Raw genomic sequence first — 72,089 nt, 5'->3', positions numbered from 1 at the left:
GATGGCAATATGCTCGAATGCCTTAATCATGTTTCTTTGTCATCTGTTCCTGGTATATGTTAATAAGGAATGTTATTTCAAAAGTCTGGTCCTATTGCTGGCTGGAGCTAGACCCTATTATATGGAAATTGCAATTATATGATGGTAATAGGCACATACTTGGCCTGTAGTTATCTATTTCTGGTGTTTGATTTGATGACCTGTAGAAGAATACTGTTTCAAAACCTTCATGTGGTTATTATTTATATATCTATTTGTTTGATAGCTCTTTTGAAGAATATATGCTATAATGTTTTGTGTTATGGCAGGTTTTAGATAGTACTCCCTCTGTCCTGAAATGTAAGTCATTCTGGCATTTTACCAGATTCATTGAACATTCTCTGAATCTAGACAAACTATATGTCCAGATTCATTGAACATTCTATGAATCTGGACACAGTAAAACACTCCCAGGATGACTTACATTTCAGGATGGAGGGAGTAGTACATATCTTGTCGGGCATGAATTCTTGATGCTTAAATGTCAAAAATCCATATGGTATTCAATTATTATTCAACCATGTGAAGATAGTAGCTTCATTTTACCCTTTTTTCTGCGATTTAACCTATCATATTCTGCTGCAGATTTTATTTCGCTTGTGGGCAAGTGGTGATCAGAGCTTGTCTCTGTCTGCATTTCTTATGATCCGAGAAGTAGCTGCACTGTTACCTGACTGTTTGGATCTCTGCTTAACTAAAGCCTACAATACATACCTTGCCAGCACCAAGCTTGTGAATGACAGGAATACAAAGCATATTGATTTTCTGATGAACTGTTTGGTAGAGCTATATTCTCTGGATGTTCAGAAGTCATGTGAGATGGCAGTAACCTCTATGGGGCAACTGAATGCTATTATGAGACAGGCTTCTAAGACAAAGGAAAAGGTATGCAATAGTGCTTATATCTGGACATGCATGTGCACTTTTTTTAACTCTAGACCAGGGGTATGAAGTTCTTACTGTATCCTTTCCATGCTGAGTCTTGGGGCCTTATTAAGTACAGTATGTTCTTCCAGGCAGACTCTTAGTGCCTTCTTGAGTATTCTTGGGTCCTAAGTATTGTGGGTTGGGGTAGGTCTCTTGCATTCAAACTGGGCCCAAAAATGTGTCTGGATGCCAGCTTTAATAGTACAGCCAGCCTGAAGTCTGTCTAATTCCAGTTAGACTGTTAGTTTTTATTCTTTCATGTCTGGAGAGTTTAAATAATATTTTTAAAATTGCTACATGCACAAAATGATAGGGTGAGTTCCCAAGCTACAACACATTCATTATGTTATAATCAGCACAACTTCTTGGCTGTTGAGAGAATTTTAATAGTATTGTCTCCGTAAGACTATCCAAAGATCAGTTATGATAGTAAAATAAATATACTTATTGGTACACATGCCCTTTTTGCATTGGAATAAGGAAGTTCTGCTTGTGCGTGTGGAGGTTTAGCCTCATGATGTTGTCTTTTATATGTTCTTTTGGTATTTTAGATGAACAATTGTTTCCTTGCTTGTGTCTGCAGGAAGACCTCAGGAAGATTGATAACTGGCAATATATTAATTGTGTGAACCTATGGGTCAGGTTCCTGTGTTGTAACTACAAGGATTACAATCTCAATCCATTATTTTCTCAAGTTCTTCAAGTAATAAGAGGAGTGGCTCACTTATTTCCAGGCACACGGTACTTACCGTTAAGATTGAAGCTTGTGCAGATGCTGAACGAGCTTTCCACTTGCACTCAGATGTTCTTTCCAATTCCATCATTGCTATTTGACTGCCTAGAATTTAGAGAGGTCTCTCAGAAAGAACAAACTCAAAAAACAAAGGTCAACTTCTCATCGCTGTTGAAGGTATGCCACCTGTACTGAAAACAATCCGGATGATGATAACATTTAGGATTTCTTATATTCTTTTGTGTTTGTTCTGAAGTCGCAAATATCTCAGATTAAGCTATGTAATATTTTCTGTGTGTTACGACTTACAATACAACTGCACGGATACGATAAAGTTTGTTTATCTTGAGAATTGTTTAGGTTAACTACTGTTTCTTTGCAATAGGTGCCAAAGAACCTTCTGAAATCTAGAGATTTCCAAGAGGAGTGTGTTCTTTCAGCAATTCAGGTTCTAGCAGCACATTTTGCCCAATGGAGTTACGATGTATCTTTCCCAGAAGTAGCCACCATACCTCTTATCCTCTTGAAAAGACTACATGAGCAGACAACAATTGAATCGCTTCACCGTCCTGTTAAACGATTGATAGATCAGGTGAGTGCATTATAAATTTCCTTGCTAGATCTGTTGTACTTCACGTTGTTACTCAGTAATGACCACCACACCTTTCATATGACTGTCAAAATTTGCATTGAGACTTGGATGCGAATATGTGTGACATAACCCTATAAATTGCACACAAATTCTTCTTCAGTTGTTCCATTTGATGTAAATCTGATGGCTGCTTTAATCTTGAAATTGCAGGTAAATGAGAACAAGGAGTTTATCGAAAGGAAAAGAGAGGTGGTATCCTTTTCACCCAATGATAAGGCATCAGTTGATAGCTTCCTTCAGGTAGGATTTGCGTAGTTGGCACAATGTTCCTCCTATGTAGTCAATTGCTTCGCATGGACCATTTGTCCTGCTGAGCGAGGTTGCTAACTTTTCCTTGAATGCAGGAGGAGAAGAGCAGTGGAAATGCTCCATTCACACGATTCTATGCATCCATAGCGGAAAACCATCAACCAAGAGGTAATAATATCGTAAAACCAATGCCTAAGAAACTACCGGCGATTTCTAATTTCCAAACCACTTACACTTTTGCATGGTCACAGGGAGAAAAACTCTTTAAGTGAGGACTGAGAAGAATCGCTTTAATGTGTAGCATTTTGGTCGCAGATAGATGCTGAGGTGCCCAATATGTAACATGCACTGATGCTGCTACTCAGTTATTCAGATTGGGCATGAGCTAGCATTGTGCGCCCAGCAATTTTGTGTTATTGTAGTTTTGCCATGCATTTGTACACTAGAGTTGGTTTGAAGGGACACGGGAGCAATGGAAATGTTTGCAGCTGCTGGTAATCTTTGAGATGAGATGGGGACATGATTAGTTATATTATTATTATTTTGCCGTGGCCGTGTCTTCTGATGTTACTAACGGTCATGCAAGCGATGCCCGGGGTATCCGGCTTCTTTTATGGTCCGTGCTTTGGGGCTATCGTAGCTCAACGAAAAAAAAAACGGGTGGCCCAAGTCTTGATGTCACGGTAGTTTCAAGCTGCTGAAAGCTTGAATCGTATATGGTTGCTCTTCCCGCCATCTTTTTATGGACGAAGTGTACAAACCTCCTCTTCTCCAGTGTTCTAAAACCAACAAGACTGGGTGGGTGGAGATCACATAGATTTTCATATGTAACTTTCTATTTACTGTTTCTTGCCAAAATCTTTTAGAACTGGTGGTGAGTTCCTTGATTTCGCTCATGATGGGTTTATAAACATGATATTCTTTAGTTGAAAAAAAATATAGTATACATCTTGAACCAATCAAATTCTCTTGTATTTCTAGCTCGGATGATACATATCTATACAATGAATAGTCAAAAAGTAGAATACCCCAAAAGAACAAGAGAAATCCAGAAGAATCACATAGAATCACCAACCTATCTAGTACATCAACCCGTTGATTATATGCTCAAAATGGATCAAGGAGCACGGGATCCTCAACACGCCACGTTGTCCATGCCCGTATTGCTGCTCTGCTAAGTCCAGCAGTGCCTCCATGCACGGCTCTCTTAGCATCTTTAGTGGCATCAAGATCCTTTGGCCTTGTTCATCATCGTCCCCATCGACGAGAATCATAGGGATGTACCCTTTTGGGACCTTCCCAGTTTCACCACCGGTGGCACAAGCATACCATGGTGTGGCAACAGCCTTGGCACATTTCGTCTTTGATCCCAATATGTCCATCTAGTCACTCTGTTCGGCTGGCTGTGGCTAGTAGCTGATGCTGATTTGTTGTCAGATAAAAGTACTGCTGGCTGATACTGATTTGGTGTGAGAGAAAAATACTGTTGGCTGACAAAACAGCTGAATAGAGCGATGTATTGGTGTCAAAGATTGACTAATATGATGGATAATGATGATACAAACTGAATGTTATGCAATATATGCGTGAGGTGTGTATAAGCTCGGTATATGTGGAATGAGATGGTATTGATGGATGGTAGATAACAATCAATGCAAGGGAGCTTATATAGCCATGCAATCAGGGGAGATTTGTGAAGAAAGGACTCATGAACTAGTACCTAAGTAATTAAGACAGTACGTGCACCGGCTGAGAAGTTGATTATATTATAGCAAAGCTAGACTTGCAGGTGTGGTGATATGTGCTTAGCACCTGTGACCGCGGACCCGGACCCCCGCAGGTGGGTCCGGGACCTCCACGTGCCATCCGGACTCCCCGCAGGTGGGTCCGGGACCTCCACGTGCCATCCGGACTCCCGCAGATGGGTCCCGGACCGAGGTGGCTCGTCAGTTACCAAGACAAGCATTAAATACTCAGCACCGTGTGCATGGGCGACGAGTCATGATGACCAGCTACTGACTGGAGCAACATTGCACGCTGCTACAGTGGACTGAGTCAGTAGTTCGGCGCTTCATCATGACCTCGACGCGCGGCTGCAGAGGCTAGACTCTACTCTGACAGGACAGCTCAAGACCATCCCTGGTCAGAAGCTACGCACGGAAGCCGACGACAAGATCTCCGGATCTGAGGCATTGAAGGCCAAAGTGTAGTTTATAATACATCGCCGGGTCCACATGTCGGGGCCCCGCTCAGTGTACGTGCTCCCCTTGGACATATAAAAGGGAGAGCACACCCGCTAGAACATATACACACAGATCCTCAGACTCTCTCGAGACTCAGCTGGAGAGTGCAAGCAATACAACACACAGGGGACGTAGGGTATTACGCTCCGGCGGCCCGAACCACTCTAAACTGGCTGTGTTCATTGTGTTCTTCCTCTGAAATTGGGCTAATCCTAGCTAACCCCCGAGTACTCACTCTCTGGGTTTAGGCGGGTGCACTACGCCACCAGGCTGTGGGTTTGCACACCACGACATTTGGCGCGCCAGGTAGGGGCGCTTTAGCTAGTTTTAGCTCATCTCTTGCCCATCTCCATGGCTCGGGTGGTTGAGCACTCCCACCACGACGATATTCTTCATCACAGTAATGGTTGTTTTGAAGATGGCTTTACTTTATTCTTCATCACAGTAATGAATTGTAAGAAGAAAAGAAAACAAAATAATCAAATCTAGAACATGCACTGTATGCCCTCTTTTCATGTGTCAAACTACCGTGCTAAGAAAAAAGGGTTCTACTTAGCACAATCCCGCTCATTGATGGGGATCATCATTGAATGCCTACTTCTTGCTAATGTGATCACCAGCAATCATGATATTTCATAAAATCTCAAAGGATATCTTTGTGTAAGAACATAAATAATCTCAGCCTGTTGTGGTAGAATTATGAAGTTGTGTTCTGACCCATGAAAGCTTGCAATATAATTACTAAGAAGCGGACGATACTTCTTTGCTTAGTTAAGTAATATGCAAAGCTACATTGGTTTATGACGTTGATATGTATTATATTGGCGCTCGGACCAGAAAGGAAAGAGATGAAATGATCTAACTAGTTTTTGTCTCACTTCAATTAGCATAGAATGTTCATATGACCACCTAGTATAGAACAGATAGAACATATATATGATTGAATTGACCTATCTTTATGGAATAAATAAATAAAAGAATAATAATATACATGTCAAAATTGACAGATAAAATTGAGTTGACCTTTCTCCCTACGTAGGATGTTACATGTCTACGTCAAAACTGAAAAAAAGTAATATTCCCAATAATGAAATAAAAACAAAAAAGAGGAAGAAAAACCCATGATGAAACATATAGAAACACATAATTCTAAACCTTTCTAGCTGCTTTCAACTTTAATCAGTTGATTATATTCTCGAAATGGATCACAGTGCACGGGATCCTCAATATGCATGCCACGTTGGCCATGCCCAAACTGTCGTTGCTCTGCTAGCTCCAACTATGCCACTATGCACGGCTCTCTTAGCAACTTTAGTGGCACCCAGATCCTCTGTCCATGTTCATCATCGTGCCCCATCAACGAGCATCATAGGAACATACCCTTTCAGGACCTTCCTAGTGTCACCACCAGTGGCACAGGCGTACCATGGTGTGGCAATAGCCTTGGATTGTTTCCTTGATCCCAAGATGGCCATCTACCTGACTACCTCTATGTATATATGTTTTGGCGTCCTAGACTAAATGTGATAGATGATGATACCCTTTACGTACTGTTATGAAATATATATGTGCCTGAGATGTGTATAAGCTTGGTCAATGTAGAATGAAATGGTATCGATAGATGCATGGTTAGATGTTGGGCAATGCAATGGAGCTTATATAGCATTGCAATCAAGGTAGGTTTGTGAAGCAAGGACTCATGAACTGGTATAGTCCGGACCTAAATAAGACGGTACGTGCATTGCGTGAAAAGTTATTTAGATTGTTAGCAAATTAAAGCTAGACTTGCAGTTGTGATAATGTTGACATGCATTACAAAGATAGATGAGAAGAGGGGGAAGAGGAAGACGTAGTCTAATTAGCTTGGTCTTACTGTGTTTGCTGGTCAAGTGGCACATATATATAAGATTCTTCATTGGTAAAAGGTTATTATCTAATCAAACATTTCTATCAAGAACAAAGACTACTCTCAAGGGAGGTGTGTGAACTCAACTGACAGCTCAAGCAAGCTGCATAACTTCAGTACTGACTGTAAGCCTCCCTTTTTATCTCTAAAATTTTGGTCAAGCGAACTAGAATGATTAAGCAGGCCATATTCTTATCAGTCAAAATATCACCACAACCTAACGCACAGACACCCAATTTTCTCAAATTTGATTAATCCTTTTGACACATATTTTTATCTACACTAGGAGTTCAAGATATACAAAGACTTTTGTTGTGCCATATTTCATATAATTTTGTACCTATAAAAAAAGACAATCAAGAAGCTATTAGATGATCTCCGAGGATTATGTAACTAAGGTGCTTGTCAGCGAGTTGTGGAAAGTTAATTGAGGAGAGGATACTGAGGCAAAGACTTGTGTTGGTCTGTATGCCGATCCAATTTCTCTTCGGGATCGAGGCGTGTACATGTAATCCGCAGCTAGACAGCACCTGCATTTAGCTAGCACATCTGATGCTTTACCTTTTTTTTTCGAAAGGGGAGATTTTATCTATGCTTTAATTTACCTGCTACACCGTCAATTGTTCAATAATGCTTGTTATGTGGATTTTTTTAATTGGATGCGTTTTCACTGTTGTAAACTACAAGAAGGATAAGGGAGAGACCCAAATTTAAAGCTATTTTATGCTACCAGTTGATACAAGACATCCGCAACCATGAGTCCATGACAGCATTCTCATAAAATCTAGATTAACTCTCTTGCTTGCTATATCTATATGCTAAGCACGGAAATCAACTCATATAATCTAATTTATTTAGCTCCGATCCCCTATAGTTTAAGCTTGCAAAATCATGTACTTTGTTCTCAGCTAATATTATATATATAATACAAGTCACAGACCGCATGCATAATTCTCCCTACCTCACATTCCATGCATGAGCACCTCATACCACTTCAAGACAATCAGATAAACAGACAAACCAACATTGTGCAGTTAAAAGATCAGTACGTACACGCACAGTGATGTGGTATTACTGGCACATTCAATCAACATGAAAACAACCACAAAGTAGCAAAACCAATAGGAAGTATGAAGGGTTTGAAGCATCGATAGATCCTCACTCCACGGCACACATGCCACCGCTTACTCGCATGTGGATAAAACTAAAGCCTGCTGAACTGAGTACGAAACGCAGGGTAGATTACTGTTCATGACCGCATGACTTAAGCGCGGTGTTCTCATACGGATAAAAGGAACATAATAATTAAGAGTATTATTGGTAATATTCATCTCAAAGCAGCTGCATGCATAGCAGTAGCAGAAGCATCAGGAGCAGTGGATCTCAGTTTGGCTCCATCATCAGTTGCGCCACGCAGCCATTAGGCCGGACACTCATTTCTCGGGCAAGTTGGAGCCGGATCATCATTATTACCTACACACAATGCAATCAGGCCACACAAGCAGGGGGTATGTATCTTCTTTAGAGTTCCAAGATTATTGTACTGGAAGAAGAGAAAGTAGTCAGATATTACCGTGACCGTCGAGATGAACAGTGTCATTGCTCCAACCGAAACAGGTCTTGGCAGCGTCGCGTACAAGACCATAGAAGCACTCCGTGGCGGCCTTGTCATCGTTACCGCTCCAGTCGCTATCTCCAGAACCGCTGCCTGGCGACATGGCTGGTCTCTCCCATCCTGTTAATTATTTTGTGTGCAGAACATGTAGCTTAGTCAGTGCATGTACAAATCGGATCAAAGATGAACAGAAAACAATTTTATTTCTTTTGAACAAAAACAATGTCAGCCCAAAACCTGAAGAGTTGGCCCAACCAGGCGCACACCCGGAGGAAGTCGTGCTACACCCCAAAAGATAGCCCAAGAGGTGAGAGACTCCCCCACCTTTAAGTTGGTTAAACTCTCCCCCCACAACCAATGTGGGACTAATCCTAACAAACGAAATGTTCACATCATGCAAACATCATGAGATGGACAATAAGTGATCGCACTGATGACATAATTGCAAAATCCATGAGTTTGAGCTGAACACACACGGATTGGCAAAATTGGAGCAATGAACTGAAGAAATACAAAAAAAAACTAGATAGGCAAGGGATTCACATGGCATCATGCTCAAGTAGGCCTTCTTGCACCTGCCTAGAACTAGAAGCATGCCGTTCCAACCCTGTGACGATCGAGCAGCAGGAAAAAATTTCTAGGCAAAAAGATCGAGAAACCGATAATCGCATTTATCGGTGGTGAGCGGTTGATAAAAATTCTTAGTAATTTTGAATCCGAACCCACCCTTTTTTCCTTGTCCATGTCTTCTCATTTCTATGCACTGTGATATCTTATCTTTCATATTTGATTGTTTGGAGATAATCTAAATTATTTTGTGTGCAATTTGAGGAATTTTTTCCGAGAAATCCCATAAACACATTTCTCAGCAATCTCCTTTTTTCCCTCACTGGTAAAGTTAACCCTGTCGAGCAGCAAAATAATACACAAGAGATAGATGCTACTGCATGCCAGATCATATCCATCTTCCATTCATCAAACAACATTCTTGTAGCTGAAACAACGGCTGGTGGCCGTATGGCGAAAACACAAAAACTGATGGAGCAAGATCATATCTAGATCAGAGGGCACGCACACATACCATAGCAGCTATTGGTGGCGTCACGTACAAGACCACAAAAGCACTCCATGGAGACCTTTTCAGCGTCTTTGTCGCTCCAGTCGCTGTCTGCAGAGGCACTGCCCGGAGGCGGCGGCGGCGCCATGGCTGGCCTCTCCCATTATGGTATTTTGTGAGGAACAAGCAGCTTGGTCGATCAGTGTCATGTATATATAAACAAGATCTTTGAACATTTATGCAAACATCAACAGATGGACAGTATGCGCTTAGGTTGAGCACATGCACAACGCATACATGGATTGAAGGCAAATCGGGACAAAGAACTGAAGAAACGAACTATCAAACTTAAGGCAAGGAAGTCGCAGCCTCGCGCAGGTCATCATGCTCAAGAAACCATGCGCCAAATCAACTTGCTCTATGTGGAGCATGGGAGAAGAGAGACAGCAGGAGCAGGCCATGGGTCATGGGAATTGGGAATCGGATCTATCAAAGATCGAACAAACAACATCTCCATAGCTATCTGAGACGACGACTGTCCGCATGGGGGAAGAAGACACACGGATCGGATGAACTGAGGGAGACGACGACGACAGAGCGAAGTGGAGAGCAGCAGTACCGTAGCACATCGGCGGGCCATGGGCGATTGGCAGGCAGGTCGGAAGCAGCGCGACGGCGGTGCTGCCGGTGGTGATGGGCTGGGTCACGGCGGCGAAGTAGTAGGGCGGCATGGTGCCGATGAAGTAGGTGCCGAGCCCGCACAGGATGACGACGAGCTCGGCCAACACGCCTGGGCCGGCTCGGTCCTCCTCCGGCCTCCGCCCCCGTCCCTACGCGGCGGCTTCATCGCCGGGTGGGACTAGGCCGTAGAACAAGTAGGTGGCCGCGTACGCGGCTTCCTCGGTGATCCGCCACTCGGCCTCCTCATCGTCCATCCTCACGGCCAGGGGCGGCGGCGGCAGTGGAGGGGAACGCGAGCCCAGGGTTGGGTTGGAAGGCGAGGCGAGGGGATGGAGAGAATGGTCTGTCGGCTTGCAGATGCGCGTGAACAGAGAGAGGAAGGCAGGAGATGTGATGAGCTGGGTGTGAAACTAGTAACTGAGATGTCAGTTTCGGTCACTTCCGGAAGGAAGGAAATGCTCGACGGCCGGCCGGGCAGCCGCCGGTGGTCGTGGTCCCCGTCCAGTCAAGAAGCTAGTACGTGGCCGGATTTGTCTTGATGTAGCTAGGGTAGGCAGGCGCGCGCGCGGGGCCTAACAAACATGCGAACCGCGTGCTCCCGGCCGGAGGGCTTAACTGGCACACTAGCATTCAGATCGTCGTTGTGATGACTGATGAGCTAAGCGATGGTAGCAGCGTGAGCCAGCACAGCAAAGCACGCGGGGTAAAATCTTGTAAACATGGCAGAGAGAGAGAGAGAGAGAGAGAGAGAGAGAGAGAGAGAGAGAGAGAGAGAGAGAGAGATATGATGATAGTGTTTGGATGGATGGAAACAACAATATTTTGATAGGCTCAATTTTGAATTATGCGTATTGGGAGTAGATACACACATATAGCAAAAAAAAATTTAAAGATGGATCCATACGACACGCGCGGGGTTGGATCTCACTGAGTCATGGCAGCAAGTGATGATGACATCTCCATTTTGACCACGCTCAAGCCGGTCTCATCAGTCATCACCAATCTACCAGTTGTCTCCAACTTGAACTGTTGTTCGATTTGGATTCAGCCGACAGCCCTGCACTCAAACGGCAATATCTCGCTCATACGGCATCCAAATAAGGTTTCCTCAGATGCGTTGGAAACCTGACGACGAGACGATTCTTTTGGTTCTAGTCCCAGCTCCAGAAGATTCGTGGATCATTCCGTGTGTCCATGACAAGGTGCTGCGTCACCTGTTTTGGGCCGATCAGGCATTTGTATCGTATCGGGCCTTAAGCCCAAGTTGTGGTCGCCCCCAACCATAGGACATTCCTCTTCTAGTATAAACTTAGTATAGCTGTCGCCACTTAGGGTTTAGGGTTAGGGTTTTGTTTAGTGCGTGTTCTCCATTGAGAAACAGTCATCTTCATTGTAACTGTGACGTCGAGTCCTTTTGCTGTGAATCAGGGCCCCGTTCTTGTTCTTCACCATTGTGGCGATTAGTCCTTTTGTGATCAGAGCTTGAACCCCATCTTGATTTTTGCTTCATACACATCTGCAATTTCAGATTGCGTGTTTACCCATTCTTGCTTGTATTCTTCGATTCGCTTGCAGGAAAAGACTTCTCGGCGAGATCAATCAAGTTGTGCTTGGTTGATAACCAACGGAGCAGCGGTGCAACGGTTGCAGGACTTCGAATCATGTCTGATTAGAAGCCGGATCGGCAATGTCGAGTCTCTACCAATCAAATTTACCATTAACTCTCGGAAGATCGGGCCAGTCCTATATCAGCAAGGTATTACAAGATACTACGAGGAGAAAAGTCCGAATTACACTTTTAAACTGTCATAGAAGTCCGAATGCACTCTTAAACTATCGCATAAACCCGATTTTCAACTTTCAAAGGCTTCAATTACAAAACTGGATAAAATAGGCCACCCAACTTACAAAACCAGACAAATTTGACCCTTGTGTTGGTTTCCAAGGTGGTTTTATATTTTTTTTAAAAATAAAAAATTCTAATTAGATCTAAAAATCAACACTAATTTATTTCAAATCATAAAAATATGAACTAGTATCAATTTTTTATAAAGATGTAACATATCTATTATTGTTCTGTTTGAATCTTAGTTATTAAAAAATAATAGACATAACTAAAAACAACCAAATATTATGAAAATAAAAAAATTGGATCTGAATAACTGAAAAGTATCATGCCAATGATAGGTTACTTTTTTAGAACATGTTTGACACCAATTTCATATTTTTTTAATTTAAAATGAGTTATTTATAATTTTTTGTTTCAATTTGAATATTTTTAATTCTCACACAATGGAAAACCACCTTCGAAACCAGCTATTGGGCCAAATTTGCCCGGTTTCAACAGTTGGATGGTCTTTGTTATCCGGTTTTGTAGTTGAAGGGTTAAACTCGAACTTTTGTGATAGTTTAAAAGTGTAAACCGGACTTTCCCTATTACAAGATGGTCATCCAAGATCCCAGGAGCAGGTGCAGTCAAGTTTGCTGGCGCCAGCACGGGGCATTGTTTTAAATGGCGGGCTATGTAGCGGTGCTATAGCGACGCTATAGCGGTTTCGTGGAGCAGCCTCTATGGCCACTGTAGTAGAAAATAGCGCGCTATAGTGGGAAATAGTGAACTATAGCAGCACTAATAGCATTTTGAGAACCCTGCCGCTAAATCCTATAGCCTGTTATTTAAAACATTGGCTTGGGGGATTTCAGCGCTACCAACATGGAGGCGACCTTTGAGGCACTGCTAGAAAACCTAGCATTAGTACCAGTCAGCAGCACCCTTTTTGTACCGGGCGGCTGACGGTACCGTGGTCATTTAGTATCGGTTAAAATGCCCGATACTAAAGACTAAAGGTGTTATATAGTACCGGTCCATAACACCAACCGGTATTAAATGATTTTAAATCCAAAAAATAAAGAAAAAAATTGGGGAAACAACCGGGAGGCCCCCGCACACGCGCATTGTCACAAGTCACAAGTCACGCAAATTTCACATGTAATATGCTCGTGCGCAGTTCCTGGATTCGAACTTGTAAGGATCGTGGCCCAAGAAGGGGAGTTGAATTGGGACTTTTTCAAATATAAACCGGTCCTTAACCTACGTCTAGTGTTGTCCAACCCTAGAGTTCAAGACCTATCATCTAGAGCACACTAACAAGAGGATTCTAGGTGGAAAAACACACTAGCATGTCTATCATCCTAGTTGAGATCACACTATCAAGAAGAGACTAGGCAAAAGAAACACACTAGCAAGATCAAGCTCTAGTCATCAAACAAGCAAGAGAGGAGTAACACGAGAACAAAATAAGTAAATGCTTGAATGAAATGAGAGAGAGCACAAGACAACCGGATTTTTTCCCGTGGTGTCGAGGAGTTGACGCTCCCCCCTAATCCACGTTGGAGCACCCACAAAGGGTTGAGCTCCCTTGCATCACGAAGAGCAAGTGATCACTAAGAATGCTCCTACTCCATCTTCGGAACGGCGAGCTTCACACCGTGTACAAGTCTCCTTCTTGGTGCTCACACAAACTCCAAGAGCTCACCAAGAGCCTCCGATCACCAAGACCATCTAGGTGCCGTCAAACACCAAGAGTAACAAGTCCTAAGTCTTCACTTGACCATCACTAAGTCGGCCCTAAGCTCAAGCACACTTGCAACTCTTCAAATGCTCTCTGGACAATGATCCGACGATTAGTCCGACTCTACTTAAAAAAAACGTGTCGGATCATCCGGTCCTAAAGAGGTTTTCAACTGAATTTTGAATCCTGTCAGAATTAGTCTGGTCCTATTGGGTCAGATAGTCCGACAGCCGGGGGGGGGGGGGGGGGGGGTCGTCGGTTGATCCGACGGGCCGTCGGATAATCCAGTCCTTCTGTGTTTTTCTGATTTCTTCTTTTCTGACTTGGATTTGATTGGTTCTTCGATTCTTTCTTCTTCCAAGTGTTTTTCTGAGTTCCATAGCCTGTCTTGAGCTGAACTTGAGCAAGTGTGCATGAATTTTAAGGCCAACTCAACTATGGTCAAGCTACTAACTCAAGAACCCCTCTTATAGTACGGTCACGAACTAAAAACTATAAAACCTGAACTAAATCAAGTGTCCTTCATCTCCTTTTGACACTTGAGTCTAGAAAGGTCCTTAATCTTAAAGATTTGAGTCCGTGGCTTGTTGATCATGAATTTTGAGGGGTCTCCTTTCATATTGCATTCGCGACTTGATGTTTAAAAGATAATTCCTTCAAAACACCCGTTAGTCACATATGGTTGTCACTAATCACCGAAACTTACCATTTAGCATCCATCGGCCTAGATGCTTTCAGAACTCACGACCTCAAGTCTCGCGTGACTCTTTCTTACCATCTTACCTACACAACACATGTGATGGAGGTAGATATGCTTTCCTTTTGTAGCAACCCGTGGGGAACCATTTAATACCAGAGCAAAACACCGACCGATACTAAATGTCACCATTTACTACCGGATGATGTCATTGACGGTACTAAATGGCCGCGCTATTTTAGTACTGGGCTAAAACACCAACCGGTACTAAAATATGATATTTAGTACCGGTTGGAGCTTTTACCCGGTACTAAAGTGGTTCCGTAGGCTTTCAAAATTGGACCCGAAACTAAAATGGCTCCATGCCAACTTTATTACTGAACTAAAGTTGACCGATACTAAAGTGCAGAGACGAATTGTCGTTTTTCTTGTAGTGAGAGCTCGGCTCCTACCTTACTTGATGAACCTGGCCTTTAGCTCTATTATGTTAGCAGGCACGTTTAGAATACACTGAACGTGAACTTGATGTATAAACCAAAATACTATTCTTTGTTTCTTTGAAATAAAGCGGGAACCATGTTTCTAAACAAAATATGCACATATAGATATATTATGTAGCGTTAGAAAGAAGAACAATGTTAAACAAAAGTACACATTGCTGATAAAATAGACTTCTTCAATTTCATGATAAAGTTAGGATGATACAAGTATAAAACGGTATGATGGTGTTCGGCGTGTAGACAAAATTACATCAATGGATATGTTGTACTGAAAGTGGATTTAAGATGTTTGTTGGTTTTGTATATATTTTATGAGAAATTAATGATTGAGTCTACATAGAACACTTTTCTCGTACAAAAATATACCTCAAGTATTATTATAGAACACTAGAATAGGTTTATAAATTCAATATGTTCATTAAATGCATACAAACAATCTTGCAAGTTAAATAATAGACACGTATTATCTTCATACTCCCTCCCTCCTATCAAATAATGTAATGCGACTCTGGCTTTGTATCTAGACAATGAAGTCTAGGTCCATGCCCATAATTGCATGCATTCTCTGTCTGGATGGAGGAAATATTATATTTTCAAACTAACTTGTTCAAATTTATTGATAGCCAACCTTTTAGATGTTTGACCTGAGGGAGTCTAAAACTTCCACAAGTGTATAATCTTATCTTAGAACGACATTTAGGTGAACAATTCATCATTCTGTTAAGGCTTCTACTTTGGAAATACAACTTCAATTTATAATATTGTGTGGAAATTTAAACCACTTCCTTATATTAAAACATGTCTTTTGGTGTCAATGCAAATCTCTAGAGATGATCCACTTTGGTGCCGTGACCCGTTCTTGATCCGCCAACGGACGGCGGTAGAGGGCATCTCTGAGGGCGGAGGTAGAGAGAGGGACACTCAGGCTACCGTGATGAACTGACGATGACGAGCAGCATGAGCGGTGCCACATACACTGGCGGCTAGTACGGCAAGAGAGTCATGGGGGACCTTGTCAAGCTGGTGGAAGCTAGGTTTGCCAACAGGCCCGGGCGGGAGGGCGTGCCACAGGTGCGGTGGCACAGGGCCCCCATTTGTTTGGGGCCTCTAAATTGATTTACGTAACCTATCATAATCAATTTATTAGTCCAATAATTATTAACTAGCTCCTTTGTTCCGGTCGGTCCAAATGTAACTAGAGTGGTAAAGGATCATGACTCTGTAGTCTCTTCACAATTCAATTTAATACTTATAGATTTTAAGTTGAACATTAGAGCCCAGTCCTTTTAGAGCCAAAACCCAGTCCTTTTAGAGCCAAAGCCAGACTTTTTTAGTGCCCTGCCCTTAGATTATCTAGACTTAATTTTAAGGCCCTTCACCCCTAAATATAACTCCCAGATGGACGTTCGGCCTTAACCAAAAAGGCCTGCTAGCTTGCCCGGTTGCCGTCAAGTCTTGGCAGCTGCCGATTCATCTTCACGCAATCACGCCGTCACGACTTGCGCTCACGCATTCATCTTTTCTAATATAAAGATCTCTTGAAGTCATATCTTTTGCAAATCGATCTAGAAAATATGATTCTGGCAAATCGCAGTTAATGATTTGGTCATTATAGCACTTGAGAGATGGAGTAGATTGCTTATGTATCATTTTCAAAGAATAAGACAAGAATAAAATTGTTAAGATTAAATAGGTACAATTCTTGACATGTTTCGCTCCTATATGATTTATTATATTATATTTAATATTTGATTGTTCTATTTCGCTAGTTTAGTATATTTCACTTTATAATTTTGCACAGGGCCCCGCTTTATGCTGGCACGGCCCTGGTTGCCAATGACGACCTGGAGTCCTCTTTGTCTCGGGCATGGGAGACAGAGTTGGTGCCATGTGGTGACGCTCATGAGAGGCTCCACAAACTGAGGATGAAGAAATAGTGGCATACAAGAGTGCATTCTTCTAGCGCAGCTGAATGGGTCAAGCAACCAACCGTCACAAAGTGATAGCCATAGAGGAGAAATCCGTCCGCAATTACAAGTAGTGATAGCCAAATGCTGTACTACCGACATAAGTTCCACAAAAACACTTGGCGGTAGACATTGACCCTGAATGTTCAAGGTCGGAACTTTTTCTTATCCAAAAAAGGTCTACAGAACAAAATTCCAACTCAATGACTAACTCGATCTAAACGGATATTCATAAGAGACAAAGAAACAAAGTGCACTAGTCCTGTGCAATACGCTTGAATCATCAATTCCTAGGGTTCATTTTGCTGCAACTAAGCCAAAACTAGAGCCAGTATGTTTCTCCTAATTAGGATTTGTAAAGAAGTTTTTTTTATCGTAAATATCATTTCTTGTGATCCATGCATATAATCCGGCAAAAAGCCGCCACCCCTGTCAACAAGCTAGTGTTTGGACGATCCGAAGTCTAACTTTGCAAATGTGGTGGAGTCCCTGATCATACAGGGAAGAGAGATATCGATGGATCAACATCATCAAAGAAACAAAGGCCATAATGGTCCTTATCCCTGAGGTTAAAATTATAAAGCTTATATTAGGAGAGACAGTGTAATAATATACTTATAGAGTAATAACTCATGATGAACTTCCTCGTTTTATTTGAACTTGCTTTCTAAAAAAAAAAAGTGTCCACCCGGGGGAGGAGTAGCTCCCTTTTTCTTATCGCAGGTGGAGTGGCGATCAAGAGCATTGTTTTGGAGGGCAGACAAGTGGGAGCTGGGCCGGGGTGGGCCAAGCATCAGTATGGGCCTATATATTTTGGGTAGATCAAGATGGCTGGCTTGGTCGCGGCCCAGGCAGCACTTGCCCCAGCAGCAGCAAGTTGCCGCTCAGCCATTCCCTAGAACCTCTAAAAAACCCAAACATATGTGTGCAAATGAATATACAAATTAATTAAGGGACATACACATATACGCATTCCTCCTTGACTGCTCACAGTCACATGCAGCCACAGGCACTTTTTTTATTTGAAAATACAGTCACAGGCACTGAGAATACAAACACAGTGTTCGGCTGCTGGGGAGTGTGCTGCTCTTAGCTGCAGCAGCAGCCAGCAGCAGCGAGCAGCAGCCTAGCAGCCACACCTCCCCCTCCCCCATATCAGCCTAGCAGCCGAACGGCGGCAGCAGCCGGAAGCAGCCCGGTAGCCAGCAGCCGAACACGGTGAAAATATGCGGCCGAGACAACAAGAGCCATTAATTCCATGGTGGAGTCCAGTTGGATCCTTGATTACTCCATGAACCATGCATGCATGCATGATAGTTTTTCTTGCATTGTCTACCAGCATCTAGTCATCCTCCATCACATATGAACATATGCAAATCATCTTTGGTAATCCAAAGTGCCGTACACATGGTACACCACCACAAAAGACCAACAAAAGGAAAAGTGCAAGTTCAACTGTACCATAAGGTACAACTAGTAGCACGGTCCATGCACTATCCTCCAGCCTCTCCAGGGAAAGCGCATATATATATATATATATATATATATATATATATATATATATATATATATATATATATATATATATATATATATACATATATATATATATATACATATATATATATATACATATATATATATACATATATATATATACATATATAGATATATATACATATATAGACATATATACATATATATATATATACATATATATATACATATATATATATACATATATATACATATATATATACATATATATATATATACATATATATATGTATATATATATATATACACACACATGGAAGCAAGATATTGCATGTTGTTGCACATACATACATGTTATATAAGATGGATCGTTATTAGTGGAGCTTGCATCACAGTCCACGTACGGACACATATGCGGTTGCATGCCTTTATTATCTTTCTGCCTGTACGGCTTCTTCTAGTCCTGCATGCTAATTATATTTGTTATTACCTTTTGTTTCCACCTACTCTCTTGCAGTCATGCGTACATCCACTGCACTCACGTATACGTCATCTTTCAAAGAAAACCATTAGCATACATATATACATACACCCTTGGGTTATTTTATTAATTTGTAGGATTTGACTTCCACATGCAATTAGTACAGAAAGTTGGTACTGGATATCCCCGGCCGGTCTTGCAAGCTATATATATATATATATATATATATATATATATATATATATATATATATATATATATATATATATATATAGGCGGCAAAGGTCAAATTAATTTAGTAGTTGGAGGCCGGTGACACATCACCATTCCTCAGATTAAGCAGAATTATTATACAATTAGACTCCAGCCGGCACATGAACCAAGGGGATATTCAAGCAAGAGCTTGGAAATTGGAGCATGCAAGCAACACAAGAGACAAAAGGCAATCCAACAATGTCGATAGCAAGATCTCGCGCACCTAATTCTAGACAACATATATATAAAAACATACCATGGATTTTTAGGTGTATATATATAGCTATTATTATTTTTCATTATTATTATTGCAACCATTTTTAAAACAAAAAACACAAAAGGTTCTCCGGTGTTGTTTGCGTTTTGTCCATGCATGCACACACATCATGTCGTTGTTGTTTGTTGCCTCGTCATCAGGAAAATGTTTTCATGTCCCCGCGGCACCAGTGCAGTCGTGTCGCAACGTTTGCATTGATCGAGACCACTCATCGACCTGTACCGCAAGGCCTGGATAATCACGGGTCATTAACCTAGGTAGTTAGTCATGCATGTCATTTGAAGATGTGCATATATACGATGGAGCCATCCATTCAGGGATACAGTGTTATCGCTGATGATCGAGCGCTGTCAGGTCAGGTTACCTTCGGTTAAAAGTTGAGCATCAACATACAGTATGTAGCTTGTCACATGCCTTTCGCGAAAGCATCAAAAGTTAAAGTCGTCCAAGTTGAAGAATGATTGTATTCTGAGCATATATATATTTGGTTGAGTGGGACCCAAATTATTTCTGCAAGATTATATTGTCCCACAACCCGTACATTGCTAGTAGTTATATATAAAATGATCGTTAAGCAGATCAGGAGCGAAGCTAGGATTGAAATAATCCTGGTGCACTCTCTGTTGCTTAGAACAAAACTGATATAATTTATATGGTAAAAATTGAATCAACTACTAAGAATTTACTTTTCACCATGGTGCATGTGCACCAGGGTAAATGAACCTGGCTTCACCCTTGGAGCAGATAGATATTGACTTCCTTGAATACAAAAATGCTTTTTTTCCTCAAGCACCTAGGAGACTTCTGCATCTTTATATTCGGGCGCAAAATTAGTACTAGTTATTATGCTCTTTTCTTCGCGCGAGTACAATACATATCGCACTCACACATCGGTGATGAGTGCGCACCTAACTTAACCATACCGAACAAATACATGGTAAATCGATGTCCTTCCAAAAAAGAAAGAAAGAGGAGAATGGAAATACATGCATGCACTCCTTCCATCCCATGAAAAATATAATTCTTTGTTTGAAAGAAATCCCACAAAGAGTGCAACTATATGCCCATCTTAACTACCTTCCTAATTAAATGGTCAAATTTAATTTGCATGCAAAAACTAGCCATATGTGGCAAACAAATGAAGATATAAGGGTTTTTTCACGCTATCAGCGATTGTAAGCATCTAGGCCCTCAAGGTATGTTTCGGTGATTAATGACAACCATTATTGTGACTAATGAGTTTGTGCAGCTTAATAGATCATTATCGCTCATTTGGTCATATGTCAAAAGAGGCCCCTCAATTTCGGTTATCCTAAAAGGCGATCTCGGTTTTCAACTTATATATGTCAAGGCTAAGGATCTTTCTAGTCCTAAGTGTCACAAGGTTGAGAAGGACACTTAGGTTAGTATAGGTTTTATAGTTTTGTAGTGATCGCACTATTAAGAGGGGTTAAGGCTTAGTAACTTGAGCATGGACATGGTCATTTGAAAATGGATGCACACTATGGTCACTCAGGTTTCTAGAAGTTCAAATAAGTGGTTCTCAAACTATATCTCAAGAATATTTGGATTTCATTCAAGACTCAAATCAGAAAAGACAAAATCAGAAAAAGTCTATACACCGGTTTAACCGACGCTCTCAATTTTCTATACGTCGGTTAAACGAAGTCAGCAGAGTCTGGACAAATTCAATACACCGGTTAAACCGACGTGTTTGAATTTAACGTCGGTGCATTGGTCCAGAGTTGGTTTTTCCAGGGAAATTCAAGTTCTATTCACCGGATTAACCGACGCTGTTTGAATCAAGACGTCGGTGCAATTGACCAGTGAGATGGTTTTTCAGAGGAATTTAAAAGTTGTACTCACCGGTTAAACCGACGATAGGTTTGAGTTAACGTCGGTGCAGTTGTCCAGAGACTTGGTTTTTCAGTGGTTCAGTGGACAACTACACTCACCGGTTAAACCGATGCTACGTCGGTTAATCTGCCCCAGTTGTAACGGCTAGTTTTCAGAAGAGGCAGTTTACATTCACCGGTTAAACCGACGATGACAATGGGGGGTACGTCGGATTAACCGGCGCTACGCAGTTTTCTGGCAGCTTTTCTCCAACGGCTCTATTTGTGTGAGCTGCCTATATATACCCCTCCAATGGGTCATTTCGCCCACTCTTGACACCAGGCAACATCCAAACACTCATACCATAGTCAAGAGCCACCTTGAGCTTCATCATTCACATACTTGTGCATTCAATCAATCAAGAAGCAAGATTAAGGACTTGAGTAGAGAGAAGCTAGTGTGCATCCGTTCTTGGTGATCGGTTCTTGCTCAAGTGAAGGCCTTAGCTTGTTACTCTTGGTGATTGGCATCACCTAGGCGATCTTGGTGATCGAGGTGTTTCTCGCGGAGCTTGCCAAGGATTGTGGGAGCCCGGAGAAGAAGATTGTACGTGGCTTGATCTCCACCACGCCGGGATGGTGAACGGAGACTCTTAGTGAGCGCCCTCGTCTCGGTGACTTGGGAGGTGACAAGACTCTTTGAGAGTGTCACAACGTGGATTAGGGGTGTGTGCCAACACATCGATACCACGGGAAAAAATCCGGTTGTCTCTTGTCCATTCCTTTTATTCAAGCATTTTCCTTCATGCAATTTACTCATGTGCTTGACTTAGAGATCATAACTTAGCTCTACCTTGCTAGGCTTTACTTTGTTTTTATCTCTCTTAGCTTGTGTAGGTAGCTTAGTTATCCGGTTGGTGAATTGGTGCCCTACTAGCTTTGCATAGGTTAAGGTTGCCTTACTTTGCTTTAGAAATTGAAAAAGGCCCAATTCACCCCCCTCTTGGTCCATCGATCCTTACAATTGGTATCAGAGCCTCGTTGCTCATTTGGATCATTAGGCTTCACCGCCTAGAGCCATGGCCAAGATGGGTGGTTCGCCGCCTCACTTCGAGGGCAAGAACTTTGCCTATTGGAAAGTTCGCATGGCCGCATACCTTGATGCGATTGCCCCCGAAGTATGGTTGGCGACTAAGACCGGGTTCACCGGAACTCCCACCACCGAACAATTAAAATGGAATGCTAAGGCTAGAAATGCAATTTTCGAAGCCATTAGTGAGGAAGTCTTTGCTAGAGTTAATGGCATGGACTTAGCAAGTGATATATGGAAAGAACTAATTGAAATTCATGAAGGCTCCACAAAAGTCCGTGAACAAAAATATCACTTGTTTAGAGCTAAGTATGATTCTTTTAAAATGCTAGCTCATGAAAATTGCAATGATATGTACTCTCGCTTGAATGTCATTGTCAAGGACATTAATGCACTTGAAATATCCAAAATTGACAGTGCCTCCATCAATCGCAAGATTCTCATGCTCCTCCCGAAGCCCAAGTATAACATCATCAATGCTATGCTTCAAAAGGAGAATCTTGACACAATGGAAGTAGGAGAACTTGTGGGCGAAATTCGCGCTCATGAGATGAGTATCCTTGGTATGTCCGAAGAGCCAACTTCAAGCAAATCAATTGCTCTAAAGACCAAGGCAAACAAAGCCCGCAAGCTCAAGATGATCAAGCAAGATTCTAGCTCAAGCAATGAAGAAGATGATCATCATGAAAGCTCATCCGATGTTGAAGATGATGGAGAGCTTGCTCTTATGATGAGAAAGTTCACCCGCTTGAATGACAAGATCAACAAGAAGGGGTTCAACTTTGACTCTAAGAAGGGAATGTTCCGGCCAATGGATGTCAAGAACAAAATTTGCTACAATTGTGGAGAAAAAGGTCACATCCGTCCAAATTGCCCCAAGCCGGACAAAAGAAACAAGGATCACAAGAGCAAGCATCGCCATGATTCAAGCGATGATGATGAAGAAGAAAGGAAGAACAAAAACAAGAGACTTGGGAAGAAAAAGAGCCATGACAAGAAGACCAAGCTCTTCCCAAAGAAGAAAGGGCACACCAAGAGAAGCTTCTTGGTGGAAAAACAAGAGTGGGTGACCGATGTCTCATCAAGCGAAGATTCAAGTGATGAAGAAGACATAGTCACCATCGCCCTCACAAATGAAGAACCATCACTACCTCCACCTCCAATGTGCCTCATGGCCAAAGGTAACTCTAAGGTATGTGAGAGTGAAGATGATAGTGATGATGAGCTTGACCCTAATGAGTTTGCTAACCTCATTAATGAGTATACATCCGTCATCAAGAGGGAAAAGGGCAAAGTCAAGATTCTTGAGAGCACTCGTGCAAAGTTAGAGCTTGCCCACTCCGATTTGCTTGGCAAGTACAATGACTTGCTCAAAAAGCACAATGAGTCACTTGTACTTGCTAAGCAAGTTGAAGAGAGCCACAAAAAGCTTAAACAAGAGCATAGGGAGTTGGCTCACAAGTATCAAGAACTTGAATTTGCCTATGAAGCAATTGACCCAAGTCTTGAGAACTTTGCTCATGAAACTATTGAGAAGGTCAATGCTTCTACTTCATGTGATGACCTACTCATTAATGCAAATGCTACTAATGCTTTGCCCGAGCTTGCACCTTCTAGGGAAAAGGAATTGATGGATCAAGTTGCAAGCCTCAAGAGTAGTGTGGAGAAGCTCTCAAGAGGAGAATACATCCACAAAGAGATTCTCTTCAACAATGCCCGTGACTATGGCAAGAGAGGTCTTGGTTCATTTCCGGAGCCAAACATAGCTACTACTCCTTCTCCGGAGATCAAGATTAGCTTCATCAAGGAAGTTGGATCATATTGCCAACATTGTCAAGTCACCGGGCACCACACTAGGGAGTGCACCTTACCATCACGTCCTCTTCCCACTTTACCTAAGAATTACTCATCAATGTTTGAAAATAACCATTTTCTCTTGAGTAAAGTGAAGGGCAAGGTGAAGGCCAAATTCATTGGCAAACTCACTAAGGAGTCAAAGAAAAAGCTCCCCAAGCAACTTTGGGTCCCAAAAGCTCTTGTCACACATGTGCAAGGCCCAAAGCTTGTTTGGGTTCCTAAAACTCAAAAGTGAACTCTCATGTGTGTAGGTGAACTACAAAGCCGGTGGAAAACATTGGGTACTTGATAGCGGTTGCTCTCAACATATGACCGGCAATGATAGCATGTTCACCTCCCTTGAAGACCCCGGCGATCATGAACATGTCACCTATGGTGATAACTCAAGGGGAAAAGTTTTAGGTTTGGGTAGAATAGCAATCTCTAAAGATTTATCTATTTCTAATGTTTTGTTTGTAGAAGCACTTAGTTTTAATCTTATTTCAATTGCTCAATTGTGTGATCTTGGACTAACGTGTGCCTTTGACAAGAATGGTGTTGTAGTAACTCATGAAAAAGACAAGTCATTGGTATTCACGGGGTTTAGGCATGGCAACATTTACTTGGTGGATTTCTCTTCAAAGCAAACAAGCACCATGACATGCCTCTTCACCAAGTCTTCTCTTGGGTGGCTTTGGCATAGAAGAATTGCTCATATTGGCATGAGCAATCTCAAGAAAGCCCACAAGAGAGGGATGATCACCGGCTTGAAGGACGTCACCTTTGACAAGAACAAGCTATGTAAAGCATGTCAAGCCGGGAAGCAAGTTGCAACACATCATCCCATCAAGACGATGTTGTCTACCTCCAAGCCGCTCGAGCTACTTCACATGGATCTCTTTGGTCCAACTACATACAAGAGCATTGGTGGTAACCTCTATTGCCTAGTAATTGTTGATGATTTTTCACGTTACACTTGGGTTATGTTTCTAGGCGATAAGGGTGAAACTCCGGAACTCTTCAAGACATTTGCAAGAAGAGCTCAAAGGGAGTACAACTCCCCAATTGTGAAGATCCGGAGTGACAACGGCACCGAATTCAAGAACATGAAGATTGAAGAATGGTGCGATGAAGAGGGCATCAAGCATGAGTTTTCCGCCACCTACACGCCTCAACAAAATGGAGTGGTGGAAAGAAAGAACAAGACTCTCATCACCCTAGCTAGAGCAATGTTGGATGATTATGGCACGTCCGAGAAGTTTTGGGCGGAAGCAATCAACACGGCGTGTCATGCATCCAACCGAGTATATCCTCACCGACTCCTCAAGAAAACTCCATATGAGCTCATCACCGGGAAGAAACCCAATATATCATACTTTCGGGTCTTTGGTTGCAAATGCTTCATCTATAAGAAGAAAAGGCTCGGTAAGTTTGAAAGTAGATGTGATGAAGGTTTCTTTCTTGGTTATGCATCAAACTCCAAAGCATATAGAGTATTCAATCAAACCTCCGGGTTAGTTGAAGAAACATGTGATGTGGAGTTTGATGAATCTAATGGCTCCCAAGAGGAGGTTGTTGGCTATGAGAATGTAGGTGATGAGGAGATTGATGAAGCTTTGAAGAAGATGTCCATTGGGGATATCAAGCCAGAAGAGATGCATGAAGACAATGATCAAGGGGGAGGACCTTCCTCATCTACACCAAGCACCTCCACGGCGCCCCAAGTGGATAAAGATCAAGAAAAAGATGATTCACAACCTCAAGAAGATGTGCCAACACCAACACCCCAAGTTCAAGAACAAGAAGAGCAAAGTGTTCCACCACAAGCACAAGTCACTCATGATCCACCCCAACAAGCATCAACACAAGTACCGCTAGTGAAGCATGGTCGCATCTCCAAGGATCATCCAATTGATCAAATCATTGGTAGTCCTTCCAAGGGAGTAAGAACTCGCTCTAAACATGCTTCATTTTGCGAACATCACTCGTTTGTTTCTTGTATTGAACCCACTAGCATAGAGGAAGCGCTTGAGGACTCGGATTGGGTGATGGCCATGCAAGATGAGTTGAACAACTTCACCCGCAATGAAGTTTGGGTCCTCGAAGCTCCTCCGAAAGACAAGAACATCATCGGCACCAAGTGGGTCTTTCGAAACAAGCAAGATGAACATGGGGTGGTGATACGCAACAAAGCAAGACTTGTGGCAAAAGGGTTCTCTCAAGTCGAAGGTTTGGATTTTGGTGAAACTTTTGCTCCGGTCGCAAGACTTGAAGCTATCCGTATCCTTCTTGCTTACTCTTCACATCATAACATTAAGTTGTATCAAATGGATGTGAAAAGTGCATTCTTAAATGGCGTTATTAACGAACTTGTTTATGTTGAGCAACCTCCCGGGTTTGAAGATCCGAGGAATCCTAACCATGTTTATAGGTTGCACAAGGCACTCTATGGGCTAAAACAAGCTCCAAGGGCTTGGTATGAGAGGCTTCGTGACTTCCTAATCATGCAAGGCTTCAAGATCGGGAGGGTGGACACCACGTTGTTCACAAAAGACGTCAACGGGGATCTTTTCATTTGTCAAATTTATGTTGACGATATTATCTTTGGCTCAACTAATGATTTACTAAGCCATGAGTTTGCTACCATGATGTCTAGGGAATTCGAGATGTCCATGATTGGCGAATTGACCTTCTTCCTTGGTTTTCAAGTCAAACAAATGAAGGAAGGGACATTCATCCATCAAGAAAAATATACCAAAGATATCTTGAAGAAGTTCAAGATGGATGAGTGCAAGCCAATCAAGACACCCATGGCAACCAATGGGCATCTCGACTTGGATGTGGACGGTAAACCGGTTGATCAATCCCTCTATCGTTCTATGATAGGGTCTTTGCTTTACCTTACCGCATCTAGGCCCGATATAATGTTTAGTGTGTGCTTGTGTGCCCGCTTTCAAGCTAACCCAAAGGAGTCACACCTTTCAGCTGTGAATAGGATCCTTCGGTATCTCAAGCACACTCCTAGCATAGGCTTGTGGTACCCCAAAGGCGCTAGTTTAGATCTCTTGGGATACTCGGATTCGGATTTTGCCGGAAGCCGTGTGGATCGCAAGAGTACCTCCGGGGGTTGCCACTTGCTTGGGCGTTCTCTAGTTTCTTGGTCGAGTAAGAAGCAAAATTCCGTGGCTTTGTCCACCGCGGAAGCGGAATATATAGCGGCCGGTGCATGTTGTGCCCAAATCCTATATATGAAGCAAACCCTTTTGGACTTTGGTGTGAAACTAGATAGGATCCCACTCCTTTGTGACAATGAAAGTGCCGTAAAAATTGCCAAGAATCCAGTTCAACACTCTCGCACAAAGCACATTGATATTCGCCATCACTTCTTGCGTGATCACGAAGCCAAGGGGGACATTTCCCTTCAAGGTGTGAGATCCGAGGAGCAATTGGCGGATATATTCACAAAACCTTTAGACGAGAGTACCTTTGTTAGGCTAAGGAATGAGCTTAATGTGTTAGATGCGGCAAACGTCATGTAAGTTGCCATGTCATATAGAAAAATGCATACATATAGGACACTTGTCTAACCATGGTAAGATAGTGATGAGCAAGGGTTTAGCTAGAGGTGGTGGTCCACTTGTTTTCCTCTAGGCTTGTAGAAAGGCTCATCATGAAGAAGCTTCCCGTGGGTTCAAACTTGACAAGTAGATCTTAATTTCTTGTTATGCATTTCTTGTCATATAGGTGTGCACTTCATGTTTACTATACTTTCGCATGTGGTTATAGTTTGCATCATCATTGCATGCGTAAGGGTCACAAAGGAGATCACTTGATGAAAATGAGACTTGTTTTCATATACAAGATCTTAATTCATGAAAAGTGAAAAGAGCAAAGTGTTAGGTGCGTTATTGCCTAGTGAGCAATGTCATGATGAGTTTGAAGCTTTCTATCTTCAATATTCCTATGACATGGCTCATACATTTTATTTGGCGCTTTGTCTCTCTTACGGCTTTTCCTTGTGTTTAAAAAGAAATTTATTTAAGCAAGTGTGCTATCCTATTTATTTTGAGGGGTAAAGTCGCCTATGCAAGTCCATTAACTTGAGTTTATTTGAATTTTATAAGTTTATTGGACTTAGCATAGAAGAGTGAGCTGAGTGTGGTTTTTGGCTTCACCGGTTAAACCGACGTTCAATGGAGCATCATCATCGGTTCAACCGGCGTTACTAAAGTTTGTCTCAGCTCAGTCAAGTTTCAGGCGTTCAACCGGCGTATACAAAAGTCACATCATCGGATCAACCGGTGATCATAAATGCAAAACAGACCTAGCAATCAACCGGTGCTTTGATCAATCAACCGACGAGTTCATTTTTGACAGCATCGGTTCAACCGGCGTTCAAAAACAGATCTGGTAGAGCCTCGGGTGAACTACACCGACGCAATCAACCGGCGTTCAAACCCTACGCGTCGGATCAACCGGTGTAAAGGAAAATCGTGGGTCCCACCTGTCATATATGAGTCGTGCTCGAGCCGCCGCCTCTCTTTCCTCTGTTTCGCCCGCATTCATCTCGAGCCGCCGCCGCCTTCCCTTCTCGCCGCCGCCGTCTCTTCACACCGCCGCCGTGCGCCCACGCCGCCACCACTCGCCGCCGCTCGCCTGCACGTCAAGCCGTCGCCGCCGCGCCCTCGCGCTCGCCCAGCGCCGCCCGTGCGCGCCTGCGCCGCCGCCTGCGCTCGCCGCCGCCGCCGCTTGCTTTTCGCCCTCACCGCCGCACGAGTCTCCCTCGCCGAGCGCCGCCGTACTCCACGCCATCCTCGTGCTCAGAGCCGCAGCCCCGCGCCGCAGCCACATCCGCAGCACCTTTTCACCTAGTGCTCGCCAGGTGCTCGACGTTTTGCCTGAGCTGTTTCTTTCGCGCCGCGTTCGTGTTCCGCACACCGTCAGTCGAAGATGGGTCGCGAGAAGAGGAAGGGTAAGGAAGTTGTGGTCGAGAAGCCCGCTCGCAAGCGGACTCGTGCAGAGAAGGAGGCCGAGAAGGCCGAGATGGTGGCCAAGGCCGCCGAGGAGCAGGCATCAGGCCGCGCTCGTCCGTTCCAGATCAGGGAGGACCCCAGAGGCAGAGGCAGAGGCAGGGGCATGGGCAGAGTGAGAGGTGCCAGGGCCACCAGAGCCGCGACAGCAGCAGCAGCAGAGTCAGATCAGTCAGATACAGCTGCAGATTCAGATTCAGAGGCAGAGCAGTCCGAGCAGTCTCAGGGGCAGAGCACACAGGAGTCACCGACTCTACGACGGTCTGGCCGCACTCGGCAGACATCCCCAGCAGCAGAGACTTCACCAGCGACCGAGCGTCGCACTGGACCGAGGACGCGAGGAGGTCACCAGCCACAGGAGCCTCGCAGGTCCACAGCTGCAGCAGCAGCAGCTCGTAGAGCCGAGGCCCTAGAGGCCGAGCGCGCAGTGTTCCGTATGGACACTGTTGTGCGTCTGGAGCCAGGTGTGCTGCTCCAGAACTTGACCCGAGCCAATGCGGCCAAGGTCAAGAGGCTCAGGTGGAGTGTTGACGAGGAGGTCTGGTTCCCGGTGACCCGAGACAGCAGAGTCGACAGGAGGTTCTGGACTTTGCTACAGGCCAGTTTCTACGAGACCTACCAGAGGCGGGGCCACCGGATCTTTCAGCACAGGGTTCTTGACTGGGTCTCACTGAGGACAGCCGCAGGGGGAGCAGATGTGAGAGCACACTTTGCTCACTTCAGAGGTCTGCCTAGACTGCTAGAGATGGAGCAGAACCGTTATATCGAGGACTGGGTCAGAGTGTTCTACGCTACAGCTTGGATAGCCCCCGAGCGCAGAGCTGTACACTTCATGTTTGGAGGGCAGGACTTTGGTTTGTCGAGGGCAACCATTGCTGGCATTCTTGGAGTTGACCTGGTCGACGTCTCGCTGCACGAGAGGGTTTACGGGGACTCAGATCCGCCCCGCAGGGCGATGGTTGGCGGGATTGCTCCTTCTCACGAGGCGATCACTCAGTGCTTCCGCCAGCCATTCCCAGCCTCCTACGCCAGAGTGCCGAGCTTGCTGACCCCAGAGGCTTACGCTGTTCACATGGCACTCCGGAGGACTCTGTTACCGAGGAGTGGCTACCCAGAGGGGTTTACGGGACTGCAGCAGCTCCTGCTTCTACACATCCTCACTCACGAGCCCTTTGACATAGTTGACTTTATTCTGGCTGAGATAGAGGATGTGATCACAGACGGGATGGGTGTGGTGCGACAGTTTCCCTATGCGCACTGGATCAGTTACATTTGCTCTATGATAGTGCCAGCAGAGTCACCCATCAGTGCTCCTTACCGTCACGACGAGGCTCCCAGGTTCCCTGTCTACCGACCCACAGCTCCACAGGACAGGAGGAGGGGCAGACACGCAGATAGAGCAGCGATGGCTCGACTGTCACCGGAGGTTCAGGCACGAGTGGCAGAGGAGGATGAGGCACTCCTAGCAGCAGAGGCACAGCTTCCCGGGGGAGATGATGAGATACACTGGTCTGAGCTTGAGTCAGACTCCTCCGAGGACGTAGAGTACTTCCCTGCAGCAGCCCCAGCTAGTCACGACCACGAGGCAGGAGGGTCTAGAGAGCCAGCTCCAGAGTCACCAGCAGCTGCTACAGTCTCTGAGTCTCAGGTGACTCAGTCGTCCGAGCTCACTTCACTTCTACAGCAGCTCGTGACCCAGCAGAGAGAGGACAGACTTGCTCAGGAGGAGGCCAGGAGAGCCCATGAGGCTCAGATTGCTGCTATTCAGAGAGAGGCAGCCCGAGAGCGTGCAGCGACAGAGGAGCGTTTTGTCGGCCTCATTGACAGAGTTTCACAGAGGACAGACGCTCAGTTCCAGCAGATGCAGCAGGGCATGATGGCGATGTTCGGGATGATCTCCCAGCTTTACTCTCACACCGGACTCGCCCCACAGCAGCAGCAGCCCGGACTTCAGGGTGTAGGAGCACCTCAGCTTGCCGTCACACCAGCTCCTCCTCCTCCAGCTCCTACTGCAGCTCCAGCTACCTCAGCGACACCGGAGACCACATTCTCGATGTCAGCACTCTTTGGGTCTGCCGGTCGTCCGCTCTTTTCACCACTGCCGGCGACCACACTCTTTCAGGACTCACCGCCAGCGGTTCAGTCGGTCGCCCTCCCCTCCTCACTTCAGGCAGCACCTTCAGGGGGAGGAGCAGTAGAGGAGTCCCTGCTTCCACAGTCGACGCAGCCGGCAGCCTCAGCAGTCACCTCTTCAGAGATTGATACTTCTTCTGCTGACCCGGTTACGACTTCTACGGATCCTCTACCAGGCAGTGCCAGCACGAGAGCCTCCACGACAGTTACTCCCCCAGTGAGCTCAGACCCAGACCAGCAGCTTCCGTCTGTCACCGAGGGTGAGAGTTCTCCGTCCGACGACGACGACCCGGACCGCTTCGTCGCCGTACCACGACAGCACGACCCGTAGCTCGCCTTTTGGTGCTTTGATGCCAAAGGGGGAGAGGTGTTAGGGGGAGCACCAGAGTTAGGGGGAGGGTAGAGCTAGAGAGAGCTCGTAGTTATCAGGACTTTGTTTCTTTGTATCACATTTGGTGTTAATTCATGGATATGTACATTTGTCGCTTGAGTATGCCGTTCTTTGAGACATATCTATGGATTTCGTTTGAGCCTTTGAGCTCTTTGGTCCTGCTTTCGAGTTTGCTTGTGTTTATCCTGTTTTATCTTTCTCGCTCTCTCGTTATTTATGTTTGTGTTGTCATCAATCACCAAAAAGGGGGAGATTGTAAGCATCTAGGCCCTCAAGGTATGTTTCGGTGATTAATGACAACCATTATTGTGACTAATGAGTTTGTGCAGCTTAATAGATCATTATCGCTCATTTGGTCATATGTCAAAAGAGGCCCCTCAATTTCGGTTATCCTAAAAGGCGATCTCGGTTTTCAACTTATATATGTCAAGGCTAAGGATCTTTCTAGTCCTAAGTGTCACAAGGTTGAGAAGGACACTTAGGTTAGTATAGGTTTTATAGTTTTGTAGTGATCGCACTATTAAGAGGGGTTAAGGCTTAGTAACTTGAGCATGGACATGGTCATTTGAAAATGGATGCACACTATGGTCACTCAGGTTTCTAGAAGTTCAAATAAGTGGTTCTCAAACTATATCTCAAGAATATTTGGATTTCATTCAAGACTCAAATCAGAAAAGACAAAATCAGAAAAAGTCTATACACCGGTTTAACCGACGCTCTCAATTTTCTATACGTCGGTTAAACGAAGTCAGCAGAGTCTGGACAAATTCAATACACCGGTTAAACCGACGTGTTTGAATTTAACGTCGGTGCATTGGTCCAGAGTTGGTTTTTCCAGGGAAATTCAAGTTCTATTCACCGGATTAACCGACGCTGTTTGAATCAAGACGTCGGTGCAATTGACCAGTGAGATGGTTTTTCAGAGGAATTTAAAAGTTGTACTCACCGGTTAAACCGACGATAGGTTTGAGTTAACGTCGGTGCAGTTGTCCAGAGACTTGGTTTTTCAGTGGTTCAGTGGACAACTACACTCACCGGTTAAACCGATGCTACGTCGGTTAATCTGCCCCAGTTGTAACGGCTAGTTTTCAGAAGAGGCAGTTTACATTCACCGGTTAAACCGACGATGACAATGGGGGGTACGTCGGATTAACCGGCGCTACGCAGTTTTCTGGCAGCTTTTCTCCAACGGCTCTATTTGTGTGAGCTGCCTATATATACCCCTCCAATGGGTCATTTCGCCCACTCTTGACACCAGGCAACATCCAAACACTCATACCATAGTCAAGAGCCACCTTGAGCTTCATCATTCACATACTTGTGCATTCAATCAATCAAGAAGCAAGATTAAGGACTTGAGTAGAGAGAAGCTAGTGTGCATCCGTTCTTGGTGATCGGTTCTTGCTCAAGTGAAGGCCTTAGCTTGTTACTCTTGGTGATTGGCATCACCTAGGCGATCTTGGTGATCGAGGTGTTTCTCGCGGAGCTTGCCAAGGATTGTGGGAGCCCGGAGAAGAAGATTGTACGTGGCTTGATCTCCACCACGCCGGGATGGTGAACGGAGACTCTTAGTGAGCGCCCTCGTCTCGGTGACTTGGGAGGTGACAAGACTCTTTGAGAGTGTCACAACGTGGATTAGGGGTGTGTGCCAACACATCGATACCACGGGAAAAAATCCGGTTGTCTCTTGTCCATTCCTTTTATTCAAGCATTTTCCTTCATGCAATTTACTCATGTGCTTGACTTAGAGATCATAACTTAGCTCTACCTTGCTAGGCTTTACTTTGTTTTTATCTCTCTTAGCTTGTGTAGGTAGCTTAGTTATCCGGTTGGTGAATTGGTGCCCTACTAGCTTTGCATAGGTTAAGGTTGCCTTACTTTGCTTTAGAAATTGAAAAAGGCCCAATTCACCCCCCCTCTTGGTCCATCGATCCTTACAGCGATCTACCTGGAAAAAAAAACTAGAATGGCACCCTTCATAGGACGGAGGGAGTAGTATGTAACCAAATAAATGGAGTGGCCACTGAGCCGGCCGGGGTACGAATAACTTGGTAGCCATGGCTTGGCAAGTCCCTTTTGGCCAAACAATTCTCTCTCTGCAGCAGTGCACTGCAGGCCCACAGCACCATTCCAAGCAAGCAGACCACCTGTACTGCACTGCACACCCAAAAGTCCGAGAGATTTGCAAATATTCCCGCACTGTTTCTGGCTCTGTTTGGTTTGGACAGCTCTGTTTGGTTCGGACAGTAGCACAAATTTTGACCAATAATTAAGAGTACTAAATAAAGATAGTTTGCAAAACTAACTCCACAACCCCTGCGCTATTTCGCGAGACGAATCTAATGAGGTCTTTGACCGCACGATTAGAGGTTGATTACTATAGTATTACTGTATCAAATCATCAATTAATTACCATTATTAGATTCGTCGCGAAAAGTTACACTCATCCGTAAAAAAGTTTTGCAAATAAACTCTATTTAATACTTTATGCATGCAAAAAAAAAATTAGCCCAAGTAACGCTGGTGAAACCAAAGAGGGAAACATTTGAAAAAAGGAAAAGGAAAATTAAAGGACAGGAAACTGAAAGGGCGTACGCCGTACACCCACTTGTACCCTCCTCCACTCCACCTCCCCACCCACCCCACCTCGAGCCCGACAGCCCACTGACCTGTAGGTCCGGCGGCCCCGCGACCCAACATGCCAGCGTCCCTCCCAGCAGCCACGAGCTGGCGCCGGCTATAAATGGAGCCCTCGTCCCCGCCACCACCACCCCTTCACTGCACGTCTGCACCACCACACGCAGCGAAACGCCTCGCTCGCCCGCTGCGAAGAGAGCGAGATCCGAGATGAGGCAGCTGATCCGGCGGCTCTCCCGCGTCGGCGACTGCGCGTCGTCGTCGTCGTCGTCTCCGCGGCGCGGTGGCGGGAAGAAGGCGCGCGCGGGGACGCCGGAGGGGCACGTGCCGGTGTACGTCGGGGGCGGCGGCGAGGCCGAGGAGGCGGTGGAGCGGTTCGTGGTGCGCGCGGAGCTGCTGGGCGCGCCGGCGCTGGCGGAGCTGCTCGGCCGCGCCGCGCAGGAGTACGGGTACCGCCACCAGGGCCCGATCCGCATCCCCTGCCCCGTCGCCGTCTTCCGCCGCGCGCTCGCCACGGTGGCCGGCGACGACGACGACGACGAGGAGGTTGAGGATGATGGCGCTCGTAGCCAGTCGCCTAGTCCCGGCCGCCGCGCTAGCTAGCTTCTAAGATGCTAGATGCTGGTTGGGCTCGTGGGCCTGGGCCTAGGGGTGTAACTAAATTAGCCCTGAATTTTGAGGATTACTGGGCTTAATTTCTAAGGTCTTATCTCTTTTTTCCCCCCATGTTACTACCTTGGCAGTTGGCACTTGGCAGCTTGGCTCCTTCTTTGATGTTATCGTGATAAGCTGAAAAGGGTCAAGGATGTAGCTTGCATGAGCATGAACTACTCTCATGCATGCTAGCTGCCTAGCTTCAACAGCATATTTTGTGTAACGAAGTATATATACTATATGAAGGATTAAGTTGACTCTTTGCTGAATTGCAAACTCCTTACTTTGACCCCCTTTTTTCAGGATCACTATATATGGTACCACTATCTGCATGCATCGCCAGTTTTGGCATTAGGTGGTCAATATCATCCCTTTACACCGATACAAATAAACTAATTAGCTCCATCCGTACTGACGTCAGAAAATCCATAAGGCACAACTACAACACCTGAACTCCATGCCTCCATTATATATCACATACTTAGGCTTGTTTGGATGGGTTAAAGTTAAGTACTAATAAATTTTAGCACCTATTATAGCATACATACTCATGCTAATGTTTTCAAATCTTAGCTAGAGTTTAGCTCAGTCTATTAGCACTCCTGTTTGCATGATTAGTGCTAAAGTTTAGCAATTTTAGATATTATTAGCACCTGGATCCAGACACCCCGTTAATTGTTATATCGTAAACGTACTTTTCCGTACGGACTCACCATTTCACAATGACAACTTAGCTACCATGCTATATGTGGCCATCTGGCGCAGCTCTTCCTAGCTTCAGTGTCACTGGCTTCGGCTTTTATACAGCAATGTTATTATGGCAAGGAGCTAGTTTGGAGATTGAGGAGGAAATGAACTAGAAGGGGGTGAGGGTACGTTTTTTTGCTACTCTCCCTACTATGTCGAATTATAAATTATTTTTGGCTTCTTCTATGTACATGTAACTTTTGCTATATATTTAAATATGCATATAATATATGTATAGTATTTAGATATATCCAAATAACCTATAATTTAGAACGAAGAGAGTACTACTTTAATCGATTATAGCAGAACGGGAGGAGTACATACTTCAGTCGAATTGTCGTGCTGCCAACAGGGATAAATGCATGCAGGAGCCAGTGGCCCGTCAGCTTCATTCTCTGCAGGCGGACGACGACGTGGACAGGCACGGTGCATGCCGGCCGGGGACAATGACCCGCGGCATGACGACCTGCTACCTTGCTTGCTCCTGCATCTGCATCGTCACGATGATGATCTATCTAATCCGATCGTACCGGTAAATATATATAATTTAATTTACCTTGGAGTACTTGCTTTAGTGATCAGATTATGGTCCGCTCGATCAGTAAAACTAAACTAGCTAGTGGTAAATGAACGAGCAGTTAAACCCTGTTATCTAGCAAGATAATGGATGCCTAGTTTACGGTCGCCCGTTAGGAGCGGACCGTGCGGTCGATTCTCCGACAGCATATTTCCGTTTTAGGTAAAAAAAAACTAATTTTCTTTCCTTCTTTTCGGGAAACGAGTCTGGCCGCATGCAGAAAGTTGAATCGCGCCCAACTCCATTCGATCCTCCATCATTTCTCTTTCAAGAAGCCTATTTTCGGGATATGGGATAATAGGGTGTAAATATCGGGTGGGGGAGTCAAAATAAAAGTAAGTTTCAAAGTTACAATTAAAGAATTCAATACAGTAACAAAAAATATAAATTTACAAAATCTACCCGACAAACTTTACACGTTCGAATAAAAGGAAAAAGTTTGACATGAAATTTTTTTGTGGGAAAAAATTAAATGCGAAAAAATTAAAAATTAAAAATTTGACCTCAACAAACTTTACACGTTCGAGAAAGGAAGTTTTTACACTAAAATTTGAACAATTTTTTGGGAAAATTTATACGAGAAAAAATGGGAAGAAACTGAATTTGAAAAACAAAACTTTAATACTCGAACATCTTTGAAAAAAAATTTGAGGAAAAGTTTACTGCATGAGCGAAAAGCAACGAACAATTGGAAAAAGAATGATCAAATAAAAAAAGATTGTACGTCAACACCTTTACTGTCTCCATATATATAACAAAAGATTACAACTATTCAATAACCAACAGAATTTGGGTGCGCATAAAAATAGAAATATTTTCTTCCTGCAAACTTATTTTGACATTACATTGAGGTCTAAGAACAAGATGATGCCTGTTTTTGAAATCTTCAAGTATGGCTCCTACAAAAAGAAAAGGTTTGAAAAATAGAAGATAAATAAAATATATGATGTTTGAATTTGGTGAACGGATGGATGGGCATAGGCGAGGGTGGTGGGGTACCTTCTAGTCCCTGCAATGTTGTTCTCCAGAATTACACCCTGAATTGTGTACAAGAATTTTAATGTTAAAAGTTCTTGAAGATTAACAGAACCAGGATGACCTTTCATTGTTACATTCTGAATAAATATGGCATGAAACCTTAACAAGAACCAAACATTTGCTTAGCACCAAGGTGCTACTATCCGATAGTATCTAAATAGTTGGCTGCATAACTTCCGCATCCTTGCAATAAAGATCATAAAGATAGTTGTACCTTATAAAATTACCTAGATTCTAGCAAGAGAATTTGATGCCTCAACATCTCGATGTTATTCTACTTCTCTCTTGACAGCTGCCTGTATCGTAACAGAAAGTGATTTGAATATAACACAAGTAAAAATGGCAAATATAGAGTGCTGGAGAGACTGAACATGGACAAATTACCATTTTTTAAGCATTATGTGCAATGCGCTCTTCTTCAGTCCTAAGCTCTGCCGTAGCAAGTTCCTCCCGTAAAGCCTAATTTAAACAGTGTGTTTGGAGGTTATGTATCTGATCAGCACCATGGGGTCTGTGACAGAAACCATTTTTGCCTTACTAACCTGGATGACCCTGGTTTCAGTAAGTTCACAGTTCCTCTTGAGACCATCCATATCTTCCTGGTTCAACAGACAACATGATTATATTAAAAAATTATCTTCTTTAAGATTAATATCTATCTTTTAAATGATAATTATTTTTTACTAATTGAGGATTAAAATAAAAAATTCTCATATCTACTCATACAGTTATATTGCATCAGAAGTGAGAATATAGCAAGCAGCGTCACATAATGAAAAAGTGGCAGTATTTTCTGAGAACTTGTAAAAAGTTTTCACTGACACCAGATATAAATCATAATTGATACTATTTCAGAATCAAGTAAATGTAGTGTAGAAGACCATTCCAGGTTTATAACTTCTCTACTCAATTAGGGTACGGGCACTCAACTTGGGTTTATATCTGTACTGTACGTGTTCCAACATGTCAAAGCAACCATGTTATCAGGACAAGAATATCAAATCTGAGAGACGGCACCCTCTTTACCGGCACATGTCAACCAATAAAAATTATTAAACCACAAGTAAATGAAGTGTTGAAATGTATTTACAGAAGCATGTACCACTCACCATAGTCCATATGATGATAAGCTACTATCTAGTTTCCTTAGGCCTTAGTACACTCGCAATAGTATGCTTATAGAAGAAATAATGAGAAGAAAGTAATGTAAAGACCAAGCCTCTAAAGAAGCTAGCTTTTCTTCTGAAGCTGCTGCTCTTTTCTTCCAAGAGTCCAATGATTTAACAAGAGATTCAATCTATGCATTTTTTTGTGGTCAAAGCATCAACCATATTCGACTTAGCTCTTGAACCTTCTACTCCGGACATTGATAATTCTTGTTGTAGTTGCTTTATGTGAACCTCATATGAGGTAGACTTCTCTCTCTGTCATGTTGTATAACATTGATGTATATTAGAAGAAAAGAATCAGCATGCAATTGGTTGGAGATAAAAGGAAAAAACAATAGAATAAAGTGTGCAGGCAATTGGACCTCTTGAACAAGAAGTTCCTCCAGCTGCGCGTTTTCAGACTTATACTCCTGGAGGCGGGATGAAAGTCCAGGACAAACCTATTGGTAGGTTGAAAACAAACAAACAACTCAACATAGATCTAGCCAGCACTACCGGAAACAGGTAATATGCCGTGTGCCAAATAGTTTGCCGTGTGCTAAAATACGGGCACACGACAAACAGACACTTTGCCGTGAGCCCAAAATAAAACACACGGAAAACACCACACACGGCAAAATTTCCTATTTGCCGTGCGCCAATACATGGAACCCACGGCAAAAATAAAACACACGGCATATTACAATCTTTGCCGTGTGCCACCGTCAAAGCACACGGCAAACTTCGTGCACGTGCCACTCACGTGCGGAGTTGGCGAACGGAGGTGGACGGAGGGGCGGCGGAGGTTGACGGCGCTCAACTTTGCCGTGTGCCGCAAGGGGCACACGGCAAACATGCTAATTTGCCGTGTGCTACACCTTGGCACACGGCAAACAGTATACTTCGCCGTGTGCTTTCTCTAGGCACACGGCAAACAGTTTGAAAATTTTGAATTTTCAAACTCAAAACTTTTTCTACACTTCTGAGACATTGCTTGGTACTCTGTATTAAAATTTGGTATTTTTGTCGTAATGTTCACTATATATAAATATTGTGTATCTGTTAAACGAATTTTTCGGATGAGTCAAATTTTGAACTGCAAGTACATAAAATAATAGAAGAGAATTCTTGGAAAAATGATATTCGTGTTTCTGAGTGCACAGTAAGAGGTCATGTCGTAGTTGACATTGTCATTTCGAAAATGGTGTTCACAAAAAGTTCTCGTGAACGTAGAACCGAATAGTTGTAAAATTTTATAAAATTCAAACAAAGTCTGAAAATTATGAGATTTGTCGATTTCTTATGCTCTCTTACATAGAATCTATGGTAAAAAAATTGAGGGAGTTTTGCACGTGTTTGTCACGTACGCTGCTTATAAACTCAAACTTTCCCGAAGAAGATCTGGGTAACGGAGAAAAACGCGGTATAAGGTTGTAGGGCAAACACGTTGAAATTTGAATTTGGTTTCTACACTTTTTATATGGGCAATAGAGAACATAAATGACTTCATGTTAATGTTTTGCATTTTTTGGATCCGTTTGATAATTTTAACGTATTAACTGCATTTATACAACTCTAATTGATATAAATTGAATTTGAACTATTAGTACATGAAATAATGATTTAACATGAGTGAAAAAATTATATTCATGTTCTTTAGTGAACTTTAAGGTCTTGTTTTCAATTTCAAATCAAATTTGGAAAATGACATTGAAAAATTTAAAATAATACAAGTTTCATTTGCATACATGAAATATAGAAATGGCGTGTTCGCCGTGTGCCTGGAATTTGGCACACGGCGAACTTATTACTTCGCCGTGTGCCCTGGATCAGGCACACGGCGAAATATTGACTTCGCCGTGCGCCGTAGATCTGGCACACGGCTAACCACCCACTCACTTAGCCGTTTCGGACTCCCTCTTCCTCATCCACTCCCTCAGTCACTCCCGCATTTCACCTCGCCCCGCGCGCCGCGCCGTCACCCCGCCGCCGCCGGACCCCCGCCCACGCCGCCCCCGGGAGCCCCCGCACACGCCGCTGCCAGACCCACCTGCTCAACCCGCACCCACGCCCCTGCGCCGCCTGGTCCGCACGCCGCCGGAGCCCGCGCCGCGCTCGGCCGGCTACTGTGTGCCTGCGCAGCCGCCCACGGGTCCAGTAGGAGGAGGCGCGCGGCGCACGCCCCTGCCGGCGGGCCCAGGAGGCCGGCGAGGCAGCGGACAGGCGGCGGCCGCGCGGACGGGTGGCGGCCGGGGGCACGGCGAGCCCAGGACCGGGAGCGCGGGTGTGGGCCGTGGGCGCCTGGGCGGCAGCCGGCGGCCGGCGACGTCTCTGCGGCGGGAGCGCGTGCTGCGGTCTGCGACTGCGATTCTGCCTCTGCCACCGCCCGCTGGAACCTCGTGGTCGTGCTGCGGCGTGCAAAGGCAAGGTAATTAGCTTGCTTCTTGTGTTCTTGTACAGATACCCTGCGAGTGCATGTTCTAGATTGGTAATTTGGTAGCCCAATTAATCATGGTAGCTTGAAAGTACAGATACCCTGCGAGTGCAACTTGAAATGCAACTTGATAACTATATTGATGGCTTGAGAAAAGATGATAGCTTTAAAGACCTAAATAATCTTGTTGACCTCTTGATTAAGCTTTAAAGATGATAATGCACGACGCTGGCCGGTAGCGGCGATTGCTGATGCCAGGTCCAGCGCACCATCAAGGCAGCCTCAACAACGACGAGTACAGGGCTAGATGGGTACACACTACACAGACTCATTTCTCTAATCTAACGTTCAATTCAGCATAATTTGTAATCAACTTCTTCCTTTTTCGCAGTCGTCCTCACATGAAGGCCAGGAGTGCCCCCCGTTCCTGGGATGGGCTCTGGCCCGCAAGGGCAAGGCGACATCCAACGTCACCTACAACCCTGACGACCCGCCCTCGGCGTACTGCAACCCATCCGTCCACAGTCGTATCCAGGCGTACACAGAGATGGCACTACTAGAAAAGAGGCCATCGGTCCACCTCAAAGATACCAAAACCAAAATGACCCGGTACCAAAGCTTCTTTTGAGGTGCATGGAAAGATCCAGGGATCCTTTAGTACCGGGTGGTAACACCACCCGGTACCAAAGGCTAGACATTGGTACCGGGTGGTGTTACCACCCGGTACTAATGGATCCTTTCACATTAGTACCGGGTGAAAACATCACCCGGTACCTATGTCTAGCCTTTGGTACCGGGTGGTGGCTGCCACCCGGTACTAAAAGTGCTTCACAGGTTACTTCAAAAGGAAAATATCTTCGCCTCAGTCACAACTGCGTCGTAGATGAGGTGGTAAAGGAGATACACTTGAGACAAGAGGTCATGGGTTCGAATCCTAGCCACTGCAATGTGCTCCTATTTTCTTTTGACGCAGTGCAAAGGTACCCAAAGATACCGGGTCATTCACCCGGTACCAATGGCTAGAGCCATTGGTCCCGGATGCCTAGTACCGGTTGTAAGAACCGGTACCAAAGGCCATCCATGACCGGTGCCAAAGGCACTTTTTCCAGTAGTGTGGGAAGATAGGTCCATGGGGCAGACTGGGATCCGAGGACCTAGCCCCTTGATGGAGAAGTCATTATGAGGGTGGGAGGAGGCAAGAAACATGGGCGCTACTACATTGGTGACGACCTTTTAGACACGGCCAGCACTCCCACCCTCTCCCAGATTCGAGCGAGGAGCACGGCCAATAGCCCGGCCATACGGCCACGGCTGTCCGCGTCGCAGCTCCAAGTGCAGGAACTTCAGGTTATTTCTTATTTATTCATAGTTCATTCGTTTTGTACATATATTTGCTTTGCATTGTAACATTATCATGAACTATTGTAGCACCAAATGCAAGCGCAACAGGCGGCGTACGAGGCGGCACTGGCAGAAGAGAGGAGGATATGACAAGAGAACGAGCAGAAGCAGGCGACCGAGATGGCCCAGATGTACAACTACATTCGAGGTCTTTCTGTCCAAATGGGTAATCCCATCCCAGCCATGCAATTCCCTATGGCTCCTCCTACTACTACTCCTCCGGTGAGTATTTTGAAAACCCTTTAGTTTTTTTTGAAGTATTAGATACTTAGAGAACTTTAGACTTAGAGATTGTGACTTACATTACTCACTTAACGATTTAGGGGACCTACATCTGATCCTTTAGTGCTCTATTATAACTTGAGAACTTGGTTTTTGTCTCACCTGCAATTTACTGTCTTATTTTTTTGCAGAATCTATCGGCGGCATCGAATACGCCAGAATTGTCGCCGGGCATCTCACCGACGCTCCCACAGTAGTTGTTCCCACCTCAGTTCGGCGGCGCCCCACCGTTCGACGACCCACCACAGTCATAAACTTGTTTATTTCAATATTTATGGACTTGTGAACTTCTAGATATGTATTTGTGAACTTCTGGACTTTGCATTGGACTTCTGGATGTGTTTGAAGTTATTTCCGGCTAGTTGTGATATATATGTGATATGTAATACATGTGATATATATGTTGTGATATGGGGTCATTTATACGTGAAAAACAAAAAAGAATAGGATCTGTTTGGTCACTTTGCCGTGTGCCAGGGACTAGGCACACGGCAAAGTGACCATGTGACTACCCTGGAAACCTAGTTCGCCGTGTGCCTAGAACGTGCACACGGTGAATTGACCATAATTCGCCGTGCGTCATAAGCTAGGCACACGGCGAAACTTACTGATTTGCCGTGTGCCAGAACCAAGGACACACGGCGAAGTCTGAAAGTTCACCGTGTGTCCACGGTGCAGACACACGGCGAACAGACGCCGACGCCGTCAGCTAGCCCGGACGGCGTCTTCTCGCTTTTTTTCGCCGTGCGCCTATATATACACACGGCGAAAAGATTCGCCGTGTGCGCGACTTTGACACACGGCAAACAAGGGCTTCGCCGTCCCTGTAGCTGCCGTCGGCGCTTTGCCGTCGGCCACCGTCGGCGAAGTCTTCGCCGTGTGCTTACAGTTCTTCGCCGTGTGCCTCGGGCACACGGCGAACTCGTGGTCTCCGGTAGTGCAGCATAGATTACATAGTGAGGCAACTGAGATTATGCTGATCCTTACCCGAGATAACCTAGCTTCTTTTGATTGCCCAGTCTTAACATCACTTTTTAACAATCCTTCGCCTGTCAATGATAAACAGAACAAAATGTATTGTGGGAAAGGAACAAGTGAACATATTCACATATCAATCAGAACATTTTGGTCACTGTGATTCTGATGCTGCAACGTACCTCCTCAAGTTGCTCTTGTTCTTTGGCCGAAACTGAATCCGATTTCTATCCTTGTTGATTTTCTATGCTTTCAGGTGAATCTGAAAAATTGTCTTTCTTTGATTCTTGCAGTTTGACAGTACCTTCTGTATTTGACAACTCCGACATATTCTTGTCCTGGATAACAACCACAGCCGAGTCTCTCTCCTCCAAATTAACCACTCGACCAGTCTCAGCAGTCTGGTTACTACTGCTCAACTCATTTTTTTTCATCTGGAACTGAAGAAGAGCTCTCGACAGCGATCTCTGAATTTCTGGAACATGCAACAGCATCCACAGTGGGAGCTGCATCCTCAGAGTTTATCTTCATCAGCTGGACCTCAACCACGTTATCAGTAACAGTCCCAGCCCCATCAGTCTTAAGATGATAGCCTTCTCTCCTTTCTCCAATGTACTCTCATTATTCATTACCTTAACATCAACTGGAGCAATTTCAGGTTCACTAGCATAATAGCACCTGAACAGGACAACATGCCAAGAATTTTAATCTTGCAAGTTCTTGAAGAGGTAACTTATATATGCTTTTTTATAAAACAATTATATAGGAAACTATGTAGAAAAAAATTTGCACAGAAAAGTTTTGTATAATATTTGTTCCTGCAAAACTTATCTAGAAAACTTGGACTAAAATTACTCCATGAAAATCCATAGGTACAAAATATTTATGCAACATTCAAAAAGTTAACCTAAAGTTTATTCAAAAATTGTGTAACAAATTTTTAGAAAAAAAATTGTACTATTTTAGGTAACTTATATAGAAGAAGTTTATAAACAAAATTTTCCTATAGAACTTCCCCAGTAACTTTCCTATAAAACAATTATCTAGAAAACTTTGTAAAAAAACTTTGCAAAGAAAAGTTTGGTAAAATATTTGTTTGTAGAAAAATTATCTAGAAGACTTCGACAAAAGTTATTTCAAGAAAATGATTACACATAAATTTTTCTAACAACTTTTTATAGAAATCTTTGGAGAAGAATTTACTGGAAGAACTTTGATAAATAAGTTACCGACCAAAGTATTTTTAATAACTGTTAGACAATTTTTTTCATAGAAATTCTTCTTGAAGAACGTTAATTAAAAAATAGACTTATCTAGAAACTTAGACAAATTTTTTTTAGTAAAATATTTACATAGAAAGCTTTTGAATTAACTTTTAAAAAAAATTGTACAAATAACTTATCACCAAACTTTGACGAGTATCTTACTTCACATAAATTTTCTTTATTACTTTTAAGCAAAAACTTATAAAATAAACTTATTAAGTTAAACTTTTTGAAGTTAGGTAAAAAAAATTGAACCTAAAGTTTATTCAAAAAATTTGTGTAACAAATATTCAAACAAATAATTGTACAAACTATTATAGGTAACTTATATAGAAGACTTTTCTAAATAAATTTTTCGTATAGAACTTCCCTAGTAACTTTACTATAAATAAAACAATTATCTAGAAAACTTTGTGAGAAAAAAAAACTTTGCAAGGAAAAGTTTTGTATAATATTTGTTTCTGGGAAAATTATCTAGAAAACTTGGACTAAAATTACTCCATGAAATTCTTTACGCAGAAATTTTCCCAGCCACTTTTGAAAGAAATCTTTCTAAAAGAATTTCCTGGAAGAACTTTGATAAATAACTTACCACTTTTATTTTTTTTATAGAAAATCAAGACATACGGTGACAAAGTCAAACCCTAAAAACCCAAACAACCCTAACTGGTTGGATCGAGTATGGTAAGATGACATGATTGGCTCTAATCAGTTGGACCGAGCATGGCAGGTTGACATGACTGGCCCTAATTAGTTGGGCTGGGTATGGTAGGTTAACGTGACTGGCTCTAATAAGTTGGAACGACTACGGCTGGTTGATAATGATTGGCCCTAATCAGTTGGACCATGTATATAGCAAGAGAACGTGATTGGCCCTAATCAGTTAGGACAAGTATGTCAAATCAACCTTGATATATACTAAAACCCAAGCATATTGTGACTGAGTTGAACACTAAAACCCAGACAACCCTAACTAGTCGGGCCGAGTATAGTAGGATAACGTGGTTGCCCCTAATCAGTTGGGTTGAGTATGGTAGGATGACGTGACTGATACTAATCAATTGGGCCGAGTATGGTAGGTGCACGTTACTAACCCTAATCAGTTGGTAATCAGTTGGGCCAAGTATTGCAAGGTCAAACCTTCACATATACTAAAATCAAGACATATGGTAACAAAGTCGAACCCTAAAAACCCAAACAACCCTAACTGGTTGGACCGACTATGGTAGGATGACGTGATTACCCCTAATCAGTTGGGCCGAGCATGACAGGTTGACGTGACTGGCCCTAATCAGTTGGGTCGAGTGTGGCAGGTTGACGTGACTGGCCCTAATCAGTTGGGTCGAGTGTGGCAGGTTGACGTGACTGGCCCTAATCAGTTGGGACAGGTATGGCAAGTTTATTTGATTGACCCTAATCAATTGGGTCGAGTATGAAAGGTAGATGTGATTGACCCTAATCAGTTGAAAAAAATATGGCGAGTCAACCTTGATATATACTAAAATCCAGGCATAAGGTGACGGAGTCAAACCCTAAAAACCCAGACAACCCTAACTGGTTGGGCTGAGTTTGGTAGGATGACGTGATTGACCCTAATCAGTTGGGCCGAGTATGGCAGGTTAACGTGACGGGCTCTAATCAATTGTACCAAGTATGGTAGGCGGACGTGATTGATCCTAATCAGTTGGGCCGAGTATGGCAAGTCAACCTTGATATATACTAAAAATCCAAAATATATAGTGGCTCCAAAATATATAGTGACAGAGTCGAACCTAAAACCCAGACCACCCTGGTCAAATTTTTTACTTTGCTTAGCATGAGAAATTTCTTTCTCAAAAAACTTAGTTATCAAAACTTCTACAACACAACTTACACAACAAACTTATCAAGTTAAACTTTCTGAAGTTAGGTAAAAAACTTGAACCTAAAGTTTATTCAAAAAAATTGTGTAACAAATTTTCAAACAAACAATTGTACAAACTGTTATAAGTAACTTATACAGAAGACTTTTCTAAATAAATTTTTCATATAAAACTTCCCTAGTAACTTTTATATAAAACAATTACCTAGGAAACTTTGTAGAAAAAAAACTTTGCACAGAGAAGTTTTGTAAAATATTTGTTCGTGGAAAACTTATCTAGAATTCCTTCCAAAAAAAATTATCTAGAAAACTTGGACTAAAATTAGTTCATGAAAATCCATAGGTACAAAAAAGCTTATGCAACATTAAAAAAGGCAACCTAAAGTTTATTAAAAAATTATGTAACAAATTTTTAAGAAAACAATCGTACTATTGTAAGTAACTTATATAGAAGAATTTTATAAATAAATTTTCCTATAGAACTTCCCTAGTAACTTTCCTATAAAACAATTATCTAGAAAACTTTGTAAAAAAAACTTTGCAAAGAAATTATAGCAGGTCCTAGCAAGTTATGAGATGAATGGAAAGGGAAAAAAAGGGAAGTTCGATCAGCAAGCAGAAAAGCATATTTGATCTCAAAGTAAAATGCAAAGACTTGTAAACTTCAATATCAAACGAGGATTGCCTAGAGTGTTTACCTCTTTTGCAAGATTCATAATTTGCTCAGATTTTTCCGGACCATAACCAGAGGCTCCTAATGCCAGCATACCAGGAGCAAAGCAAGCCAGAACTTGTCAGAACCTTTGAGAGAATGCGAGATAAGGTTTAGCAAGCGGCCTGCCATGTCAACTGGTAGGGATACTTTACCTTGTCAGACAATGAGCCATCATTCTTTTCACAAATATAATGGTAATTAGATGGGGTACTTTTTTTGTTAAACTTATTAGACCTTCAATTGATGTCTCACACAGTTGTCTGAATTAAAAAATATGAATGGAATTGGTATCCATAATGAAGAGACTACAGATGTTATTTGAAAAACTGTGAAACCAGGTTGACAAATTGTCTCGAACCTGTTGTGTTTTATATGCTCAATTTTATGTCCCTAGATCCAGACCTTGAGCAAGTATTCATAGAAGCTGAACCATAAAATGGCAGTTAGTTTTATTTTTTTTAAAAAAATCCCTCTGGACAATAGCAGCTAAGGTCCGCAATTGAAAACTTAGCAATGATATAACAGGAGAGAAAATATTTGTTTAAGATTTACAGCTGTATTAGTCTACCAGCTATATGCCAAAACGGAGCACCACAATCTCAGGAAGAAAATATTTGTTTGGATGAAAAAAGTATGAACAACATTACCTATCTCCCATAGCACCAAATGTGATACTTGAGTACGAAGCAGTTCCAGAATGATGATTTATGCAAATAGGAAGCAAACCATCACTCAGATATATCTTCTGAAGCTGTGTGACGACATTCTCCGCCTAAAATTATATTGCAGCATGTCAATTAAGAGTCAAGCATTAAGGAAAAAATGAGTCAAGGTAGACAACAAAGACATAATTTAAATGGTAAACGTGAACCAATAGGGCAGTGTACAGTTAAAATAGCAGCCTAATCCATATTGTCAGGTAGAGTAAAGACAACCTACCAAAACATGGGCAGTTAAAAGACATAATGCAAGTACCCATCAGCAATCAAATATATGAAGAAAGGACAGATAAATGAGATAGACTTGTATAGTGCCAAATTTGATAACAAAGATACATAGGCATGCTTCGCACCTCAACCAAACATAACCTCATCCGCTCCCTTGAGGGGAACTTTGGCACCTGGGATGATGCGTGCTCCATTTACAACAACCAAACCATTTTGGCCTATGACCTCTAACTCACAAGGGCCTCCTTGCTGGAACAAAAACCAATACTATTGATGGAAACGAAGAAACAAAACAATGTAATCTGAAGAAGCATTTAAAACCTGAAGATGTTATTCTAAAAAAACCCTGAAGATGTCGCAACATGCAATGATTTCCGGTAACAGCTTGTTCATCCAAACAGATATGACAGTTGTCACTCCAGATAGGAACATGAGCAGTCTGAATCAGATATGGTTGATATCCAATATGAGGTAAAGAACAATTTAAGCATTATGACTGGATAAGGAACAGGCACAAAAATGCTAAAAGGGTGAAAAACTTGTAGCTGATTATTAACCACAAAAGGGCAGCTCAAGATTTCTGAACCTTGATTACAAATTATAATAACTCAAATAAAACGAAGGGCACTAATATGCCTGCTATAATGATGTAATAAAGAGTGGCATAAATAATGATTTTTTCAGAAACTAAAGGAACTTATCAGCAACCTCCATTTTCCCTTATCTGCTGCTGTAATTATGCATTTGGAAAAAACAGTGGAATGCTTTTGCTAGAAAATAAATCCCTTCTTGTGATGATTGTTGCATTGTTCTGTTGAACCAATTGTCTGAATGATACATGAAGGTGCAAATACCAATCTGCATATGTGTGTATCCCAAGCAGTCATAAGATTTGTTCAGACCATCATAAAAATGTTAACTGAGATTTAGCATTGTAACAAAAGCTTCTTAAATTTTTTTCTATGTTTCCCTATGGCTATAAAAAATTGGTGCCATGCGATGGCCGGGCATTGAAACATACGTAGCAGTCACACTATTTAAATAAAGCGGTCTATTAAAATAGCTTAAGCTGTTTGGTTATTCTTCCTAACATGTACAGGTACGACCTTAAGTAGAGGAGAATGTGTTTCTGGTTGTAGATCCAACCATTAGACCTTGCTGACTAAACTATGTAAACAGTCCTTGCAGTGGATCTTTTCCATCGCAATGGTGTGTCCCTGAGTTTTAAGATTTGATGCACCAAAATAAGTGAAATTTGCCGGACTCAGTTTCAAAAAAAAACATATGCCTGGTAGAACCGCAAATCTAAGATCCAAGGAACAGAACAGCTGGGAAGAAATGTAACCAAATCTAGAGTGCTGATGAGTAGTATAGGAATAGAAAGAACAAGCACCAGTGCAAGTCGTCGCCGGAGAGAATATGGGGAGCCATGGCTGCTTGTGAAGCTGCGGCCGCCGTCGATGCTGCTTGCGCAGGAGGGCCTCCCCGCCATCGGCCCCCTCCGCGCTGCCCGCTGTGCCTCCTGTCGGCGCTTCCCAGCCGGCGTCGCGCCACCCCGCCGTATCGTGCCACCCCGCCACCATCGCAGCTCCCCATCGCGTCGCGCCACCCTGACGCCGCCCGCTACCACTGCGCCGGTCGCCGCCCCCTGCCGCCGCGCCGGTCACCACGCACCGTAGCTGCTCGAGTGCGCCAACCCGCAGCCGCTCGAACGCGCCGGCCGATATCCGGACCATACGCCGCCCGCAGGAAGCCGGAAGCCGCAGTTCTCCCTCGCAGCTGCTTGCCACCGCCTCTCTCCCACCATGCGCTGGTCTCTGCCCCGCCGCAGCTCAGAGCCGCTCGGCCTCCCCGCCACCGCTCGCCGCTGGGCACGCCTCGGGCTCCAGCAGCTGGCCACTGGTCACCACCCCTGCAGTCCTCTCGAGCCCTCGCCGCGGCTAGAATCAAAATAGCCAATAATATAGATTACGAAATCAATGATAGGCCGATCATTGAACGATGGATTGAAGGACTTTGTTGGCAAACTCAAGGTTTTGCCACGAAAAGTAACAGTGGTTTTGTTGGAATTGGTCCAAGACATGAATCAAGAGGTTGACTTGAATGACAAACTAAGATCTACTGGAAAGGTTCTCACATGATCCAAAGCCGCTGAGAAAGATCTTCTCAACCAAGGTCAGACTAGCAGATTGTATAGGTCTCACTACTAACACCACAAAATCTAGGTGAACCTTTAGGTAAAAGCATCACATTTTAGCAAACGACGCAACAAGCATGACAATCAATCAAACTCAAGATTATGCCAAGATGCATGCACGTTCTATCATTTCTCACCCAAGCAAGTACCAAATATTGTATACGAAAATGACTAGTGGCATAATTACGTACTCTCCCTATATATATTAGTCGTTCTTACGATCAAGGATTCATAACGTGCTTACGTAGTTAGTGTTCCTGCAAACAAACCAAGACAACAAGAGATAGATATAAATATCCATTTCTGGACCCTTCGTGCCAGCACACACGAACGGCCCCCATGTGTCCTACGCCACTCGGGTAACGCATATGCAGTTTCCCACATATTTACACATACATTACCATCCACTATAGAGATGGTACCCAAATGTTCGACGCTGAATGGGCAGCACTGCATACATTACCGAAGCAACGTATTCACTTCCCGTACAAATCGCCTTACGGGACACCCAAGGGTACACGTGTCCCAAGGTACACGGTTATGACCAACTGCATAACGAGTCTTCACCTCGTAACATTGCCTTACGAGATGGCCGTGATCACAATCACACGGTAAGAAATCCGCACTCCATATCAGGCGGCAGATAGCAACAGGCTCGTTTGAATTGAGCCTTATCACCTCCTCGTATGCTCAACATATGGGACCCGCGCACGTATGAAACACGTGGGCTATTCTAAGGACTATCAGAATACTCACCTTGCTTACCTCAGCGTAGCTGCGTCATTACAGAATAGTAGTTGTGCATAAAAGTAAGGTTTAACGAGAAGTAAATGCTAGAAGTGCTGGAATAAAATAGATACTTAGATGCCACCTAAATTATAGAACATAATTAGGGCATACGAACTATCTAGTCTATTCCTTAGCGCATCTAACGTCAACTTTTCGAAAACCCGAAATTTTTGCAAAACAAGGTTTACTTAACGTAATTAAGTACACCAGTAATCACCCCCCAGTGCAATTAGCTCTGATACCAGCTATCACAGGACAGTCCAAATAATAATAATCAAGTGCAATAATTAAAACTTAAACTCAAACTAGAATTACTGCACTCAACCAGTACACTCAGACCGCCTGCTGTAACCAGGATCGATTACACAGGAACTCTCGCCAAAAGGCGAGCACAGATGATTACCGGCAATAAAAGCGTTCAAAACCATTTACAAACCGAGTTCAACAGAAGCACCAACTTAAACTACAAAAAGAGTTTACAAGCCAGTTTTACAATTCAAACCTCAGAGTTCAAACGCAGCGGAAAATAATTTAGAATTAAAGATAAGCTTCAAAACAATACGATAGATAACGTCGACGCCAGAAGATGAACTTCACATCTTGCCCACTGATGTGAGGCTCACCTGCCCGAACTTCACGGAGAAGACGGGACCCACTCGACCAACCAACTCGGAGGAAGTGGTTGACCGATCCACGAGGCGCAGATCTCTTCGGAGTCTGAGTATTCTAATACTCAGCAAGACTTACCCGTCCATGGGTATACTTAGCCCAATAACTAGACATGAAAAGCTTTTGGCTCTGGAGTTTGTTTTGCTGAAAAGCCACTAATATTGGATCCTTACTTGCAATATTTTAGCTCAATTTAAGTTTATCAGGTACCAACTAGATTTGCCTAAACATCTAGAGCATGCATGGTTGATCACATTATCTTTTCAGATTACCACAACCAACATTCTCAGTTCAAACTCATTCCACTTCTTTACTACGATGTGATAGAGAGATCAAGGTTCTCATATCCGCGAGTCACGGCGAATCGATTCGATTTAACCTTGCAAGGTGGACCTAACACACACGTCACATATAGGCCCCGTCGGACCCTACGTGGCAACCCTTCACATATGCACACCGAATAACCGAACTGCCCTGCGACCCGGGACTGCTAGCCCCACCAATACCATCGAAGGGTCAGCCATGAGTTTGTATACTAGCTCCACTAGTGAAGACAGTATCAAGTCCGGCTACCGGTGCACATATGGTACTGAGCTTACCGGTTTCGACTACCTCCTACTTCCGGCATATGGTTAGTACTGTTCAATCCTCGATCAGTAGTGCCAACAACGGTACGGTCCTCAATCGACACAGGCGGAGGCTCACTTTCCATAACTTCCATATCCATAACCAATCCATCTCCGCCCGGTCTCCATTTTTCCATTCTTTTTCTCAAAGATTCAATCTCTAGTAACTTTTTCATAAGTAACACGACCTATATCTCGCGAGTGACAGGAATCACTCGTCTTCTACCGAATCCTAATTAAGCATTGCAGTACTAACGACCTGTATACTAGTAGAGTGACTGAGCAAACCTAGGGATCATGCATCTAAGGTTCCAATCAACTCCTAGAAACTTAAATGCACAATAATTATATAACAAATATTGAATACTGAAATTAAGGGTTATGCACCAAGGCTAGCCTTGCCAGTCAGTGGGGTTAGCGACTTCTGGATCGGGCTCGACGGCTGCTTCGGCTTGCGGTTCCCCTGCTTGCGGCTCCTGGATCGGCTCAACGGCCAACTCGTAGACGGCTTCGCTCGTGACATCTACACGTATGAAAAAGGATGCCATGCAGGAGTTACAACGGTGCAAGGCACTCAGGAGGCAATGCAATGCGAGTAAAAGAAGATATGACTGGCAATCATTTAACGAACAACCATGAAAAACTAGCGATAAAGGAAACGACTTGGTGCTGCTTGGCAGGTTTAATTTCCGACTGAGCTTAGCCTGAAGTGTTTCCTTTCAACAATACTACTAAACTTGCGTTAAGAAAGCTAGGTGCATCACAAACAAAAAGAAGCAATAAGACATTGCTTAGCCACGGTGAAAATAAAGAAAGACTAAAGCTAGGAACTAGCTAAACACAAAAACTTAACAAACCACAACGATCTAGTAGCACAACTTTTCTATCATGAAAAACTACTGATAAGGAGTGCATAAATAAATTACCAACAATTACTGATATATAAAAGTATTTACTTTAACTCTAGAAAAGGAAATCAAACAACAATAGATCCACAACATACACACAGGCTATGCACTTGAAAATTTTTCAGTGAACTACACATGCAAAGAGTAGGCTACCATAAAATTTTCAGGATTTTAAGACAAACAGAACAACCGATACAAAATGAATTAGCTTAAACACAAACCATAAATTTAGCAGGGGCAAAAGTGACATTTGACCTGCAAGAGTATTTTTTTATTGAAGATCTTGATTTTAGAAACCTATCAAAATTTGGTTTGCATTTTTAGGATTTTTCCTTGATTTATTTTGCAATTACAAAGTTTCAACCGAAATCAATCAAAAGAAAATAAAACCACTCTTAAATCTCCTGACCCGTGGGCCCCACTTGACAGGGAAAGAGAAGGGGGGGCGCTCCCCTGCTTCACGGCCTGCCCCGGCCGCGCACGGTGGCGTGCCCGCGCGAGCGCGGCGGCCATGGGCCGGCCGACGAGGTAGCGCGAGCGGGCCCACGCGCAGGGGCCAGCACACCCGCGGCCCGTGCAGGGGCGCGCGCGGGGGCGGCCCAAGGCGGAGCCAGGTGGCGGCGTTAGCGCGGTGGCGGCAGCTCGCGGCGGCGCGGGGTGGCGGCGCTGTTCCGGCCGTGGCGGGGCAGGAGGACCGCGGGATGGGGCAGCGCGACGGCGAGGGATGCTCGGCGGCCTCGGGGCGTGCGCGCGGCGGCGAGCAGGCTCGTGCGGGAGCGGTGCGCGGCGTGCGCCGGCGGCGAGCAGGGCCTCCGCGGCGGCGCTCCAACGGCAGCAAGGCCGGAATCGAAAGGGGAACGGCTCGGGGAGCATGAGTGGATCGCAAAGAAGCTCACCGAGGGCTCGATTGGAGCGGAGGGAGGCCGGAAGGGGGTCGTCGACGGCGAGGCTTCGACGGAGACGGCGATGGTGGCTGGTGGCGCAGGGGTCGATTCGGCCCAGCAGAGGGTCGATTGAGCTCGGGAAAGCGGCGGAGGAGACGCAGGGTGAGGTGGGGCGGCTTGGGGCGCGGGGAATCGAGAAGGGGCGGCGAGTTTGGCCGGCACGAACGCCGGCGATGGCACTGAGCTCGAGCTCGGCTCGGCATGAGCGCGTGGAAGGGAAGGGGATGGCGAAAACGAGCACGACTCCATGCAGATAAGGACGGGTGTGTGAGCACGATGGGCGAGGTTCGTCGGCGCGATGCGTGGCGACTCCAACGTCGAGGCCGGCGAGGCACTGACCAACCGGGGAGGCACAGTAATCGAATTTGAGTGATTTTAGCCGACTTTGACCGTCCAAAGCTCCAAATTTTACATTGGAACATGAAATTTGGCCAAAAGAGAAGTTGTAGAGAAATAGAAGGTCTACAACTTTTGTTTTGGGCGCAAGGTGAATTGAAGCTCGGATCATGGAGAAAAACACGCTCGAACTCGGCTAAACCAATGTTTACCGCGCAACTCGATTAACGCTAACGACGTTGATTAACCCTGATTAGCGATTAAACACGATATTAACGCCAAGACTAACACCGGGGTGTTACACGCAGCCTCTTGAGCTCCTCCTCCTCCTCCCGGTCGCCGCCCCCCTGCCGCGCTGGCCTTCGCCGTCCTGGATGATCCTCCAGCGGCGCCGCCGCGGCGCCAGCGGCGGATGTTGGCGAGGAGGTGGCGCTGGCCGGCGAGGAAGTCAGCGTGCGCGAACTCCCACCTGTCCGGGCTCACCTTGCGGAATCCCTGCGTGCATACGATCGAGCAGCAGAGATGAGGAACCAACCAGCCGCATCAGTGAAGGAGTTGGAATATTCTTTTTGGGGTGAAAATTTAGAGACCATTATTGCAATAGAATATTATTTGAAGAGTGAAATTTTTTAAAGGAGCCTCTAAATATTGTTTTAGGGGGTGAATTTTGGAGTCACCCGCTGCAGACGACCCGCATATTCAGCATCGGATGATTCCACGCACACGTAAGAAGGTGTCGGCTGCGGGCGCACGCCCTCCACCGTACCCATCCCGTGAGCCAATTATTGGCGCAGCACCGTACGGCACGGCAGATAGGCAGCCGTACTGGTCTGGATACTATCAGGGTGTACCATGCTGCTGGCTGTTTGGTGGCATGTCACGGCTCATCACCAGATTTCTAGTACGTGATTCTCAGCCAACCATGAATGAATAACCTATCTTGCCGGTGGACGACGCAGCTCGTCGCTGGAAAATCCCAGCTCTGTGTGCACGTGGCACGCCACCGTGGCGCTCAGGTGGCTTGATGAATGAATGATGACCAGGTTTACAATCTTCTTTACTTTGAAAATGGATTTTTAGTTAAAAAGAAAGGCAATCCAAATAACTCTAGTATCTTACGAAAAGTATCCAGACACTTCCAATAGGATTCCAGCAAAAATCTCAGAGACAGATTAGGACGCAAGGAAGACCAAAGTTTGACCAACCTGAGAACCCAGAACAAGTCACAAATATGCAATCGCAGGGTTTACTGACCGGTACGAGAACTCGAGTTAACAAAAATACTAGTAAAGTTCAGTTTGGCTCTCATCCATTTTGTTTCAACTTCATATTGGAGAGTCTCATGTATCATGTGTAAAGTGCTCTGCAACAATGCCTCAAGAACATGGCCGATCAGGGAGTCCATTTTACAACAGACGCATCGATTATACAATATACAACAGTCAGACTTTTCACAAGGCGAGGATACCACCCGTCCACGGGTGCGCCTTCCTACCACGACATGGTATTGCCGCGGACGCCGCTGGTCATGCAATCTCAGTACGCAAGCGAGTCCTCTTCGTTGTGCGGGTTTTCGAGGGCAGTGATGTGCTCCTTGAAACAACCCGCGGCTTCCTCCCTCTCGTCGAGCTTGCCGAGATGGTTGTATGCCATTGCCTTCAGATAGTATGCCTCTGCTGCCATCTCACGGTACTGCATGTGACAAGGGATTTAGCGTATCTGATGCCAGAAGTCTTTATGCAAGCAGCACAGGATGTTAGATTCTATGTGACAACTTGTGTTACAGAAAGGGGGAAAGACACAGGCCGGATCAATCAGCTCACCTCCAAAACTTGCAGATCTTGGGTGGCTTGGTTCAAAGGATCCAGGACAGCTTCAGGTTTTTCAAAAACTGCAAGAATACGAGGGTAAAGGGAAGAACTAGGAAAAGAAAGAACTGTCCATATTTTTAAGAATCATAGCAGGTCTAGCTTATAGCATGTATGTAGGTGTATGTATCGAACAGATCAATATATCCACAGGTTTACAGATCCATATCTTAAAATGTTTACGGAAAACATGCCACATCCACCAAGAGGTTGTCAATTTAATGGAACATGAAAATACCTGAGAATTCCGGATCAGATAAATGGCACTTTGCTAAAACAATGTGAGCTCTAGCACACAGCTCAAGCCCACCATGACCAAGAATCATGGGAAGGCTCTGGTGGGCAAGACTCAAGGCCCTCTTTGCGTGGCTTGATCCAAGAGCCAGCCACAACTCAGCAAGAGTAAGTGTGGCTGAGGCCTCAAGAAGATCCAGGTTGAATGATTTGCAGAATGATTGGGTGGCTAATGCATAAGGGAGCCCAAGGACAGCATTGTCAGATTTCTGGGAGAATTAGACAAAAAAAAAATTAGTAGCTTGCTCTCTGCACGATTGCAGTATTTACCAGGTTATAGTTACAGACAAAAATGGATATCTTACTCTATGTATTTCAGCAAGTAATAAAAGAACACTTGCATTCTCAACTTGCATATTGTATTTGTAGCACGTAGAGAAAAGAGAATTGGCCACAGCTGCAGCCTGCACAAAGAAGTCAGGTGTCATAAATACATCTTAATCTGCCACATGTATTATCATGGTTAAGAGTATACTCAGGATCAGAACAGCCCCTGTAATGCAATGTGCTTGGTAAGTTACATGGGTAAATGTCGAGGTGCAAATGGGTGCCCCTTAGGATATCCATTGCTCCTTTTTAATTCAAAAAATTGTACTAGTTTCTCAAAATGAGCTTCCACTTTAGAAAATTAGTACAAACTTTTGAACTAAAGGGGGGCAGTGGATACCCTTAGGGGCACCTATTTGCACCTCTAGGTAAATGGACAAATAAGATGAAATGCATGCCTCTTGTGTAAACACAAGTAAGCAATTCCAGAACCTGGCTATACTGCTTTGCAGCAAGTAGAGTGCGTGCACGTCGTACACTAGCTTCTATCTTTAGCTCGATGTCTACTCCACAGACAGAAGATGACAACACCCCAAACTCATCACAGATTTGCTGTGCAACTTTTAGATGCCCTCTACATATATCAATTTTACACACATCAGAATATGGAAACCAAATGCAACTACCAAATGAAGTGCAGAAACAGATCTGTACCGATGAAGTGCACGCTCATGTAGTATCTGCATTCTAAGAAGCTGGATGTGCAAACTTGTTGAGGATGGCAACTTCTTTTCAGTAAGCTTTAGAGCACAAAATGCAGCTGCAGATAAATCACAAAATATAAGGCCATGAGAAACTATGGATACTTGCACAGCCCTTAGATTCTACAGCCTATAGCACATCTAGGTTGCATGAGAACTTTTTCTCGAACACGCAGGAGAGCTGCGTGTCATTGCATTAATAAGGTTGCATGAGAACTAACCAGAATATCCTTTGAACACTGCCAATTGTTGAATTAGCTTGACATAAGCTAGTGACAACTCTGATGAACTGTAGTAAAAAATACAACGCCATCACAAATCCAGGTTTGCAAAGCATCACGAAGATTTAGTTAAAAAGGTAAAGATTGCATGAGACAGTTAAAAGAATAGTAGCAGCATAGTATATAAAGCAGTAAAGATATTGAACAGTAAATAAATTTTACCACATTCCCACCTTGCAGCATCAGCAAAGCAAGTTGCATAGACCAGAGCATTCATTCGTACCATCGGAACACTGTTAAGAGGGTCCACAAAAAAATGAAAATATTACTTTTCTAGAAAGGGTGCAGGTAGAATTATAGCACACTCTAAGATATGATTCGATATGACATAAAACAACCGTAAAAAGGTAATGAAAAGAACCTCTAGCAAATAGACAACAAGCAAGACAGATAAGTGGATCAGGGGCTGCATTAAAGCTACACAATACCAGAATTGTCTAAAAGGTCTTATTTTTATAAGGTGATAGTACTACAGAACAAAGGGTGAGGTACAGACCCTGTAATCCCAAATACAATTAGGAGCAAGGCTGATAATTCCTGGAACCAAATAAAATATCAATCACTAGTAGCCACTAGAGCCAAGCTCTTTTAGTTTCTTTGCCAGGTATCTTCTCTTTATTAGTTGCAAGGGACACTTGTTCATTGCTTATCCAAAGTTCCAAACCCTCCCTTTCCACAATACAACAACACTGTACAAGCTGGAAAATTTTGTAAGACAACCGCTATGAAAATTGAACCCTTGCATTAACAGAAAACAGATAGTACCTCCCATAGTGCTCCCATGCGGTGGCTCTCAACAAATATCCCGAGCCAGCTAATTGCAATACTGGTGCAGGTACCGGACTTGGTTGTGCATGATAATGGAAATTGTCAAAGTCATTATGTAACTTTGTAGATTTCATAGAACTGCTATGCCATGAGTCAGAAGCAGCAGACAGATTCCTAAGCCACGAAGTGCTAAAACTACCATTATCATTTGAGGTAGATAAAGCATCTGTTCCAAAGTCAGTCAACACACGGGTACTTAATCTCAAATTCTGCAAAAGAAAAAACACAAGAGAAATTATTAATACTTTAGCACAGAGGCAAATATATACTCTGCTCGCAAGGATGTGCATAATGATTTGAGTTTAGAGTAAGTGCAGCATACCTTACAGACATCTGCAGGACATGTTCTGAGCTTTGTAGATGCATTGGGACCAAAGGAGACTAGTGGCCTTTGGACATGCTGACAAGTGAGAAACAAAGGTTTACAGTCAGAAGAAGAGAACAAAGGTTTACAGTCAGAAGAAAAGGATAAATAGATAACAATGATCTGTGAAGTATACTGAGTATTCTTTCAAAGGACTGATGCGAAGTCGCATCTAGTCCTTTCAAAATCAAAGGACTGATGCCTAGTAACAGTAATATCAATACAGGAACTACCAAACTGTAAGTTTGAAGCTGTGCCAAGTTCATATTGTGATATAAGTAGGAGAGATATGCACAGATGGATAATAAATGAACATAAACATGGCAATGTATTAAAGATGTTTTCCTACAATAAAATAATACCTATACTAGCAGGGATCGTACCTTCAGGTCGAATTTTGCCAGAGAAAGGTGATCAAAGGATAGTAAGCTAGCAAGTTTCAATATATCAGCTCTCTTGAGTGATCTCTTTAAAAGAACAAGTAACTGTTGCTGAATTGATAATGGTGTGCCCAGTCCAATATTGGTCCCGAGTGAATATGGCGAACTGATTATTCCAACTGTGTTTGACATGCCTATCTTTGATAATAGATTGGAAATTGCTCCTAATACATAGGCTAGGCATGAATCATCATTATTCTGGAAAAAAAACAAAATGTAGGATCTGTTAACACAACTGAAGAGCACCTGTCAGTTTGTATATACTCCCTCCGTATTGGTAAAGGAAGTCGTTTTGGACAAGGTTTTGGTCAAACATTGGGAATATAAATCATCAATAATTTTTAAGTTGTTGAGTTTACAAATGTGAAAATTATATGAATAGATTTGTCTTGAAAAATACTTTCATAAAAGTATACATATATCACTTTTCTATAAATATTTTTAAAAAAATAAAAGGTCAAAGTTGTGTTTTGAAGACCGTGTCGCTGTCCTAAACGACTTCTTTTACCAATACGGAGGGAGTATGTTAATATCATTGGGAAACACAGCAAACCTGAAATTTTGTTTATGTACGAGAACTTATACCAAATATCCCTAATTTAGCAATCCGAACATTAGAAAAATTGGACTCTGATAACCATGGGGCTTCAACAAAAGGCTGTTCGACTAAAAAATTGGAGAGATGCATCTACCAACAATCGTCAGGTAACCTTGGCATTCCAGGAGACACATAGATGCAATATATATTTTATTATTTTAAGTTAAGAACCTGATAGGACAGAACTGAAAACTCTATGACGAGTGTATTTTTCAAGTTGTGCTACTATAAAAACATGCTGGGGACCGGGAGTGTCACATTTACGAAGACTAATGAAATTTGATGATTCATCATCCTATCAGGTGACAAGATTTTATTTCAATTGACAGTTATTGTTCAATATACAACTATTTAAAACTAAACAGAATATAATTTCGTGGACCAACAATGTAGCTGAAATATAGGAAAACCCAAACCATCCTGCCAGAACTATCTTAGCAATAGAAAAACTAGCTGAAGCCATCCTCATGTACCTTTAGTAGTTCGAGACAAATTTAATTTCAAGTTTCATTCAAAATAATTGGATACAAGCATATTTCAGAAAGATACCAATTCAGCAACTTACCATTTGCGAAACGCGCACTGCTTCTGCAAATGCCTGGAAGAAAGGAAGCCAGCAGAGCATAAACAATTTGTAATGAAACAAGTAGTTCCAAAAAGTGATGGGCTGATAGTACAAAACAAGAAAAGTGAATAAGTTACATTACCTCTAGGGCTTTCTTAGGATGTCCAAAGTGACAATGCAAGTTGCCTAAGCATAGTAGGGCACTCTCATACTTTCCAACAACAATATCTTGCATTGAAGACATAGAACGACCAAAAAGTCCTTGCATCCCTGCACTACATCAACCAGATAGAATGACCAAATAAGAACATGCTTACAAGAGTTATATATTTTCCCGACAAAAGTTCAGGCAAAACATGTCATGATTTCATAAGCTTCTTCTTAACTTGAAGTGAAAAAAAAAACCTCCACAATTTAGGTAGCAAGAAGGAAATAATGGTTAATGAAGCATTGAGCAAAACTGAACAAGGAAACAAAAAAGCACAATGGCAAATGAATATTCCTATGGCGGTTTTACTTCACATATGTGCTTTCATGATCTAGCCCAGGGACAAACTTGTACCTTGTATTATCACAATTCCATCCATCTTGCTAATTAAAAAGCAAAAGAAATTTAGGTAAATAGATAGACTGCAGCATTCTTAAAAGCAAATAGAAAGGCCATGTAGTACATTAAACATGCTACAGATTAGCATTCCTTGACTCCATACCTATAACTGGCATACTTGGTTAGGAGCCATTGATTTACTAAAGTGAATATTTTGTTAACATTTGTTTGAATGAACAGAACAGCGGGCCAAAACATCAAGCACGATCCAGTCTTGACTTTGTCACTAAATGCTCAAAACTGCTATATATTACAAAGAAGATGGTTAAGATTATAAAATATGAGGCACAGCCCATCATATAATAGAGACAATGCGACTGACCTGTAATCAAAGTAGCGGTGAAGATTATCCAGTGAAGCAACATAGTCATCATGGCAAAGTGCATTCAAGTACTGCAAGAATTGGACCTGACAAGCAGAACATGAATACGAAAAATCAACATGATTAGCATTTAGGAAACATTCACAGTTCCAGAAAAATTAAAGGCATTCACTGTGCCATAACTTACACGATGAAGCTCTGGAGCTAATGTCTGAAGCTGTGTTATAGTGGCATTAAATGAATTCGAAGGCACTGAGCTGGGATCCCTATAACAGAAGAGTAGTCACTAAAGAGTTTTATCTTTCATGTCCTTTTAGAAGAGTAGAACAAGTTTGTGGTAGTATTTACTATTTAGCCTACTACATTTAGGAATAGATACTCACTTCTCAAGAATATCAGCTTGTTGGTTAAGATATGCCTCTAATTGCCACCTTGATCTCAGACATGTTGGGTTGTCATCCACTTTAAAAGTATTAGCTAGCATAAAAAAAAGGAAAATATCAATAAAAATTTTAAAAGAAGATCTTCCTTTTGACGCCCTGATAAAACTAAAATAACTCTCCACAACAATAAAGTATTGAGAAGCTGCACTATAAAATAAAATAAAAAACTTACACCCTAATCTATTTGGTAGTATAAACCAATTATCTAGCACAAGTACAAAAAAACTAAAAAAGAAACAACACAAATTATACCAAAATATAACTTGCAATGCTCCGCTTTTTCAGGATGGTATTTGAGACATGAACATGATGGTGGATACTTGTAGGCAAGATAAATATATAATTATATGACAGAAAAAAAAAGCTACAACAGTAATCCAGCTAGATGCAATTACATATATGCTCTGGGAGAATGGACTTTGGAAGCAATCTATCTGGGCTAGCCCAGTTCTCTAGTATCCAATGCCAATATTGTAACATGTTATGATGCAAACTCGTTAACCTTGGAGTCAATAAAAAAAATACCCGTATTGGATACTGTTCCATAGAATCAAGTACTAATTCAGGCAGTGGACACTGGACAGCCCTTTTCATCGTTCCAGATCACAGAAAAAAAATGCAACAAAGAAACATGGGACAGCTTTCCTTCCAGGTTACAATAATCCCTTTTCTTATCATTCTGGAGTTTGGTCAGAAAATGACTATGCGCTTTATATTATTTCTTTTTTTGGCATCTTGCAGTGATTGTATGTTTCTGCTAAAATTAAAGCAGAAATCATAATAGAGTTTAGAATTCAGACATACTTTCATCGAAATCATGGAGTGACATTGGTGCGCGAGTTAGAGCTGAAGAGCTCTCCCCCATATGGCTCTCAGAGGCATAACCTTGGCCAAATATACCAGCGTGAGAACCTATGTCTGCATCCATCAAGTTGTTCATTTCAGTATCGAAGTCCTCAACTTCTGCCAAGTCATATGAAGCATCAGTGGAGTTACAGTACATCACAAGATCTGCCAAAAGATGGCATACACCCTACACACATTTTCAGTGAACACATCAGTATCTTAAAGGGAAGGGGGGGAGAAGGAGGCCAGATATGTAAAGAACAAGCTGTTGTTGATGTCTTATACTACTTGTAGCACCTCAAAGGTCATTGAATTAAAGGCAAGTATGCAGCAGCGAAGGAAAACTCCAAGCTGGCTATTTGGATCCAGAAATATGTCCTCGGCACTTGCACCTTCAGGTGCAGTGAGCACACCTGACAAAAAATCATTTCAGAGTTAGCTGTATAATTGAATGGATCTCTAGTGAGGAAACATAAATGACCTGAAAACAACATGTCATGTGACCGTCACCTCGTAGCTTATCGAAAAAGTTGAACAAATCATCAGGCGAGTTCAGCGCTGACAGGGTACTTGTCAGCTGCTCACAGAGCCAACCATTAGTCAAATCGTCCACCACCTTCAGCTGCCTCAGAAGTTCCTCCAGTGAAGGCTCCCGAAAATCATCGCACGACTACAAGATTAATAAGTTAAGCATACCCACCACACATCTGCGAGAAATAGAAGGAAAGGGCGGATCGAAGAAACAGTGACAAAGAAATAGTTGTGCAGTCACAAGAATGCAGCTGTTAGAACAGATCAACATGGCACCGAAATTTCGAGTAAACGGTGGTTCATTTGCTCACAGAAAGAACAAGCTGGGTGTCCAGTTCAGCACAAGTGCATATACTACGGCGTTTCAAAAAATCATGGATCCAATACCCAAGTCCTTGAGATCCTAACGGTCCCAATCCCCACCCACCCCACCCCCCCCCCCCCCACACACACACAAAAAAAACTCCACGGCACCATTTAACTTAGGTAGTGAGCACAGGGCAGCGACAGGACCATGAGCAGAGCAGCATTTCGAGGGGGAGCAAGCAAGCAAGAGCGCGTATAGTAGATGTACCCGGGTGAACGTGAAGAGGAAGAGGCCGAGGCAGTTGTGGTGGGCGACGGACTCGAACGGGAAGGGCGGCACAGAGTCGCCCCCCGGCGGCGCGAAGACCTGCACGAGGTGGCACACCGCGATCTTGTACGGCGTCAGCTCTAGAAGCGCCCTGCCGGTTCCGCCCGCAGACACCGGGTCCGCCGACCCCGCACCGCCGCCGACCCCAGCGAATAGGCTCATGTCGCCGCCAGTGGCGGACCCAGGATTTGAAGTCCTAGCAAAAAAAATTCAAATGCAATACGGTATAAATAAAACAAATACCATCAATTCAGTAATTCGGAATATCTCCAAACAATTCGGAAATAACCAAAAGTGCATTAATCCATTAAAAATGTCTCCAAATAACAACTAAAATTGGACATGACAACTCTTGATTTAACCCTCTCCCACTTTTCTGACAAATGACAACACATAATAGCAAAAAGAACATATCAACATATAATTTTATGGCTAAATTATTGCAATTTGTAAATCCAAGTGCTCTACTGACTAAATTGCTCTACTACTAGCATATCCTAGTCGCAATTTCCACACAGATATGAATTCTGAAATAGGAAAAAATAAAATCCTTGGAGAGACCCTAACCTGTAGAGCAATGAGCACAAGGGCCAGCCGGACGGTCGGACTTGTTGGCGTCTCAGGCGGCCGAGCTCCCGAGGCCCCGGCGCCTCGTCGCCGCTAGGTTGGGGCCTAGGGAGTGGGGCTAGATGTGTGGCGGTCGCCGGTGAGCCGCCGCGGCCGTGCTGCTGTGGCGCCGCGGGACGACCGCGCGAGCCGTGCTGTCAAGCCGGGAAAGAGGAGATGCGAGGAAACCGCGAGAGAAGATATGGGCGGCGGCGGCTTGGCCGGAGATGCTCGGACGCCGCTGGGTCCGCCACTGGTCGCCGCCGGCCGCCGGCCGCCGCCGCTGGCGACGAGGGTTTTGAAAAAAATTTCCTCTTCTTTTGGCTCGGGGACGAAACGGCGGAGCGGAGCGTGGAGGAGTGGGTTTGGGTCGGAGACATATCTGGTGCAATTATGGAACTCGTGAAATCACTGTGCAATTAAATTAAAAAGGTCTTCAAAAAATTCTGAAAAAAATCATGAATGTACATCTAGGTCTACCCCATCTACATATAAATTTCCACGATCAAATTCATCTTACACTTGCAGTTACAAAAAAGACAAATTTTCTGACAATCATTAACGTTCAAATGCATCCCAAATTTGTCTTTTTTTGTAACTGCAAGTGTAAGATGAATTTGATCGTGGATATTTATATGTAGGTGGGGTAGACCGAGATGTATATTCATAATTTTTTTCAGAATTTTTTGAAGACCTTTTTAGTTTGATTGCACGGTGATTTCACCAGTTCCATGATTGCACCAGATATGTCTCCCTTTGGGTCTCCCAGTGGCGGGCTTGAGTACTCGAGTGATCATCGAGTCCTTCTCCGGAAGTTTTTTTATTTTTTATTTTTGTTTTCAAAATTTACAGGAATATACCCCGGCCGACCCGCTGCCGGGACCTGATCGCCCCGCTGCAGGAGCGGCAAGGGCTTTTGTAAAAAAAATTCTTGGAGAATTTGCGGTCGGCCCCCAGGCCGCCCGGCAGCGGGGCGACCGCCTCCCAGAGGCCGCCGGCCCTTGTTTGCTTCCCAAAAAATTCAGAGTACGGGTACCCCGGTTCTCAGCACTATGGAGGGTCAGGTGCCTCGCGAGGGGCTCCGTTTCAAGGAACCCAGTTTATCTCTATGACACCAGCTGCAGAGATTTTAGGTAAATATATGGTGCATAATTTTATTTGCTTATGTTTTATGGTCGAAGACTCATACATTACTATTTACACTCAGGATCACAACAGTTCACCGAAGCGGGGCCTTCTTCGTATCACTCTATGCCGCCACCAGGAGGATATCAAGGAGTTTATTCCTATCCACCACCACCACCACCTCCAACACAGGGTATGTACAATCATTTGTACGGAATTGCATTCACCTATTTAACATTGCTTAAAAAAAGGTTTTTTGTGATCCGTAGAGTGGTCTCAAGACAACAACGAGGCCTCCTTCGACGACTTTACACGGTTGTTTGCTACGCCTGCCCAGGACGATGATCCCAGCTTGCATACACCTCTGGCTCAGTTACGCCGTCCTACCAGAGACGTGAGGCCACCGGACCGTCATAGCTACCCTACAGATCACGTACACACACAACGTAAGAGAGGTCGGCACGGTAGGGGTGGATAATTGTTGCCACTTGTTTCTCTATTGTTATTATGGACCTATCGTCTTGGTTTTCATATTTTGTACTCAAACTTCGTTTATACTACCTTGCAATACAAGCACACTTTTGCAATACCGATGAACTGTTAGACCATTATATGTTATATGAATAGTATTACGACAAATCGAGAATTTTTTTCTGAATTTTTGGTGAAGCAAACGAGGGCCGGCAGCCTCTGGGAGGTGGTCGCCCCGCTGCCCCCGCTGCCGGCGGCCGGGGGGGCCGGCCGCTCCGCTGCCGAGCGAGCGGTCCTCCAGGGGCCTCAGCGCAAATTCTCAGCGAAAATTTTTGCAGAAAATTTCTATAAATTTCGAAAACGAAAATATATTTTTGTAAAAAATAAAAATATAAAATATAAAAATAAAAAAACCGCCCTTCTCCGTCACGCGGATCGGAGCCCAATGAAGACCAATGGGCCTAAAGTTGGATGGCAAAGAGATGTGTGGGCTTCGTGCAGTAAATTTGGGCCATCATCAATTTATTGGCTGAAATCTTTGTTTATTTTCCTTTCGCGGAATATTTTTCCGTGTCAGCAAAAAACGGTCTACAAAACCGTCGTCATACTCATACCAGCGCCAGCGGAAGGTACTTCGCATGGCTTATAGGGTAATTTGCACGGCACTGACAGTTCAAGGTGCTTTTGTCTGGTCTAGTACTAAAGTTCAAGGGAAAAACCAAGTCTAATGAAGAGCGGGAGGAGTTTAAATAGACATTTTTACCTCTTCTCTTTCTCTTCAGGGTGGGCATTCGGGTTACCCGAAATATTCGGGTCGGGTTTTTCGGGTTTTCAAAAATTTGGGTTTTGAAAATTGAAACCCGAAAATTACCGGGAAAAAAGAAAACCCGACAATTCGGATACTCCTAATTTCGGGTTCGGGTTCGGGTAACCCCGAATTACCCGAAATTAACGAGCCGGCGAGCTGCTTGCCGTGATGTCACTGGCGTCCAGGTTCTAGAATGAGGTTTTAGAGGAAAAAAATAACCAAATACGATGAAAAGGAATCCAAAATCAATCACCGAGACACCATGCTGTTCCTTCCGTTTAGCCACACAAAGATCCAATCATATAAAAATATCCAAAATCAATCACCGTTGCCGTGTGGTAATCGGATTAGCAAAGGCAAAAGAGGCTGATGCATGTCATGAATTCATGAGGTGCAAGGCTGCAAGCTGCAGCGCTAGAAGCCGGCAAGCCGCATGCCTATCTGGAGCTGCTAAAATCCGCTGCTATCTAGAGGAGCCCTTTGCCCCCTGCACGCTCGCACCTGATTGCAGCGCCGCCGGGCTCCGGATGCTGATGGCGACGGGGAAGAGGAGGCGCTGCTGCAGCTCGCTGAGATGGGTGGAGGCGAGGACAGCGACGCCGCGGTCGGTGGGTGCAGGTTTTGGCGTCGCTCCTAGATCCGCCGTCACAGGGGCGAGGGGCGCTGGTGGGCGACTCGCGACCGGTACTCAGGTAGTGGCGGCGTGACTGTGTGGCTGGAGTTGGGCTGGGCGGCTGCCTAGCGCTAGGGTTAAAGGGTTTGGTGGGCTGCAATGAGTGAGTAAATATATATGGGCTGGTCTATTTTTCGGATAGTTCAGGTACTGTGGTCCAATACCCGAATTACTCGTAATAATTTCGGGTACCGTGGATTAGAACCCGAATTAGGGTTCGGGTTTTTTGGGTTCGGTTTTTTCGGGTTCGGTCTCGGATTTTTCGGGTTCGGACTCCGGGTTTCGAGTATTTTGCCCAGCCATACTCTTCAGGGTTCCTTTCTTTTTCACTCTTGTCAGGTACTTCCTCCGTTCCAAATTATAAGGGCACCCACAGTGTGTGCAAAAAGCGAACCGAGAGGAAATTGAGAATCGTCAACACAGTGGCAGTGTTGCTGTCAGAGTAAAAAACGACGCGTGCAGACGGTTCGGCTTGTGAGCTACTACAGCTGCATTTTTTAATCCAAATGGCCGCTGGTTGCTGGCGCGAGGGGGGGCTTCCAGCTGATTGAATAATTTTTTATACCATACGTGGGCCCTATGAAAATGATGTCGACACTGGCAGCATCGAACACTAGTATTATTCGACTCGTGTGATCAGAACAATCCGAACGAGCTGGCCTAAGTCATTCCAAAAATCTTACAGAGTCAACTCATCTTAAAGTATGACCAAAATTATTGTCGGTGTCCCGACCCGGGAGCCTGGATCCCAACTAGAAAATGCTGCGTGTTTCCTCGTCCCAGATGATGATGCAAGAGGCAATCACAATAACGCACGGTTTATCCTGGTTCCGGCCGTGGGGCCGTACGTCCAGCAAAGAGGGTGTGCGAGGGCACTGTATTATCTTGCACCCGGGGTGCTTGCAGTAGGGGATACAAGCGAGGCGAGAGAGGGAGGAAAGCTCCCAAGTCTCTGCTAGAAGTGGAGTCGGTTGAGGTGTGTGCTCAGTAGTGCTGAGAGTTCTCTGTGGGAAAATCAGAGGACCTGCTTCCAACCTTGGATTGGAGAGATCAGTCAGCCTCCACAAAAGGAAGCCCACCCTCTCCTTTTATAGTTGTAAGGAGGGGCGGTGTACATGAGTGTAGGGTCGCGGAAGTCGTCGTTTTCCCCTGAATCGCGGGTACAGTGGTTGAACACTGTAGGAAGTGTACTGTGGGAAGGCGGCGCACGTTGCTGTCATCCTGGATTTTCGTCCTTGGTCCCGTGGAGATGGCGGCGGCCGTCCTGCAGTGTACCAGCGGTAGTAATGGCGTGGGACGGTCCCGGACCCCCTAGCCGGAGTGCGGGCGTGCACATTAGAAGGTCCGGGAACGCGTGGAAGTCCCGGACCCCACGAGGGGGAGGTCCGGGGTCTCGCCCGTGCGTGCTGAGTGCCCCTCTCGGAAGGACACGTGACATCGTCGGACCCCTTCCCCAGCGGGAGATGGGTCCGGACGGTGGATGTCGGCAGAACAGTAACGGGGGCGGCGCCAACTTGCCTTGTGCCGCATTGAATGCCCACAGTACTGCTACAGCGACTGGGGTGGCAGAGCGGTGACCGGGGTCAGCGAATGGGGCGCCGGTCACATTCACTGCGGGAGTGGCAGTCTGACGCCGCCCGCCCTTTGAGCCGTGGTGGAGTGGCTGGCTTTTAATGCCTTCGTACGGCGGTCGGTTGGGCGGCGGGGCCGTTTGTCCCTTGTGCCGAGAGAGGGCCTCGAGCGAGGCGGAGATTGGCCACCCGCTCGAGGGCAGGTCCGCTGTCCATGAGCGAGGCGGAGATTGGCCACCTGCTCGAGGGCAGGTCCGCTGTCCTCGAGCGAGGCGGAGATGTGTTTACGCGGTCGAGGGTCCCGGGGGGAGCCCTCGAGCGAGGCGAAGATTGTTCGGTGGGCCTGAGAGGGTGCGAATGGGCCACATGCTGGGCTTCTTTGAGTCCTTTCCTTTCTTCCGGATTTGGAAGGAGGCCGGGGGCCTTCGTGGGCCCAATTGCCTTAACATGTGTTTGCGTTTTCGAAAGTGGTCTTAGTACCCCAATTACAATTAGGGTGTCCCTAATTGTGGCACCCGACAGTAGCCCCCGAGGCTTTGGTCGAGTCATGGGATTCGTCCAAAGGGTAATTCGGCGGTTTCTCCCTTGACGTGTCTAGTCAAAGTCGTGCACCCACTGGGCGTGCCTGAGCGCGGGCCCGGCAGGTGTGACAACACGTCGGTCGGGATAGTACACCCGTGGGGGGTGTACTTCGAGGCGCGCGCCTCTTTGTTTGTTTGTTTGAAGGACAAGACGTGTCTGCGCGCTGAGGGGGGCCAGGGCGACGATGGCGCCTGCTGCTCGGCAGCTGGTGCTTTTGTCGTGCTGTCCCGCGCTTCAGGACATAGGCCCTGGCTTCCCCGGCTGCTTTGTGGCGCGTCGTTTGAGGGCGGTCGGCCTGAGCCGATGCTGCGCCGCTCAGCGTCCAGGGGCTCAGCTTCGCTTTATTTCGTCCGGTCGCGTTTCGGCGTGGTGACCGAGGGTATCTTTTGCCCGTGGAGTGCCGTGTCGTCACGGGCGACACAAGCCTCTGCTTTCCGACAAGCTTGGAGCTTGGTGCCCGGCACAGCTATAAATAGAGGTCGTGGGGTTTCCCCTTCTTCTCCAGCCTCCTAACTCTTTCTTCCAGCATTGCCTAAATTTTGTAATGTTTCCTTTGCCTTTTCGTGACCGACCCCCAGATGGGGTGGCCTGGGTTTTTTAGACCTTTGGTGCTAGAAGAATGCTTGCGAGCGGCAGGGGAAGACCGGAGTGGGCGTGCGCTCCATCCCCCAGGCTCAGTGGGATCAGCAGAAGAGCATTGGGCCCGTGGGGTCATGCTTCTGCGATGTCCCCTAGCCTGAAGGGGGATGGAGGCGCCTGCCCGTGGCGCTGGTGCCAGGTCCGGCAGTCGTTTTTCGCATCGTCCCCCCGGCGACAAGGTTGCTCTCAGGGAGATGGTGCGGAGGGTGCTGTCCGCCAGCTCGACCCCCCGCGTGGTCTTCGGTGGAGAAGACGCTAGAAGAAGGCTTGCGAGGAAAGCATCCCGCTGGACCCGCGTGGTCTGGGGGCTGGTCCTCGCATCCCTAGCAGCCTCGCTGTTGCGTCAGCTAGGGGCTCGGTGCCTTTCTTCATCGTGCGCTTTTCCCCAAGACAGGGAAAATTGCCACGTAGGTAACAACGTGTTTGTATCTTTCGATGGCTCCGCGCCGGTGACCCTTTGTAACCTTTATCGGCATTGAGCAATAAAGTTCCTTTTCTTCTCTGCGGGGAGGATCCCCGAGGGTATAGGGGTGTACATAGAGTCTCGACCCTCGAATATGTGTGAAGTCATCTTCGCGGGGGCGCGTCAGCGCACCCGCGGGTGTAGCCCCCGAGGCCTTGGAGGAGAGATTGTGATCGTCCAAGGGCTATAAACGTTGTCCCGCTGGGTAGCTTTACTGGGATGGCCGTCCAGCGTCTTTTTCAGCCGGCATTGGCATTTTTTCAGCCGGCATCGGCATTCTTAGTGCTGGTACAGCGATCCGGCGTTCAGCTTAGCCGTTCAAGGGAACGTACGCTAATAGCAGTGGGTTCGGCTTACACGTGGATCTTTGTAAGTGACGGTTGTCGATTTATTCGAGGGTGTGGTTTTGTACCATGGTGTGCGAGGAGCCCCCGAGCCCAGGGCCGTGTGAAGGCGTTCGGGGGAACCCTCGACTTCGATTACGACCCTCGTCGCCCTTTCGCAGGGAGGAGGGGTGAAGCGCACCATGCTACCCATGCCCGGGCCGCGAGCTATGGCTGCTTCAGTGAGCTATTAGCGGGTTGTTCAAGCGGACGTCCGTGCCCCGTTCGATAGGGGTCGGCTCGTGGTCCGTAGACACGTCTCATAAAGCGCTCGCGAGGGTTCGCTAGGCGGGGCTCGAACCCATT

At 44.4% G+C, this 72,089-nt stretch overlaps 3 protein-coding genes and 1 pseudogene across 3 annotated transcripts in view; 2 read left to right on the top strand and 2 right to left on the bottom strand.

Annotated features, from left to right (window-relative positions):
- The window catches only part of LOC120667028 (nucleolar complex protein 2 homolog), a 6,140-nt gene extending 2,999 nt beyond the window's left edge, over window positions 1-3,141 (top strand). The window contains exons 8-13 of the mRNA XM_039947036.1: window positions 625-924; window positions 1,550-1,876; window positions 2,085-2,291; window positions 2,502-2,591; window positions 2,696-2,768; window positions 2,852-3,141. Of these exons, the coding sequence (XP_039802970.1) occupies window positions 625-924; window positions 1,550-1,876; window positions 2,085-2,291; window positions 2,502-2,591; window positions 2,696-2,768; window positions 2,852-2,868 (1,014 nt within the window). The 3' untranslated portion in view covers window positions 2,869-3,141. The remainder of the gene's footprint in view (window positions 1-624; window positions 925-1,549; window positions 1,877-2,084; window positions 2,292-2,501; window positions 2,592-2,695; window positions 2,769-2,851) is intronic.
- Window positions 3,142-34,438: 31,297 nt separating this feature from the next.
- Window positions 34,439-35,223, top strand: LOC120667027 (auxin-responsive protein SAUR71-like). Its single transcript, XM_039947035.1, has one exon. It carries the CDS (start codon window positions 34,511-34,513, stop codon window positions 34,901-34,903), a length of 393 nt encoding a protein of 130 aa, XP_039802969.1. The 5' UTR covers window positions 34,439-34,510; the 3' UTR covers window positions 34,904-35,223.
- Window positions 35,224-36,986: 1,763 nt separating this feature from the next.
- LOC120668081 lies at window positions 36,987-55,583 on the bottom strand (annotated as a pseudogene).
- Window positions 55,584-56,058: 475 nt separating this feature from the next.
- LOC120667026 (anaphase-promoting complex subunit 5-like) lies at window positions 56,059-65,419 on the bottom strand. The gene is made up of 21 exons (XM_039947034.1): window positions 65,030-65,419; window positions 64,403-64,658; window positions 63,808-63,967; window positions 63,595-63,710; window positions 63,256-63,484; window positions 62,392-62,485; window positions 62,196-62,274; window positions 62,009-62,094; window positions 61,222-61,354; window positions 61,080-61,112; window positions 59,860-60,114; window positions 59,435-59,512; window positions 59,050-59,321; window positions 58,458-58,517; window positions 58,225-58,292; window positions 57,957-58,062; window positions 57,735-57,876; window positions 57,281-57,379; window positions 56,920-57,184; window positions 56,637-56,704; window positions 56,059-56,505 (listed from the first exon to the last, which is right to left on the bottom strand). Exons 2-21 carry the CDS (start codon window positions 64,622-64,624, stop codon window positions 56,350-56,352), a joined length of 2,721 nt encoding a protein of 906 aa, XP_039802968.1. The 5' UTR covers window positions 64,625-64,658; window positions 65,030-65,419; the 3' UTR covers window positions 56,059-56,349.
- Between the last annotated feature and the right edge of the window lie 6,670 nt (window positions 65,420-72,089).

The sequence above is a fragment of the Panicum virgatum genome, chromosome 3N (genome assembly GCF_016808335.1).
Source record: "Panicum virgatum strain AP13 chromosome 3N, P.virgatum_v5, whole genome shotgun sequence".
In the NCBI taxonomy this organism is placed as follows: Eukaryota; Viridiplantae; Streptophyta; class Magnoliopsida; order Poales; family Poaceae; genus Panicum; species Panicum virgatum.
This window is presented reverse-complemented; position numbering and strand designations above follow the sequence as displayed.

Excerpts from the sequence above, each read along its gene's own strand:
- LOC120667026 (XM_039947034.1), bottom strand. The coding sequence starts at position 64,624 with ATGAGCCTATTCGCTGGGGTCGGCGGCGGTGCGGGGTCGGCGGACCCG. Across the intron at positions 63,968-64,402 it reads TCCTCTTCACGTTCACCCGG|TCGTGCGATGATTTTCGGGA; the intron begins GTACATCTACTA and ends TTAATCTTGTAG. Across the intron at positions 56,705-56,919 it reads ATCTGATCCGGAATTCTCAG|TTTTTGAAAAACCTGAAGCT; the intron begins GTATTTTCATGT and ends GTATTCTTGCAG.
- LOC120667027 (XM_039947035.1), top strand. The coding sequence starts at position 34,511 with ATGAGGCAGCTGATCCGGCGGCTCTCCCGCGTCGGCGACTGCGCGTCG.